Genomic DNA, 69,809 nt, shown 5'->3' on the forward strand with positions numbered 1-69,809 from the left:
TGCTAGTTGCCTTCACTTCTTTGGATTCAAGACTTGGTTGCTGTGTGATTATTGGAGTTTTGTATTCATCCAGAGCCTTTTGAATTGGTGGTTCCATGAGCGTTTCCTCTATGTACTTCTCTGCTTCACTTGAGTTTGGAATGACTTCCTCACTTTCTTGCTCCTCCACTCCTTTCTTTGCACCCAACATTTGACTTAATAGCTTTTTCATTGAGGAGGTTTGTTTATCTTCCCAATATTTCTTCATCTCCTCTTCATATTTTTCAATCACAGATTCAATTGTTGAGAGTTTTTGGGTCAGGGACGTTTGTGAGAGTTGTGAGTCTTCATGTTCCCTTGTCATCTCAAGTGCAGTTTCATTTTCAACCACCTCATTCTTTATTGAAAGTTCACTTGATGCAGTAGCCTCTTCCTCTTGTTTTTCCTCCTTCTTCGTTGCACTCACCAATTGAGCTAGCTACACTTCCATGTTTTTGAGGGAGTTTTCTTGTTCTTTCCAAACTTTCGTTGTCTTCTCCTCATATCTTTTGAGCATGGACTCAAGCTTTGAGAACCTTGAGTGGTTCATGGAAGTTTGTGTGGGTGGTGAGTTTTGAAAGGGGTTTTCTGTTGAAGCATGGTCAAGTGATGATATCTTTGGATGAATATCATATGAAGCATTAGAATTCCCTTTCCAGCCACCATTAGAATCATGACTTGCATCATTTTGTGGTGGAAGGAAATATCCCATATGGTTTTCTTGCTCATCTTGTGTCTCTGAAGCAAATCTCCATGGATTGGAGTGCTTAGAATTTATATTTTCTTGGTGATATTCCCAGCCACCATTAGAGATTGGTGATGGTGGGTAATATCCCATAAAATTTGTTTGATCATAAGATGAGTTGAACTCCATTTGAATTTTGTAAAACACAACACCAAGGAAAATTGAAATTCATATCTCAGAGATGAATTTCTTAGTGAGGCAATAACTCAAACACCTTGGTTTCAATCTAAAACAGAAAACAAAAATAAAGAAAATGCTTGATCTATACTTCTCACCCACTTAATCATTGTTGATCTAAATCAATCCCCAGCAACGGCGCCAAAAACTTGATGGGTGTTTTTATGGAAAAACGAATTTCTAAAACACCTAAAACTAACCGGCAAGTGTACCGGGTCACATCAAGTAGTAAAACTCACTTAGAGTGAGGTCGATCCCACAGGGATTGATGGATCAAGCAACTTTAGTGGGTGATTAGTTTAGTCAAGCTAACATTGAAGTTAAATTTGATGGAATGTAGCCAACAGAAAGTAAATGGCAGTGAATTAAAAGTTGCAGAAAGTAAATGAGCATAAACGTAAAGGGCAAGGAATGTAAATTGGCAAAATCTTAAATGACAAGAAATGTAAATTGCATAAAATGTAAAGGGGATTGGGTGCAGAAAATTTAAATGAAAGCAGTAAATCAGTAACTTAGAGCAATTGTAGAAAATGTAAAGTTGCAAGGAATGTAATTCAAGCTCACAGCAAGCATCAAATGTAAAGTGCAGAGGAACAAGAAGATTTAAATTGCATGAAAGTAAATTGAAAGCAATGAGAACAGAAGTAATGGAAACCAAAGATCAAAAGCAAACTCAATGTAAATTGAATTTTAACTTGCAGCAAAAGGAAATTATAGCAAATTTCAAACAGAAAAGTAAAATTACTTGAAGAAGTAAAACGGAAAGTGACTGATGCTTAATTGCAGCAATTTAAAAGAAGGTTGAAGATCTCAGGAGTGGAAGAGACTAGAAAACAAGTCTAGATCTCAAATCCTTCCTTGATCCAACAAGAACAATTGCAAAGAAATAAGGAAAAGTAAATTGCAGAAGGAGTAGAAGAATGAAACAGTAAACAGAAATTGAAATTCAATTATGCAGAAAACTAAACAAGAGTGAATTCAAGGTGAGATTGAAATAGAATTTCTTCAATTCTCCACCCAAGATCCAAAACAAAGAGTAAAAAGTGTAGAAGTAAGAACAAGGAAGAAGAGAAATCAATTCCCCTTCCTAATTCCCCCTAATACTTTCTAATGGAGCCCCTCTAAGAAATGAAGCAGATGCCTTTTTATAGGCTTTTCACAAAATAAAAATGAAAATAAAAAATGAAATTCTAAACAAATTACAATTAAAAATAAATTCCTAAGCTAACTTGTTATTGTGCCTTGAAGTGATGTCCATGGGCTTTTAAATTTTGGTGCAGGATTGAATTAATTTGATTTTTGGACCATGGGTCACACTCCCAGGGCAAAGCTCTCCCCAAGAGCTTCAAAGCTCTCCGTAAGAGCTCTATTAGAAGCACCCCTTTGTTTTGGAGAGAAACTCCAAGTTCGAACCATGATGGAAGCATTTTGTGAGCCCTTTTTCTTACATTTTCATGAGGAGAGCACTACTTCCTTGCTTCCCTTGGTCTCCCTCTTCGAATCCTGGTGAAGCCAGTTTGATTCATTTTTGCTTGTTTTTGGTCCTTAAAGATGCCTTTCACTCGTACCTCAATTTCATGCCAAATATGGATTGCTATATATCGTTGGAAAGCTCTGAATGTCAGCTTTCCAACGCAACTGGAAGCACATCAATCGGACTTTTGTAGCTCAAGTTATAGCCCTTTGAAGGAGGCATGGTCATGCTGTGAGCGCCCAGATTTTAACTTAGAGAAAATTTGCTTCCAATGCTCATTTTCCTTGAGGCAAGCCCGAAAAAGCTCTTGGCAAGAGCTTGGCTTTTGATTATTTGAAGTAAAGCTCTCCACAAGAGCTCTAAAGCTCTCGGCAAGAGCTTTGTGCTCTTGCTCCTTGTTTTGAGCTACGCTTTTCTTCCTTTGGGCCACGCTTCTCTTCCTTGATTTGGTCATGGGCCACGCTTTTAAAAGCGTGGCCTAAGCCTCCAAAGTGTGCTCCAACTTCAAAGTGTGCCCCAAAGCTCTTTTTTCTCCTTTTTAACTTATTTTGTGCTTCTTTGCTTCTTCTTCTTCTTATTTCCTACAAGATTTATAAAATTAAAAGATCAAGGAAATATACCAATTAAGTACAAAAGCATTCAATATTTAAGCACAAATCATCAATTTCTTGTATGAAAAAGCATAGAAAAACATGACATGGTGACATGTCATCACTCACAAGTAGTCACCTCACAAATAACAGGGAGCTACCAGGCCAAAGATCCCACCATGAAAAAGTATTTGGATAAAACCAGGGAACAGCTCAGATAACTCAGGGAATATAAGATCCGCCACATACCCCGCAAACAAAACGCCCGAGCTGACGCACTCTCAAAACTAGCCAGCACCAAACCAGGGGGCAACAATAGAAGCCTCATCCAGGAAATGCTACAGAACCTGTCAATCTCGGAAGAAGAAAAAGTCCTAACCATAACAAGTCAGGATCAAGGATGGATGACCCCCATAATTAACTACCTCAAAACAGAAACACTCCCCACAAATGAAAAAGAGGCAAAGAGGTTAAAACGGGAGGCACAATACTACACTATCATAAACAACACCCTATACAAAAGAGGGATTTCAATACCATTATTAAAATGTATGCCGACCTCCAACACAAGGGAAGTCTTAGAGAAAGTACAAAGTGGCATTTGTGGCAATCATCTCGAAGCACAAGCTCTTACCAAAAAAGTACTCTGGGCGGGATTTTATTGGCCCACTCTACAAAAGGAAGCTACAGAGTTTGTAAAGACATGTCCACCATGCCAGAAACATGCCAACTTTCACATCGCCCTGCCAGAAAAGCTCATTAGTGTAACTTCACCTTGGCCATTTGCAAAATGGGGACTCGATCTTCTCGGACCTTTTCCCCAGGGATCGGGACAAGTTGAATTCCTCATAGTAGGGGTAGACTATTTCACAAAGTGAATCGAGGCAGAGCCCCTAGCCAACGCCACTGCTCAAAAAAGCCGAAAATTCCTATATAGGAACATTGTCACAAGGTTCAGGGTTCCATACTCCATCACCACAGACAATGGAACTCAATTCACAGATGCAGGCTTCAGAAAATTAGTAGCCGACTTAAACATAAAGCACCAGTTCACCTCCGTCGAACATCCCCAAGCCAATGGACAAGCCGAAGCTGCTAACAAAGTCATATTGGCCGGGTTAAAACGGAGGTTACAAGACGCAAATGGAGCTTGGGCCGAAGAACTTCCACAAGTCCTATGGGCATATCGAACGACGCCGCATTCAACCACAAAGGAATCACCCTTCCGATTAGCATACGGAACGGAAGCAATGATCCCAGTAGAGATCGAGGAAGGGTCACCTAGAGTGGTCCATTACAATGAAGAAGCCAACTCCCAACTCCAAAGGGAAGAGCTCAACCTACTTCCTGAAATCCAAGAAAGAGCTCGGATCAGGGAAGAAGCACTAAAACGTCGAATGGCTTCCAGATATAATCAAAAGGTAGTGTTAAGAGGTTTCGCTGAGAACGATCTCATCCTAATCCGAAATAATATTGGAACAACTTGACCCGGGGAAGGAAAGCTAGCAGCAAACTGGAAAGGACCCTACCGAGTCATAGAAGTACTCGGGAAGGGCTACTACAGACTATCCGAACTCGACGGGCAAGAACTTCCTAGGTCGTGGCACGTCTGCAACCTAAGAAGGTACTATAGCTAGAGAAGGTAAAAGATCTCATCATAGGATGCACTCTTCTTCCTGAAAAGGTTTTTTAATGAGGCACCAAGTTGAGATTCAGAGGATAAAAAATCTACATGTACATATTTTCATTTTCTTTTAAATAAAATATATTAGATATTCTACAAAGTTTTCAAGACGCATTAATCTGAAACATTCATCGTCCGATTATAAAGCGACAGATTGGCAAAAAGTGAAAAACAAATTCACTGCACGATCACGATAAAGACCAACAAAGATGAAAACCAAATTCATCTAGAGATCGACTAAACGAGGATTTAATCCACTTTCTACAAATCGGCAAAGATGAAAACAGAATAATGCAAGAAGTTATCAAAAGTGATCCGAAGAAAGGACCTGACGAGGTCCTGATGGATTGCTAAATAATAACTTAAAAGACTGGCCGACGTTAAGAAGTCGGACCAAGTCAAACCAAGTTATAAGTAAACCCTGGAAAGAGGTCTGGCCAACCCTATAAAAGAGAATTACTTTAACTTAGAAGGGCCCGACATAATAAAGTCGGCCCAAACACAAAGTTATAGAAGTAATCCCTGAAAGAGACCTGAACAAGGTCCAAGAAAGAGGATTACAAAAGTAACTTAGAAGGGCCCGACATAACGAAGTCGGCCCAAAACACAAAGTTATAGAAGTAATCCCTGAAAGAGACCTGAACAAGGTCCAAAAAAGAGGATTACAAAAGTAACTTAGAAGGGCCCGACATAACGAAGTCGGCCCAAAACATAAAGTTATAGAAGTAATCCCTGAAAGAGACCTGAACAAGGTCCAAGAAAGAGGATTACAAAAGTAACTTAGAAGGGCCCGACATAACGAAGTCGGCCCAAAACATAAAGTTATAGAAGTAATCCCTGAAAGAGACCTGAACAAGGTCCAAGAAAGAGGATTACAAAAGTAACTTAGAAGGGTCCGACATAACGAAGTCGGCCAAAAACACAAAGTTATAGAAGTAATCCCTGAAAGAGACCTGAACAAGGTCCAAGAAAGAGGATTACGAAATAACTTGATCCGACATGATGAAGTCGGTCCAAAACACAAAGTTATAGAAGTAATCCCTGAAAGAGACTTGAACAAAGTCCAAAAAAGAGGATTACAAAATAACTTAATCCGACATGACGAAGTCGGCCCAAAACGTAAAAGTTACAAATGTAATCCCAAAAAGGAACCTAAACAAGGTCCAAAAAAGAGGATTACAAAGGTAACTTAGAAGAGCCCGACATGATAAAGTCAATCCACATAGAGTGCAAAGGCTACAAAGGTAATACTTGCTAGAGACCTCACAAAAGGTCCAAAGTAACAGGATTTTCGCCTCAAAAGGAATCAAAGCCAAAAGCACAAAAGCCACTTTGAGATCGAGCGACAAGACCCCAAGCACTACCAAAATCCTAGAAAAAGTTCCTAGACAAGATAAAGATCGATATGATACTAAAGGCGCGAAGATGTGATAAAAACAAATTCAAAGGAGCTACCCAAATCAGCCCCAAGAACTTGGAAGCTATTTTTTTAGCCTAAGGTTGCTAAACAAGCAACTAAATAAGTGTCAACAGTCAGCAAAATACAATTTACAAAATAAAGAGTTTAAAAGCCCACAAGCCGGGCTATCCACACAACCAAGATAAAAAAGTTCAGTTAAACATCAGAAGCCTTCCCGGTAGCATCAGTACGAGGAGAAGGAGGGCGAGTCTGAATGGGCACAGCATCCACGGTCCCTGATGAGTTATTTTGGAGGAAAAATAAATCTCTCCCAAAACACACAAATCTAACCGGCAAGTGTACCGGGTCGTATCAAGTAATAAAAACTCACGGGAGTGAGGTCGATCCCACAGGGATTGAAGGATTGAGCAATTTTAGCTTAGTGGTTGATTTAGTCAAGCGAATCAAGATTTGGTTGATGGTTTTGTGACTTGCAGAATTAAATTGCATTGAAGTAAAGAGAACAAGAAATAAATTGCTGAAACTTAAAGAACAAGAAATTAAATGGCCGAAACTTAAAGTGCAAGAAATGTAAATTGAGGAATCTTAAAGTGCAAGGAATGTAAATTGCTTGAAATGTAAAGGGGATTGGGACGTGGATTTGCAGAAATTAAACAAGGAAAAATTAAATTGCATCAAACAGAAGAAGGAAAGGGAATTGGGATTGGATCGGATCTTATAACAGAAAAGTAAATAAACATGGAAAGCAAGAAACAGAGAATGTAAAATTGAGATCTCAGGGCCCAGAGACTAGAAAACCAAGTCTAGATCTCAATGCCTTCCTAGATCCAACAAGAACAATTGCAAGGAAAATGTAAATTGCAAAGAGAATAGATGAAGAGCAATTAACCGGAAATGAAATTCAATTAACAGTAAAGAAACAGAGAGATCCAAGATTGAGATTGAAACAGAATTTCTTCAATTCTCCAATCCAAGATCCAAGACAAAAGTAAAATGAAATTGAAAGCAATGGAAACAAAGAAATTAAAGTTCAAAAGCTCTCCGAAAACTATTATGAAAATTCCAAAAGGAAAGCTCTCCGAAGAACTTGAATTCTATCCTATTTATACACTTTCTTCAAATGATCTTCAAGCCTTGAGTTGGGCCTTTGCTCTTGGTGGAATTGGGTTGAAAGAGGCCTTGGTTGATTGCTCTTGAAGTTTGAAGAAGAACCAAAGTGAACCAATTGAACCGGGTTTGAGGTTAGCAAAAGTTGGACCAAAAGTTTGAGCCAAAGTTAGCAAAAGTTTGGTCTAACTTTGGCTCCAACTTTTCATAGCAGCAAACACATTTTTCTGGTATGCACGTTGGTGCCAACGTTAGGGGTCTAACTTTGACCCTAACGTTGGCCTTGTCTAGTGTGCTTGTGGTGCCAACGTTAGCCTCCAAGTTAGGGGGCTAACGTTGGCGCAAACGTTGGCCCCTCTCCCTTATGTTTTCATGTGCCAACGTTAGCCTCCAAGTTAGGGGGCTAACGTTGGCGCAAACGTTGGATGGCCAGGGAGGAATTCATGTGCCAACGTTAGCCTCCAAGTTAGGGGGCTAACGTTGGCGCAAACGTGGGATGGCCAGGGAGGAAATTTCAAGTTCCAACGTTAGCCTCCAAGTTAGGGGGCTAACGTTGGGGCTAACTTCTTGCTTCCTGGTTCAATTTCACTTATTCCATTGTCCTCTCTTCACTCCTAGCCATTCCTCTTTGCTTCAACCTTTCTCCAAGCTTTCTTCACCTATCATTAATCAACCAAACTCATCAAAGCTATGCTCAAAATCATGAGATATTCATTCTTTCATAATATGCAACAAATATAGCATAAAACCTCATGAAATGGCATAAATTCATATATGGTTGGTTCAATCAAGGGAAACATGAAAATCTACTCAATTAGCTTGCTTGTAGCTCAAGAAAGTGCATAATTCTAATGAAAACAAAAGAAAAAGACTAGTTAAAATAGGCTAGGATGACTTGTCATCAGTCCCATCATCTCGATTCAGGATTTGACAGTCCAGATCGGATACGGGATGATCGACCTCAGCTGAAGGAACTGAAGAAGTTGACACTTTGGCGGCAGGCACAGGGGAGGTTTGACATCATCATCATCCGGGTCATCTGGGACAATCTTACCATCCCTCACAATATTGTCCAGGCTGAAGAGAGAAAGATCGACCTCGGGAGCCAGAATTCGAACCTGCTCCTTCAGGTTCTCATAAGCAGCATTCACACTGCCGACAAGGTGACCTTGGAGCTCGGAATAATCAGCTCGGGCAGACTCCAACTCCTCCCTCAGACGCATTACCTCCCGATAGGATGTCACATAGCTGTCTTTATGCCTCAATGTCGTGTCCTCGGCCAACCTCACAGAAGCGGCCAAGGCAAGGGAGATAGCCTTCTCGCTCTCCAGCTCCTTCTCCAGCTTTGTCACTTTCACTTCGAGGCCCTCCTTCAAGCCCTTCATCTGATCAAACTCCTGTTTAGCCTCTTCTATGAAGGCTTTGGTGGCATGAAGAGGAAGATTTTGGGCAGTTCGGTACAATGCAACCCCCATGTGCGCCATCTTAACACTACTTCGAGTTATAAAGTCCAAGTAGCGAAGGAGTGATACATCATCCATAGGGAGGACACCGTAAGGACCGATCTGCTGATCTACGAACTCGACCGCATCAAAATCAGGGGCATCAAGGTTGAAAGGCTCAATGGTTTTTTGCTTTTTGTTGGGAGGAGCACCAGAAGTAACAACAGAGGCTTGGGGAGGATCGATCGAACGAACCCGGGGAGTCGGAATTACCTTCCTCGCCCCAGGTGAGCTCGGAACGGCCGGCTTCAACTGAGCCTGGGATGATCCCTCTCCAACCGCCTTGGCTGAGACATTTTTGGCGGCGGTAGCTTTCCTCGCCCTCTTGAAGGCCTTCATAGATTCATTATCCTTAATCATCTCTGCAAGCAAAGCACAACAGTAAGGAATCAATTAACAAATTAGAAAAGAGCTTGCAAACAATATAGGAGCAGACAAAAGAGGAAAATCAAAAGATTAACTACCCAGCTCAGTTTGGAGGAGAGAGGGACTGGTTAAAAATTTCTTTGTGTCGAGGTGGGGAGGCTGACCCCAGGTCTCTTCCAGAACAGTCATGAAAGCTTGCTCAGCCTCATCCAACATTTTCCATGAATATCTAGATACCCTCACGTCCTTTTGCCATTCCAAGGGAAAGGCGGGCTCATCATTTTCATCCAGAAAAAACGGCCGAGCTCCTTCAACAGCTCGGACTTTAAAAAAGTAATTTTTAAAATCACGGAAAGATTCATCAAACATGGAGAAAACCTTCTTTCCCTGGAAAGCTCGGAAAGAAACCCAAGCAGCTTTCTTCTTTACTACCCCAGGTTTCGTCAAAACAAAGAGATAGAAGAAAAGAGATTGCGAGGCAGGAATACCGAATCCATGACACAACAATTGAAAGATTTTTACGAAACCCCAGGAATTGGGGTGAATTTGGGAAGGAGAAACATTACAGGACCATAATAGGTTGGTCTCAAAATCAGTAAAAGGAAGGGTAATACTCATCCGGCCAAAAAAGAAATCGTAAGCATAGAAAAAAGGGCGATCTCCAGCAACCCAAGTAGAGAAACAAACTCTCTCTTCAGAAGTGGGAGGCACAAGTTCGTAATTTTTTTCCTCACCAACACTACTACAAACCCTATGAAACTGCCTAAGCTGCTGACAAAATTCAGAATCAACCAAAGAAACACACAAAAGAACCATTGAATCCACCCAATCAGCCATGCCCTCAGGGACCTGGGAAGATGTCTCAACAATGTTCTTGTAAGAAGACATGAGGTCAACTAGTCCTAGAGCAAGAAGAGAAGAAAACAGATTACTAACCCAAAAACATCTCGGATAAAAAATAAAACATCTCAGAACAACTCGGACAAGCGCGACACGGAGCAATACAAACAAAAGGAAACCCCCGGGACACACACTAAAGATCCAGGGGCATCCTTTTGGGGGCAAGTTAAGGAACGAGGACTCAAGGAAACCTACAAGTTTACATCTTTACATCCCTACACGTCCTGACAGGAAGATAACACTCCGAGAAGAAAAGCCACGAGTTACAAATAAAAAATCATCAAAATAATTACCTCCCAAAATTCACAGTCTCAGACAGAACAAGCAACAAAAGCATCAAGAGGAAGTCAAGAAAACGTACTACGAACAAAAGGCGAAAATTAAAATTATGGGTATCGTTATCTCCTACAAAGATACAGCAACAAGGAAAATCCACCAAAACAGAGCAGAAGTCAAGGGGCAATCTTTTGAAATTATGAGCAAGATACAGTTTTTTCAAAATGAACAGCCAGAAGCAACAGTAGAACATGCAAAGCCCTAGGAAGCCTCAAACAGAAATACCAGGAGTATGCGTAAAAACAAAAAAAGAAAAAAACACATTACAGCGACAAGCAAACACAAGATCATAGAAAGGTTCAAGCTTTTTTCGACATGCAGTCAAACATCAAAGAAAACCAAAGACAAGGCAACGAAAAAAGTGAAGAAACTGTAAATAGAACCAACCTGAAAAAAAGCGGAAAGCTTCAGGAGAGTTGAAGATGGAAAGACGGAATCGTCGGATCGCTGGATGACGCCGCAACGAAAGAAAAAGGCAAGCTACAGGCAAAAAACAGAAAGCGAGAGAACGAAGGGAGAAGTTACAAAGGAAAATGAAGGAGAGAAACCGTTTCTGATTGCAAAAATTCAAAATAAAAGCCAAGGGAAACGGGGCAATTAATACCAATTAATAAAGGTATTAAACCCTCACACGTTCCCAAGAACAAAGCGCTGATATAAAAAGCACGCGCTTTTAGAGGAAAACGTTTTACATTCAAAAAAAGGTTCCACAAAGAAAGGAATCGACAAAATGCTTGAGTTCGACTTCACTAGAGAAAGATCGAAGTCAAAAGACTCGACCTCAAAGCAGAAGACCGAGCTCAAGCAAGGGCACTGTTCACACCCTGGGTCGAGCTATCCGATCCGGGATGTTCAGTGATAAAGCGACCGACCTCCTCAGGTCAGGCTATCCGACTTCTTCTCAAAGAGGTCGGTCAAATCGACAGGAAAGCCCAGTAAGGGGCCCAAATAGAGGAACACGACCCAAGTCTAAAGGCAGTCCAAGCCTATAGAGACAAAGGCGGTTCCCTTGAAGATAAGCTGATCTCACCCAAAGATAAAGATAAGATAAGATAAGATAACTAACTTATCTTATCTAAAAAGGTCACTCTACAACCATTATAAATACACTGGAGCACCCAGGTATAACTCATACTCTGATTCTACTAAAAACCTGTTTAATACCCATGCTAACTTAAGCATCAGAGTCTCTTGCAGGTACCCCCCACCCTCCGGTGACCAAGGATCAGCAGTGCAGCCAGTTCCACAAGTCGGACACGACAGCTCCGGCCATCTCCCACCAGCCGGACACGTCATCCCCAACCCGTACAGAAGATCTCGTGCGAGATCGACCTACAGTTTCAGGTAACCCTCGGAATAAATGTCATATTAAAATGTAAGTCCATGCATCATACGGGTTTAACACTAGGTTCTTCAAATCTTACAAAGCTAGATAAATAAAACAAAAAAAATTACGTTAGATAACACACACATAAAAAATAACATACACACCTATTTTAAAATTGGATGACATTTTCATCTTCAAGATTGAAGAATATCTTTGTACCATACATAGAATTTTGTAAAACAATCTTCTCTAAAAAATTTAATTTAATACAAAATGAATAAAAACTCACATAAAAATATATTTTAAGAAAGTTATGGATGAATATTACCATTAAATATCTTTACTCTAGCAAATTGTAAGACAACAACAGCTCCATTCTTATTGCCTAAACCCAAAAAAGTATTTAACTCGTGTGCATATTTGCCAAAAAATACACATTCTATTATTTTTCTATGTCAAATAAAATGTTTAATATTAAATATATTTTTATAACAAAATAAACAAAAACTAATTACAACTTAAAAATTAACCACCAATAAAATTGTATCAAATTATATATATATTTAAAATTTTTAAAATTTAAAATTAACAATTAAGTTAAAATTTCAAAGACAATTTAAAAAAATTAATTATTAGTTAATTAATCATTTTAAATTCATAAAAATCAAACTATATAAAGAATATTTTTTTGTAAATTATGCATATTATTATATTTTTAATATTAACATATCATTACAACTTAAAAATTAATCACCAATAAAATAGTATTAAATTATATACATATTTTATATGTTTTAAATTTAAAAATTAACAATTAAGTTAAAATTGCAAACACAATTTAAAAAATTAATAATTACTTAATTAATCATTTCAAATTCATAAAAATCAAATGACGTAAAAAATACTATTTTTGTAATTTATGCTTATTATTTACCTTTTTAATATTAACATGCTAATGATAACATTTTACGTAAAAAAGTAGAAAAAATATCTCTTGACCGATAACAAAATTGTTTCCACAAATTAAAATTCTTCAACTGAAAAAAAAAAAGTTTAATATTACAAAAATATTCATAACAATTTAAAAAGATGAGAATAAACTTCTAAAATAAATTCAAATACATAAATTTATAATGAAGTCAATATTAAAATTTTTAGATTTATAAAAACAAATATATGATTATCCATCCTCGACCTCTAATTCAATAACATTGTATTTAGTAGACTTGTCATCCTTTTCAAGAGTTATCGCACTCTCAATTCCATCAACATATCTAATAACATCTAGAATGGATTAAAATTAAAAAGGTTTGTTATTAATAAGTTTGTTAAAAAAAATATAACCGAACTTATGAATGAAATAAATAAATTTATCAATGAATTATACTTTTTCTAAAACAAAAAACTTACCAACCAAAAATGTGTAATCGAATTCAGGAGCATTAAGAGTGTCAAAACTTACAAAGTTAAATTCATATCGTGGGATACTTGACGATTCTAAAAGTATATTCACATCGGTACGTTAGTTTAAATTAACCACATACTCTTGATGAGTAATCTTGAAGTTACCCACATTGAGCCCAACACCAAAATATCTTGTTTGATAAGAGATTTTTTCTTTTAGCAAATTTACAAATTGAGACACAAAAGCCATCTTAACTGAGACATGTTTTTTCTTTCCTAGAATTGATAAACAAAAATTAAAGAACAATTAAATGGAAATAAACAAACACGTTTAAAATATGAATAATACAAATTTAATATTATTTAAAAATTGGTAGAAAATTTACGTCTTTATCGAGTCAAACCATCTCAATTGAGTATGGCAATGGAGAATTTTCATAGCTTGGTAGTATCCATAACCTTATCACTCGTATACGTACACACAAATTCTCAACTGTAGGATTGATCTCAACAATTTTGTGAACATGAACTGCCATTGAAAAAAGATAGAGAAATTTTTAATAATTGATTGTATTGAGCAAGGAGTTGTACTATATATCTCTAATCTGTACTTTTATAGTGGGTCTCATAATTAGGATTTTCTGAAATCTAATTGACTTTGATTCAAATAACTAACTATTTAAAATACTTTTAAAATTTAGTTTCTATGATGAAAACGATTTAAACCAATTAAGTTAGTTTTTAACTTTTCAAAAAATTATAACCACATTTTTAAAGAATGAAATTAGTTTCTAACAATTTGACATGTTGACGATCTTGTAATATAAACTATAAAGGCACCGGATTCGATGGTCCCAGAACGTTTGAACTATTAAATAGTTTCATAATAAAACATATTTTTTAAGTTTTTTTAATAACTGCTAAATAGTCCTTTTCTAATTTTAATTACAAATTAACCTCATATATTTTATTTAATCATAAAAACTATTTTTTATTTTATAAATTATTATTTTATCATTAATCTATTATGTTTATTAACAATAAAAAATAAAAACAATAACAAATTAGATCTTCCATTGATCGTAATAAACTTTTTGGCTATTCTAATCGATTAAAAGATTATATTTGATCCGTGACGTTCGTCCAGGAATGTGAAATCGTGTTTCTTAGAAAATCAATCGATTGGATTATCAAAACAATCGATCGAATTTCAGGTTTTCCATAACTCAATCGATTGGACTACAGGTTGTTATCATAAAACAATCAATTGAAAATTGCAAGGCAGCATAATTTTCGCAAAAATCAATCGATTGGTCATATTACCTAATCGATTGAACGATGACTAAAATGTGAGTTTTTTTATAATTCAATCGATTGTTTATACTACCCAATCGATTGAATGCTTCAAAACAACTTGAGGTCTCACAATTCAATCGATTGGTTGTGCTACCCAATCAATTGAAGTTTATACTATGTCTATTTCAATTTTGTTATCATTTTTATAAATTATTATTTTATTATTCATCTATAAAATTCTATCTTCAATTTTTAAGGTTTTATTTTGATTTAGATACTCTTTCATATTTATTTGAAGAAATCTCATTTCTTCAAATTATAATTTACACAAATCATAGTTCTAGATCTTATAATTGCATATCTAGAACTTTATATTAATGGAAAGAATTGAGACTGATCCTAATCCACTAAGAATTGCTTCCCGTCTGTCTTTTAGTTTTAGCTATATTAAGATCTTAGAACTGTGATGTCAATTTTGCATTCTTATAACATTGTCTTCTTGAGCTTATTCACTTGAGCATGTAAATGTGATTGACTGCATAAATGAATGGGACTCCAAACTTTCAGTCTTCTTTAGGGTAATTGGTTATGCATTCTCTCTTTTGGATAAATGATAATATATTCTACGTATTTGAATAGACTTGCGACTTTTGTGACTAGGAATTGTAAGTGATGGTTAATCAATTTTATATGTCTTTTATGTACCATATGTACCATTTACTGGATAGCACAACCAATCGATTGAATTCGTCAAATCCATATTATTTTGATGACTTCAATCGATTGGGTAACACAACCAATCGATTGAATTGTGAGACCTCATGTTGTTTTAAAGCATTCAATCAATTGGGTAGTATAAGCAATCGATTAAATTATTAAAAACTCACATTTTAGTCATCGTGCAATCGATTGGGTAATATGACCAATCGATTGATTTTTGTGAAAACCATGCTGCCTTGCAATTTTCAATTGCTTATTTTGTGATAACAACCTGTAGTCCAATCGATTGATTTTCAAAGAAATACGATTTCACAGTCCTAGACGAACGTCACGGATCAAATATAATCTTTTAATCGATTGGAATAACCAAAAAGTTTATTACGATCAATGGAAGATCTATTTCGTTATTGTTTTTGTTTTTGATTGTTAATAAACATAATAGATTAATGATAGAATAATAATTTATAAAATAAAAATAGTTTTTATGATTAAATAAAATATATGGGGTTAATTTGTAATTAAAATTAAAAAAAGACTATTTAGCAGTTATTAAAAAAACTTAAAAAACATGTTTTGTTCTGGGACCATTTAATGGTCCAAACGTTCTGGGACCATCGAATCATTTGCCAACTATAAACTATTTAAAACACTTTGACATGTGAACGAATTTAAAATACAAACTACTTAAAATACTAAATTTTTAATTTGAATGATGAAAACTGTACAAATTTAAAGTTAGTTTCTAACTTTTGAAAAAATTATAACCATAATTTTTTATATACTATAGTTTAAAAAATAACCACCTAAAATAAATTTTTTAAATTAGTTCAACAATATTAAAAACTAAATATTAACAACTTAAGAAAACGTATTTCAAAATAAAAGAAAACTTAAACAAAATAAGCTAAGCAAATAACTTAATATTAGCAAAATAAACTAAACAAATAATTTAAAATTAAAAATAAAGTTTTAAAAATTTTTTGTGATTAAATTTGCAAATAAAATAAATATAAACTTATTATTAGTTATTTTTTTAAAGAGTAATATTGTCAATAAAATAGATTTTATAAATAAAATATAACTATAATTTAAAAATATAAAAAAGTAACAACCTAAGCAAATAATTTACAATTTATAAATAATTAGTTCAATAATATAAGCAAATAATTAGTTTAACAATATTAAAAAGTAAATACTTGAACACCTAGGAAAGCGTTTTTAAAATTTTAAAAAGTAACAACTTAAGAAAATAATAATTTATAATTTATAAATAAAATTTTAAAAATTTCTAGTAATGACACCTAAGCAAATAAATTTCCAAATTCAACGTATGAACGACACATCAGCATAAAAGCTCTCCATTTGTATTACTATAAAGATACTAGATGGCTAGTCATAAACGTACTCAAATAAATTTTAAATTAGTAACTTCTTCGTATTTTGTTTGTACTGAATTTTTTAAAATGCACGATTTCAAATAATGAAAAAATGGGTGATTTTAAATCACTAGTTTTAGATTAGTGGGCGTATAGTTAACGTAAAACTAGTGATTTAAAACTGTCCATTTGAAATTAATACAATATTTTCCTAAAAATCCACATTATTTACAAATTTTAACAAACAAAATTAGATGATATAAAGGTAGTGCACTCCAGACAAAGTAGAGAGTGCAGCACTCTTTAAGAAGTAACCTACTATCAAAAGTTATCATGTAAATTAAATTTATTTATTTATTTATTTATTTATTTTATTATTATTATTATTATTATTATTATTATTATTATTATTATTATTATTATTATTATTATTTTCTTTTTTTTTTATTGTCATGGGCTGAACAAACAAATTGATACAGACAAAAAAACTAATCCCCTCTGTCAACTCTCAACCGTAGGTTATAGCCTCCGCCATCGTCGTAAGGAGAGACTCAGCGCCGCCGCCATCCATTGTGCTCAGGGGCCACCGCCGCAGGGAGTGAGAAACTGCCATCATTCGCTGCGTTGTGGTCGTGCTCCAAGTCTCCCCCTGTTCACTCTCACGATCTCAAAAAATTCCCAAACAAAAATTAAACCCTAGCTTCTTCAAAGGTTCTGCCGTCTCCGTCCTTCCCCCTGTCCCAAACCCAGGCCCTGTCTCCTAGCTCGGCACGTCGTCCTCATCCTCGTTGGCTTCTCTATTCGAGGCTTGGAGCAGCTCACCTCGTGTATCCCCTCGCCTCTCGCCACTCGCCGTAGTCTTGCCACTCGCCGTCTTGCTGTCCGTCGAAGGTTAGTGGCACTGCTTTCACTTTTTCGGTTATTCCTTTTATGCTCTGTTTAGTGATTTGAGTATTTGACTGATTTCTGAATGTGAATTTGTGAATGTAAATCAAATAATTGATTTTGTGTTGTTGAAATTATTACTAGTTATGGATTTGTTGAAATTATTCTGTTGTTTTCACTGATTTCTGCTTATTCTGCTTTTTTTTCCTTTAAATTTTGAAGTTTGAATGAAGTCTGATATGATCTGTTACCTTTTTGAATTTTAATTACCTAAAGTCCTAAACAAATGTTTTCTTTTTTTGGGTTTTCTTTTCAGTACGCTCATGTTTTTAGAATTTTGTTGGTTAGACTCATTTAACAGAAAGAAAAATGAACTTCAAGAATGTTTAGTGCATTTAAATTAACTTAATATTGAATCTGTTGTGCTGTTGGTAATAGTTTTTTTTATTGGATTTATCCTTTGAGAGCGGCTGTTAGTGTAGTTTGGTGTTGCCTTATTAATTTCAATTGTGGTTTCATGGATGATTATTTGATTTTTGGCTGTGTTGCTGCCTTATTGATTTCAGTTATGATTTTATGGATGATTATTTGATTTCTGACTGTGTTGTTGTTGTTTTTAACATTGTGAATGACTTATTGATTTCAGTTATAGATGATAGTATTAATCAATAAGCAATTTGCTGGTAATAAGAAAATGATGCTGCTAATCCTAATCTTCCTAGTTCTAAAATACTCAGTCACAAGGTTCTAATCTATAGCTTGGAAATATGTTGCTCTAGAAGTAATGAATGGAAAACCACAATATCAATATTTATTTTGTCTACATCCATTTAATATTTAGATATTTCTTTTTACTATTTAATTTTTGAGTTTGTATTTTGATAATATCATATAGATTTGGTTGATGACATTTCATGTAATGTTTTAAATTTAAAAGATATTTTAAGATTTATATTAGACTATAATTATATTTTAGGATGTTTATTTATAATTTATTTATTATTTTATTCTAAAACATTTTTTTCGGTTGAACTACGGTTAGACCGGTTAGACCAGTAAAACCAGTGAACTAGCAACTCGAGCGGTTAGACAACTGGTTCGGTTCTCAGAACCTTGGTCTGAGTTTCTCTTTAGCTCTGCTATGATTTCCAATGGAAGGCTCATGCTCTAATTTCTCTCCAATTCTCTCCCATTTATTATTAATTACACGGGCCATTATGAAAAGATAAATATTCAGATTTCTTCTCTCTTTACGAAATTGGCAAATTTCATATGTTTCGGGGCGAATAGAAAAGGGTATGTTTTCAGGTATGGGCCCGTCAAAGCTCCTACCGAAAAGAAACAAAAAGGTTGCATAGGTTATTTTTAGGTTTTTACCCATTTATGCTACTCTCATGCTATTAGTGTCGCATCTTCTTATCTGCTGCCACGATGTCGGTCTTTTGTTTTTCTTTGTCTCGTTGCTGAGTTTGGTCCGGCTTCTTGTATCATTATTAAGTCCTACTGTTAGTTTTTTTTCTTCCATTATTGTTTGACATGTTTATGCTTTTAATTTTATTTTTATAATAATTATTTTTTTTTTATTGTTATCTTTTGAATTTTGCTTTCGATTTGTGCTTTGTTAAGTTGCAACTTTGTGTACAGTGTGTCCAATTTTGTTAGTATTTCCAATCACGAATTCGTAATCTATTGAAAGAGAACTCAAGTAGTGATTGAATAAACTAATACCTCTTGTAAGGTTAGGATTATAATGTTAGGAGTTGTTTTATAATCTATAATGTATAATCTGTAATCTGTAATAAACAATTTTGTAGTAATGTAATGTTAAGAGCTATTCTTTCTTTAGCTTTTATTGATTATGGAATTTTAAGTTGTGAATTTCTTTTGGTACGAGAGTGTAAATGTCTTGTTTAAACTATTTTTTGGTTGTTGAAATTTTTTTTATGAAGTATTGTCAAGTTCAAACAAGTGGTTTATAATTTCTGTAAAATTTTTTATATAACTCTTTTACAGGCACACAAGAATAACAGGGCAATTGAAGATTGGGGGCTTTTTCAAATTTGTTATTTAAGTTGTAACAACTTTGTGACAGAGCATGGTATAAATTTCTTGGTACGTACTATTTCAAATATATAATGTATTAAAATAGAATCCTAGTAATACCATACACCAATACCTCTCACAATTCTATGATTGTAATGCTAGGGTTTCTTCTATAATCTATAATCAGGAATTTTGTAGCATTGTCTTGACAGGAGCTCTTCTTTCTTTATCAACTAATGATTATAATACTTTGAATGGTTGATTTTCTTGTGATATGGAAGTGTTAAAACAGGTATTTTGTTTGTTCAAAAATTGTATAAGGTTAATGTTAGATTGTCAAGTCTAATTCAGTTTTTATAATTTGGCTTAACATTTTATACAACTTCTCTATAAACATAAAGAAACAACTAACATTGAGGGCTTCTCCGATTTACTGTTTATTGAGTTGTTATAAATTTGTGGCAAAATGTGTCCCAGCTTTCTTGGTATTGTGCATTCGCAAATTTCTAATCCATTGAAAGAGAACTCATACAGTGATACAATAAACTAATACCCCTTGTGATGCAAGGAGATCTTCTATAATATATAATCAACAATTTTGTAGAATTGTGATACTAGGAGCTCTTTTTTCTTTATCATTTATTGGTCATGAAATTTTAAATTGTGATTTTCTTTTGGTATGAGAATGTGAATATGTCTTGTTCAAACTGGTTTCATGGTTGCTCAGATTTTTTTTTATGAAGTTAACATTAGATTGTCAAGTTCAATTTAGTTTTATAATTTCTGTAAAATTTATATATTATTTTTACAAGCACAAAGAAATAACCGGACAATTGAAGATTGAGGGATTTTCAGATTTGTTGTTTGAGTCGTGGCAAATTTGTAGCAGAGCGTCGCACAAATTTTTTGGTACGTACTATTGCAAAAATATAATGTATTTAAAATAGAATTCTAGTCATACCATAAACCCATATCTCTAGCAATTCTATGATTGTAATGATAGGGTTTCTTTTATAATCTATATTTTTTAATGAGAAATTTTGTAGCATTGTGTTGATAGGAGTTCTTATTTCTCTATAAATTAATGATTATGAAATTTTGAATGATTGATTTTCTTGTGATATGGGAGTGTTCAAACTAGTATTTTGCTTGCTCAAAAATGGTATAAGGCTAATGTTAGATTATCAACTCTAATTTTTTTTATAATTTCTATAATATTTTTATACAATTTTTCTATAGACATAAAGGAACAATTAAGATTGAGGGCTTGTCCAATTTACTGTTTGTTGAGTTATTACGAATTTGTGGAAATGTATCCCGGCTTTCTTGCCATGTGATTCTCAAATTTCTAATCCATTAAAAGAGAACCCATATAGTGATACAATAAACTAATACCCCTTGTGATGGTAGGAGCTCTTCTATAATGTATAGTCAACAATTTTGTAGAATTGTGATGCTAGGAGCTCTTCTTTCTTTATCTCTTTAATAAACTAATACCACTTGTGTTAAACTTGAATTTTTCTAGCATTTTTGTTACAAATTTTTCATTTTCATGACTTTTTTATTCTTTTTTACTCTTTATGTTTGATTCTTGGGGCATTTAAAATTTTTCTCATTAAGGAAGACTTTTGTTTCGCCACGTCTTTAGTTCCACGACATTGCTAAATTTATTGTCGGTTATCTACTTTACATTCAAAATTTTAAGAATAAAAACTAGAGTTAGTTTTTTTTATGTAGTTATATTGTATTGTTTCGAGTCATATTTTGGTCTAGAGTTCAAGAACTTGTGCTATGTTACTTTTTTTTCTTTATTTTTTTTCAAGTCATTTCATTATAATAGTATTTTAAACTTGAAATATACAATAATATTGAATAACACAAAGCCTCTATTTTCAAAATATTTACTAGAATAATAATTTTATTATTATTTTCATTCATTGCAAGAATCTAGTAACAATATGAAAGTGGAGTAGCATTCATTTCTCTAGTAGAGTGCTAGGAGTAAAGGAAAGCAATACAGAAATGTATTTTATAGTAATATTGATTCATGAATGCTATTTTTATGCTTTGTTATTATGCTATTTGCGTGATTTGGTTGTTGTACTTTGGAAGTGTGAATGTTGTGTTGGTAAAAATTTATTATTTGTGATATATTCTTGTGATTTATTTGTAATTGTTTTATCTTTTATTATTTTTGTATTTTGAAGAAGAGAATTTTGGACTTCATTTCGTGGTGTCTTGTGTCTATTTTTGTCATATGGTACTTACTTTCATAGTTGTGAATATGTCAAATATTTTGTATTTTTGTCATTTCATAAATATAAATATTTTTCATTTTATTTTATTGTAATAGTATGCAGTAAATATAGCATTCGACAAAAATGGTTGATTTGATTAGAGAGTCATCGCATAACCAAATAAGGAATGTTTCAGTTGAGGTACATCTTTTTAGCTGGATTATTCCAACACTTAGGATGTTAAGCTTTATTGTTGTTTGAAATTATGTTTAGAACGTTGAGGTCTATTGTTGTTTAATGTCTTTCAGAAAATGGACGAATTCTTAGTTGATAGTGATGGCAATGATGTTGAAGACCTGTTATTGAATACTACAGGAAGTATCGGTCGGGTTAATTTCGTAGGTTTGAGCGTTGATGCTGCTAAGAAGTATGTATTTTCAGACCTTGATGTTGCCTATGCCTTTTACAATGCATTTGGGAGGGTCAATGGATTTTCAATTAGGAAGTTCAAGGTTGGGCGAAGTGAGATTGATAAGTGCATACTCTAGCAAACATTTGTGTGTTCGAGACAAGGATATCGTATTTTCAGAGGGGTCGATGAAACAAATAGGAAGAGAGCTCCAAAGCCATAGACTAGGTGTGGGTGTGTAGCACAAATGCGAGTTCACATAGATGTTGGCATGGACTGGTGGTATACAACATTATTTCAAAACGAACATAATCATGAGTTAATACCTCCAACTTTGAGCCGGATGTTGAGATTGCAACGGAGAATGACTGATGAAGAAATTTGAAGAATGAACGACATGAGAGATGCTAGAATTTCCACAACCCAAATCTATATGCATTTTGTCGAGCAATCTGGTGGTTTTGAGAACGTTAGATTTCGAAGAAAAGACATGTACAACCAAATAGAAAAGCAAAGGAAATTGATGGAAAGTGATGTGACTGAAACGTTGAAGTACCTAAAGAAGTGGAAGAAATTAGATCCAAAGTTTTACTGGAGCTAGGAGGTGGATAACAATGGTGTGTTTCGGCACCTAATCTGGATGGACGGGAAGAGCCGTGTTGACTTTGAAGTATTTGGTGATGTTATGGCCTTTGATGCAACTTACAAGAAAAATAAGTACAAGTTTCCATTGGTAGTTTTCTCAGGAGTGAACCATCACCTTCAAACAATAGTTTTTGGCAGTGCAATTGTGGCTGGTGAAGGAGAAGGAACTTACATATGGCTGTTACAGAGATTCGTGGAAGCAATGAATGGTAAACGACCAGATATTGTGATAACTGATGGTGCCAAGGCTATGAAGCTTGCAATTGAAAAGGTCTTTCCAGATGCACACCATAGGTTGTGCGGATGGCATTTGTTAAGAAATGCCACAGCCAATGTCTCCAATCCCAAGTTTACCCAACAATTCAGGAAATGCATGCTTGGCGATTATGAGATTGATGAGTTTGAGGAGATGTGGGCGTCAATGGTTAATAGTTTTGGGGTTAAGGACATGGAGTGGGTTGAGACCACTTATGGGATTAAAGATATGTGGGCTACAACACATATGAGAGGTAAGTTCTTTACCGGGTTGAGAACTACATCGAGGTGTGAGGCACTACATTCGCAAGTTGCTAGGTTTGTAAAATCTGGCTATAACATTAAGGAATTTCTCCATCACTCCCGCCGGTGGATGGGTTTGTTGCGGAATAATGAGGCTGAAGTTGACTATTACACCTCATACGGGTTTTCGATAATGCAAACACAGGTGCAAGCATTGGAGCGATAAAGAGCAACTGTTTATACAAGGGAGGTGTTCTACTTGTTTCGATCATTATTGTTGAAAGCGTCAAGTGTGATAATAGTTGATTGGCGAGAGACTTCATGTAGTGCGAACTATAATGTACGAAAATATTGTGAGTTAACACGAAAATGGATTGTGTCTTATTGGCCTGGCAACAGTGAGTTTAGGTGTTCATGTCAACGAATGGAGTCATTTGGCATTCCATGTGTTTATATCCTTCGTCTGTTTATATATCTTCAAATTACAGAATTACCTGAGTCACTGATATTGAAGCGGTGGACCATGAAAGCAAAAGAGGCACATATAAGGTTGGAGCAGCGGGGATCGTTAGTTGGAGATGGAAGTTATGAGAGTAGGATTGCTGCTATGAATGATGAGCTAGAGGGCTTGCCATTTGATGCTTGCAGAGATTTAGGTGATTTTAAGGATGTTATGGAGTGGGTTAGAAACAAAAAGTCTGAATTATTTGCCAAACATGAAAAGAATAGAGAGGAAAGTTCTAATAGTGCGGGTGAGAAATTCAAAACACGGATGGATGCTACTTCAAAAGAAGCTGGGGACAAAAAGAATAAGCGAAGGATTCGGTGCAGCAGATGTAACGATATAGGACAAAATCGACGAAATTGTCGCCGTGTAGATGACCATAATCAAATGGAAAGTGGAGATGGAGGAGGTCCCGAAGATGATGACGATTGGTCTAGTCAAACCAGTGAGGAGGGATCAATGAAATGGTGAGTATTTAACATATTACTTCTTATTAATTAAATGGTTGTCTAATTTTTATTTTTTTTTGTTCTTGTAGGATTTTGATGTGACCATCGATAATCAGAAAGGCAAATATCATTAGCTGTTATTGTCTAGCCTTGGATGAAAGATGAATATGAATTTTATTTTTTTAGTTTTAGTGTAGGAAGTTTATTGGACAATAGTAAAAGTTTTATTTATTTATTCTTAATTTATTCTTTCAATACATTTGTTTTATTTATTTGCATTTGCGGACTTAAGATGACTTCTACAAAAAAAAAATATAGTAGCATAACTATACTATATTAGCTAAATCTGGTTATACACATTATATGGTAAGTGAATCTATTTTTATGGTTAACTCCCCAAATATTAGATGTGAAAATTATATTTGCTATTACTCTTAGGATATATTTGTGTTTAATAGTTACTAATGCAAGACATCATGAAAAGATATATTGATTTATATAATTTAAAATTATTTTTGCTTTTTCACATTGTAAAAAGTATTTCAAAATTAAGGTATTATTACTTGAACAAAATATGACGCAACTGAATACAAATATTAAGAATATTCCTAATCACAATTTGGTCTAATCATCCGGGGAATACATTACAAGAATAATACATTTTAAATTATATGCTTCATACTATTTTGAATATTTATAATTTTTATATTCTTTTTATTTGTTATTAAAAAAATAATTTAAAATAATTTGTAAAATTTTTTTAGAAATTTTTATTTTGATTTAAATGTTGATTGATCTAAAAATATTCTTTTTAAAAAACACTTAACAAATTAGTAATTCTTAATTTTTGATTCTTAATTCCTGTTTGTATTTATTTAAAAAAGTTCAATGTTAATTTTTTTCTATCAAACATGACTTTTGTAAAATAGAAAAAAAGAATCAAACACCAAACTTCCATTTTTCTTTTAATTTACTAAAGGTATTAAAAAAATAAAATATACGTATCAGTATAAACTAAATAAAAGTTATCCAACAATGTAAGAGGAATTTTATTGCGAATCATATAATGGAACTATGTCAACTCAATTATGACGAAACAATAAAAGAAATCAGAGTCTAAATTTATTATTTATTAAATAAAATAAAACATTGTTTTTTACATATTAAATAAAATAAAAAATACTCAACACTTTTAGAATAAACAAATTAAAGTCTTAAAAATGACTAAACAGATATTCAAAAACTGCTAGAACACGTGACTTTTGTAGCCGTTTTTACTATAATAACTACTACAGATTGTGAGTTTTGTATATGTTGTTCAGTGAATAACTAAATGTTCTTAAATTATAGTTTATAGTAGTAGGGACGAAACAGTAAGATAGAATTGGGAAGTACATAATTGAAATTCAACGAAAAAATAATATGCTATATGAAAGATGTGTAACTAAAAAATCCTAAATATTAAGGAGAACATATAAAAGCTAAATAAAAAAAGTAATTGATCTAACAAATAGATCCCATAACAAACAACATAAATACCAAATAATCAAATCAAATGCATTCTATCCTTTCCTAATAATAAATACTATGATAATCTAATTGCCGACCAATGCTTTCCACTTAGCTGCAGAACGATGTTTGACCATGTCATTATATTCACTGTGAGTCCCATTTAAAGTTGCACATGCCGCAAGCATTTGAATTTTAGAATCAGGGGCCTACAAAACGTAAAAGTTAAATTAATTATAGTGTCAAAAGAAACGAAAAGTACACAAGGTAGAAATTTGTTAACTTATCCTAGCAGTGAGATTGGGTTGAAACATGTCCTCCATTGTCATCCACTCAAGCAACCAAACTGCGGAGTTATCACTATAAAATACAAGTCATTTAAATAATTAAGATCATTACTATTCATGATCTAGTTAACAAGCATATCACAATAAAATAGGCTCTAAACCTTGTGTTGCAATCAAGATGCCACGAGCATTATAGAGAGGCCAATTGTCGATTGGAATGCTTTTTTGTCTAATATATTAGTGCTAGAGTACGGACCAGAGAAAATGAAATCTAATAGACCGAGCTATGGCTCAAAAAAAATGAATTACAAAAACATGTTAATGGCAAATGAACTTTAAATAACATTTACAGAAAAAATTTAAAATTAAATTAAAAAATGTGTTTAAAAAATTATTTTCTATTACACATAATGCATTTATAATAGCATCATATGAATTAGTAAGCAAGAATAAGTAATATTTAAAAATATATAATTTACTATGCTATCAACAACTAAAAATACACTAAGAAGATTTAATATATCACCGTCCATCTTATGATGAATTTTTTGGAGATATCTCACTTTGGGTTTGGATATGAATCAAGTTTGTAGACTTTCCCCTCGTCAATGGATATTACCATCAAGAACCAGTGAAAAATGTCGTCAATGAGTGGAACATATATCTATGTGGACATATTCATAGACAATTAGAGTAAAAAAAAAATTCAAATAGAGAGTTAGTGAGAATAAAATACATATTTTAACGCAGAAGACTTCGGCATCCAGATTTTTTGTACTTTTCATACACATCTTGACGTAGCATATCTGGGTTAAAGGTACCAACCTAATTTTTTGTATTATAAATCGTTAGTTTCAGTGGGACTATATATTTTCTAAGGGTCGGTTATCGAAATTTCTTACCCCAAATTGTGGTGGTAGAGACCAAATTATTATTTTGTTGGACATATCTTCAAAGGCATCATCAATACGTTGTGCCATTGTTGTTTTAAGGGAAGCCAGCATTAAAATCTACATGAAAATAAACATGTTAATAACTAAAGCATATTTTTCACAAACCTAATAAAAGTTACCGTATTTACTTACATTAGAGTGTACTTCAATGAGACACTGAAATCTGCTCGACTCATCTCAATATTTTTATTTTTGAACAGAATTTTCCTGTGTAGATACAACAAAGTTGTAGTTGTATAAAAACTTACAAATACAAAAGACACAGAAATAAATATTCAACATCAATAATTAACTTATTTATATTTATATTTTATTTTTGTTAAGTAGCTAAGTGAATGTTTTTACCCTTCATATAGGTTGTGGCCAAATACATAAAGTGATATTTGACATTATTGTAGTGTCAACTGCATTTCCTTAGTTGGACGGAATTTAGACTTCAGTTCAATTGGGAGTACACAGCCAATTTTAGCTAATAGTATTCTAGGTCCATTAGATCTCTTAGGTCTGCCCCTCTTTCGTCCATAACAGAAATTTTCACTTGAGTTGTGACATTTGGGTGACGAGTTCAAGGCAGCTTTGGATGCTTTTTTTTGCCTACACGAATTTTATAAAAAAAATAATTAAAAAATTAATAACTAAAATATACGAATGCTATGAAAACAAGTAGCTAATATAAGGATATACCTTTTCATGAAGATAGGTACGAGTATAGTTGGCATTTCCTGATTGTGCTATAATTTCTTCGTCCAAGTTGATAATAGTTATCTTTTGAGATTTTTCATTTAGGAAAGTACCAATATTTTCAGGATCGCTTCCACCAAGAATGACATCAGTATTTTCTTCTACGTTTGCATAGTCTTTCTCAAGTACCTCCTTCCATTTGACCGCGTCAACTAGAACATGCCGTTGTGGCATTTGATCAGGAGCTGCTGGCCGGTCTCCAAGGTCCAATACTGCAACTTGAAGAATGGTCATCTCTCCTTTCATGTTGTTGTACAATCTCTCAAGGTCAGTTATTTTAATGTACAAATCCTGCAAAACAATATATGAATATTAAAGAAAATTTAGTTTTAATCGTGCATAACAGATACACTTAGATTGAAACACATTGCACCTTTAAAGAGGCAACTATGCCATCAACAACACTGTTGGAGTGGAGGGTTTCAACCTGACAAGATTGGTTTTTATTGATGCTTTTATCAACACACGTGGAGGTATTATTGTCAATTATCAACAGGAATGAAAATATTTTTCACGGTTAAGAGGTTCTTATGTATGCAGAGTTATGATGCTGCCCACTAAAAGCCCGCAACAGTTACACGAAGCCTATGATGCAGTCAAAGCATAGAATATACACTACAAAATTTATGTTTAATTAAGGAAGTTTTTTAGTAAAAATTTTTAAAAACCTCCAAAATACACTTTATTTATGCCAATTTATAAAATCCCCCTTAATAGTTAATTTATAAAATTTAAACTTTAACCCCCCAAAAAATCCTCTTCTACAGTTCTACTACTACGTCCTATTGACTATTGAGTTTTCAAAACTCATCGAGTATGAGAGAAGAGAAGAGAATAGTGATTGACAAAATCCTAGGTTCTCTACCGTCGGTATAGCTGTCGTTGGATTCGCCGGTCCGCCGCTGCTGCAGTTGCCGGTTTCGCCACCGTTACCGCCACCGTTACCGCCACGGTTGTCGCAGGAAGCTCATGAATCGAGCCACCTTCTCTATCAACATTTTGATTTCAAATCTGGTTGCTCTGTAGCTACAATTGCTGCTATAGTTTCCGCCATTGCCGCCGCAGATTTCGTCATCATCGTTGCTATAGTTTCTACGGTCGAAAGCTTCTGAATCGATCCATTATTTCAGATCTATTTTCTCCTTGGAGTTGCTGCTGGTATTCTTCTTCTTCTCCATATTTCACTTGTCTCTATTTCTCTGTTTCTTTGAAGTTCCAATTGAGCAACCAGCTTAGGGTAATCATTCAAATGTGTTTTTGGTGCCTAATACCATACTTGTTTCGACAATGAAGCAATTGCCATTTGGTTATTACATTAACTGGACTCGTGTACCATTGTGTAGCATCCTGCAAATTAAAATGGAATTGGAAATAGAAATGACTTGTCTGAATATGCTTGCATGATTTTACTTGTTCATTCTTGCCACAATTTCATGTTTTATTGGGGTTATTCTGCATTTTTATATTTTTGCAAATTGTTTGAGATATTATGATTGCAAGATATTATAAATTAAAAAGCTCAGATAAGATAGCACCATGCTGCTTAGTATGAAGCTTCTGCTTCTACATGGGAGCATTGTGCTCCAAATTTAGTTCTTAGTTTTATAACCATCATCTGCATCATATATAACCTATATTCAGTAAACTTAGCCAAGGATGGTTCTACCATACGCCATGTAATGGAATCCATATTCCGATACTTTGATAATGGAAACTTGTGGTCTATAAATGATGGCATTGCCTTTTCTGTTTTAAAGGATATGTTGTTTTTAATGGATGATTCTGGTATATTATTTCTCTTATTTGATCATATATAATGTCATACAATCTTTTTCTTGATTAACAAGGCATTTTTTGCGTTAATTTTTCTTCATTCTTTCTTTTGCAGGAAAAAACACTCATGTTTTGTTGTAAATGTTAATTAAGCATCTGGATCATAAAATTGTCCTCAAAGAACCCAAAATGCAGCTTGACATTGTTGAGGTGACCACTTCACTTGCTCAATATGCAAAGGTTCAACCTTCTGTATCAATAATTGGTGCTCTAAGTGATGTGATGAGACATTTGCGGAAGAGCATACAATGTTCCTTAGAAAACTAAAATCTAGCAAGTGATGTAATCGAATGGAATAAGAATTTTAGAGAAGCTGTGGATAAGTGCCTTGTACAGTTGACAATTAAGGTACCTCACATTATCCACACTTCAAATCAAATTTATTCCTTAACATTTTAAGAATAACTGATTGATAAAATGCTTTGTGTGATTATCACATTTGGTAGTTTTATCTGGTCTTTTAAACTTTATTTACATTATTGGACTTATCACAAAGGAACTAAGCTGCCATACATGAATAGGTTGGAGAACCAGGCTCTATTCTAGATGTTATGGCTGTGATGTTAGAGAATATCTCAAATATTACAGCAATATCCAGAACCACAGTCACTGTTGTATACCAGACTACTCAAATTATTGCCTCCTTACCAAATTTATCCTATCAAAATAAGGTAAGGAGTGAATATTCATAGTCTATCTATATCATGTTGGTATGCTACTTTGAGTTCTGTGAATAAATTTGATACTAAAATCATCTTTTTTGATCCTCAAGCATTCCCTGAATCATTGTTTCATCAGCTACTCCTGGCTATGGTCCATCAAGATCATGAGACACAAGCAACGGCTCACCGTGTCTTTTTGGTAGTTCTTATGCCAACCTTAGTTTCCCCTCGGGGCAGGCATGCTTGCTTCTAATAAGGCATCAGATGTTCCAAGAACACTCTCTAGAGCAGTCTCTGTCTTTTCTTCTTCAGCTGCCATGTTTGAGAAGCTAAAATCGGATAAACATTCTTCAAATGAAAATTTAAGTCAATATAATAAGGAAAATAATGCTGGAGAGACTGAACCAACTAATGGTGTTGGCGAGTTCCTAAACAAATTGAAGTCGACTAATAATCATGTGCATCATGGGAATGGGAGTGGGAGTGGGAGTCAGCTAGCTACAGTGGATGAAAATAGTACAGATGATGACAATGGGAATTTGGTGAGTCTTGCATTGATGAGTATGTGTGTTTGAATTTAGTCCTGCATTTTAAACAAACTTCAAGTATCTCGAGTATGTTAGCTGTAATCTGGTTTATAATCATGGTTACTTGGTGATCTTCTTTTCACCTGAATGCAGGAAATTGCAGCTCTCAGGTTAAGTAGTCTTCAGATAAATCAATTGCTATCATCAATTTGGGTTCAGTCTATCTCTCCTATAAATTTGCCTGAAAATTATAAAGCCATTGCTCATACATACAGCTTGGTGTTGCTTTTTTCTAGAGCTAAGGTACTAACTGGACTCAGTTATATGATTGTAATATATAAGAGGTTTAAGGTTGTCTACATTATTATTGGCACTGTCATATTTTCTTCTATTCTCTCTTTTTAATGAGTAAGACTTCCTTTTCCTTTAAAATAACTTTGCAAATTTATTGCCTTCGCAGAATTCTTTTCAGGAAGCCCTAGTTTGGAGTTTTCAACTTGCTTTTTCTTTGTGGAAAATTTCTCTTAAAGAAGGTGAGTTTTCAGTCACACCTAATAGGTTATTTGGTATTTCTTAGAAAACTTGAGTTCTTAGTGGATAGCAAAATTATCTTTGAGATGTAGTGTTTCTTAAGCAGGTCTTTTCATGGTATTAATATTCTTGATAACTATTTTGTTAGAAACCGGATACATATGCCTCAGGAGTGGGTTTGAAAATTATGCCAAGAATGAATAAGTTCCTAGTTTTTATTGCAGGGTCATTGCCACCATCTCGACGGAGATCACTCTTTGCTTTAGCACTTTCGATGATTTTGTTTTCTTCAAAAGCCTACAAAATCAAATCTCTTGTTCCGAGTGCCAAGGAAACACATACAAAGAAATAGGTGAGATCTTCTTTTTACTGTTATGATAATTGAAAGAAACTTGTAATAGCAAACTGATCTTCTAACTCTCTCAAGATAAAAAAGTATTATTTTGCCTTAATGATTTCATTTTATGTATCCAGATTGATCCCTTCCTTCATTTAGTTGATGATCATAAGCTCCAAGCTTTCAGCACTGCATGTGATGGTTCGACCATTTACTATGGATCGAAAGAAGATGATTACAGGGCCTCAAATTTGCTTCCAGAGTTAATGACTCTTACATAGAAAACACAGGAATTCTTTGTTTCTGAAATCATCCAGAACCTGGAAGTGTTGGAAGACGTAACACTTTTACTTCTTGTGTTTAGATGCTCTTTAAAATTGAGTTGTTAAACTTATATTGAATCATCTTGATGCTTAACTTTACTAAAAGCAACGGATATCTGAGGACAAATATTTGAGACTTTTATGTAATTACATGATATTGAAATATTAAAGTTGTTGTTTTATTTTACTTTTTAAAGAAAAATAAAAATAGTTATGTAGAATAATACCATATGCAATTATATTTGGAATTATTGACATTGAGAATTTTTTTTATATATAGAGTTATGTCTTATATTGAGAAATTGTGTTATAAAAGATTTAGTTTTTAAATTTTGATATTAAAAAATAAATTTCTAATTTGAGAGTATGTAAATGAGATGAATGAATGATTTGAAATTAAAAATAAATAAATAATTAAATAATTTGTGGAGGTTTTAAACTGCCACAAAAGTGATTTAAAATTGCCACAAAAGTCCAATATAAAACCTCCACTAAACACATACAAAACCTCCACTAAATAGATTGTGGAGGTTTTTAAAAACTCCCCACGAAAGATCTCGTGGCACTTCAAATTTTGGGGGTTTTAGAAACCCCACAAATCATTTGGTTGGGGTTATAAACCTTCACAAATAAAAAAAAACTGCCACAAATAAACAAAAATCTTGTAGTGACATGGCAGTTACAACAAGTCCATTATCTTTTATTTCAGATTATTCTCAACGTTCACGTAAGTGGGTAAAAGAATCAAAAATTAAAATGAAATTATATATAAACAATTATTCGCATTACGTTGTTATTAATTTATTCAAAAAGTAATTAAAAATTGAAGTTGTTTAATATAAAATAAAATATTACAAATATATAATTAAATAATTATTCTATTTAATATAAGAAAACTTTTAAATATAACAATACAACGATATTTCAATAATTTTTAACTATTAATTTTAATTATATATATTATATATTTTTTTATGATTAGGATCAACAGTTAAAAAATTACTGAAATACCCAGGTACCGGTTCACTTGCAAATTTTCCTTTAATATATAATTAAGAGTACTTCTTTTTTCTATGGACAAAAATATATGTACAACATTGCATTTTATTCACTTATTATAATTTACTAAGATAAAATTAGGTAATTAACTTCTTTGAACATTAGTTGTTTATTTTACATGCAATATAGATATAAATAAATATAATATTTGTTTCGTAGATGCAATTATGTAAAAAAAAATTGTTGTCATATTATTTGATTAACCAAAGAAAAGAAAATGTTACTTTAAGAGAAACTAATAAATTATATTTATTAATTCTTTTAATACAACATAATAAATTTTAAATGTTCTTTTGAATAATATAAATTAATTAAAGTAATATAATTATTCTAAATACACTATTATTTTAAATATAGTAAAGTAACATATTTCAATAAAAAAATTGTTAAAAATAATATCTATATTTTTTATATGCATTTTTTCATTAAATTTATTTTTCTCTTGCAAGACCAATTATAATATCATCAACATATGATAAAAGTAAACATAAATATTTGGCTTTATTTTCTATTTGATTCGAATTTGGTCAGTAATAAAATACGACATATATACATATATATACATATATAGATTGTGATCATACACTATAGATTAATAAACATAACCTACCTTACCATACATATGATTATATACATGAGATTACTTAAAATATTTAAAATATATATCATGTAAAAAACAGTTTTGACAAAACAAATGTATTATGTGGAAAATAATTAATACTAATTCTTCTATTTTTGTTCGGCAAATAATTTATGAATGGAACCAAAAATGGTGTTATGTAAGGTTATTGTAACATGGCGTGTTATCCCGAAATGTGGATCTGCCAAGAACAGGCTCTGAAAAACGCAACTTGTGTTTTATTCATGAATAAAAATGAAACCAATGCATGGATAGGACGTGTATCTGCTGTTGGGAATAATACACCATTCTCCCTTGAGAAAATATTTTTCACAGAGAAATAAAATAGACACAATCACAACATAAGAATTTAACGTGGAAAACCCCAATTACTGGAGAGAAAAACTACGACCGTTGTCAAATGACAACCAGAGAATATCACTATGTGAAAATTGTTACAACACATAGACTTCTTTCTCTCTAACACCGGCACCCCAGTACACCCACACTCTCAAAGTAAATATTTAACTACGCCTCACAACACTCTCTAATCAAAGAGAATAGAAGAAAAGAAAAGTCAGATACAAGCTTTAAGTGTTTCCGACTGGTGCAAAAAATATGGAGAACTTAGCCTCATATTTATAGCCTAGGCCACCCACTCCATTTTCTATCCTAAGCAATGTGGGACTAATTCAACCAAATCCTAACATCTGCTGCACACTGAAAAACGCAAGTTACGTTTTATTCATGAACAGAAATGAAACCAATGCATGGATAGTACGTGTCTTGGTCAACCTGCAAGCTGCACTCCACAATCGCAACTTGCGATTGTCAGTGACCCTTGCTGCATGTTCGATGCGTGTTCGTTGAATGGGTTTGGAGAGGGCTTTAAAAATGCAAAGTTCCAAACGCAGATGGAGAGGAGGGAGAGTGTAACGAAGAGAGTTGAAGCTATGGTGGAAGAGCATAGCAGTGTCGCCTGTGGGAGGAAGAAGAAGAAATAATAGGCTGGGTTTAAGTTTATGAAAAAAAAAAAATGGTTCGTGATTTTACGTTACCTGAAGAACACATTATTGAGTATTTGGATCATCCTCAATGGGTAATATTTTTTCTTTTAATTTTATGATAAATAAATATATTTATTTTTAATTTATTTTTTTATTTAAACAGTGTTATTGTTATTATTACTGTTAGTTAGTAACATTATTATTATTATTATTATTATTATTATTATTATTATTATTATTATTATTATTATTACTACTGGTAGTTGCATTATTTATTATTATTATTATTATTATTATTATTATTATTATTAATAACCGTAGTGTAGAAGTAGAAGTAGAATTATTATTATTATTATTATTATTATTATTATTATTATTATTATTATTATTATTAGTAGTAGTAGTAGTAATAGTAGTAGTAGTAATAATTATAATAATAGTAGTTATTATTATGATGATGATTATTATTATTGTTATCAATATAGTAGTAGTAGTAATAATCGGATTATTATTATTATTATTATTATTATTAATAGTAGTAGTAGTAATAATAATGATAGTTATTATTATTATGATGATTATTATTGTTGTTGTTATCAATATAGTAGTAGTAGCAGTAGTAATAACCGTATTATTATTATTATTATTATTATTATTATTATTATTATTATTATTATTATTATTATTATTGTTGTTGTTGTTGTTGTTGTTGTTGTTGTTGTTGTTGTTGTTGTTGTTGTTGTTGTTGTTGTTGTTGCGTATTTTTATTATTATTATTATTATTATTATTATTGTTGTTGTTGTTGTTGTTGTTGTTGTTGTTGTTGTTGTTGTTGTTGTTGTAGGATTAATATTATTGTGTTAGTTGTTGTTAATTTCAATGAATATTATCTTTTTTTTTTTTTTTTGCAGGCAATCAGAAATTTGTTGCCTAGAAAACTTGATCCGCCGAATACCTTTAATGAGAGAGCTGCAGAGGCACTAGCATTAACTGGGTTTCAACACGTTTCGCGAATTGGTGAAATGAGAGGTCATTCTGCACTCTTAAGTGCCTTGGTGGAACGATGGAGGCCAGAAACCCACACGTCCCACCTTCCAGTGGGTGAAGTGACGGTGACGCTGGAAGACGTGATACATATACTTGGCCTCCAGGTTAACGGAGAACCCGTCAAGGGTAGATTGGATAGCAGTTACCAGTTTTTGGTGGATAACTGCGTCGCTTGTTTTGGTCGGCAACTGGGTCCGAACGATCACGTGTTGGGCAAGGTAAATCTCCATTGGGTTCGGCAGTGCAGAGACAGTGAACCGTGTGACACGCAGGAGTCTATTGAGTGGTACGTCAGGGCTCACATTTTCTGCGTGCTTGGTACAGTGGTGTTTCCAGATAAGTCCACCGCGTCTTTGAACTCGAAGTTTTTGCCTCTACTTCGGGATTTTTATCAGATCTCACGATACAGTTGGGGGACAGCTAGTCTGGCACATCTATACAGATCGTTGTGTCGTGCATCGCGGTACAACTGTAAAGAGATGGATGGGCCACTGATTTTACTTTTTGTTTGGGCGTGGGAGCGTATGCCGTTCATGGCCCCTATACCGCGCAATCAGCTTCTCGATATTGGTGTTCCACTTGCGCGACGGTATTGTACTTTACTGTTATTAATATTAATATTATTATTATTATTATTATTATTATTATTATTATTATTATTATTATTATTATTATTATTATAATTGTTGTTGTTGTAGTAGTTGTTGTTGTTGTTGAGGTCATCCTACTTGTGCTTAGGTGGAGTCATTGGCGCCGGCATACAAGATATACACGGAGGTCTACAGCGCAGTTTAGGTGAGGACTCGATGACATGGGAGTCAACGATGTAAGTTTTAACCATTTAGGTTAGCGTCTTTGTTAAGAAAAATAATGTTACGAATAGGTCTCGTGGTTACTAGTGTGCAGTTTACATGGCAGCCGTATATCGAAGTGGATGTTTCGGTCGACCTCGGCCTAAATTTGTTTATGTGCTCCACGAAGTCGCCGTTAGTGTCGTTCGAATGTATAGAATGGCACCCAACAGATCGAGTTCGTCGACAATTCGGGTTGCAGCAGCTTCCACGAGACCGGCATTTTAGATCGGTAGTGCTCATTGCAGGCGTTTGAGCGGTGCCCGGCATCATGACTGGAGAGACTGGACTAAGGAATGGCTTGACATGTGGCGTTCTGGCTGCTATGATACACTACAGGTAGGGGAGGAGATTGTCGACTTCCATCCCCTCCCATTGTACTATGACTGGTACACACAGCAATACGGGGGTCACCTACGACTGTCAGATAGAGTTGCAGGTGAAGAGGCTGACGCGAATGCATAGCAAGAAGGTCCACCACAAGCAGCTGGACCTCAGCATCAGGAACCGGCCTATGATCAAGGGTTTCAGGTATCGTTAAGGTTTATTGGTGTTAATATTACCATTGTTAATTATAAGCTTGAGTAAAGTATCGTTTTTGTCCTCAACGTTTGGGGTAAGTCCTATTTGTGTCCCTAACGTTTAAATCGTTCTATTTGTATCCCTAACGTTTATAAAATTGATTCAACGTTATCCTACTATCAATTATACTAACAAATCAGATTATATTTTTCAATTATTCTCACTTGGATGTATTCATTCTCAATTAGGCCTCACTTGGATGTGTTCAATTTTAATATTATACCAACTATTTGTGTTTAGATTTAATTTTGTCCCTAGAAAAGTGAATTATGTAAATGTATAGGAATTAGTTTCAACTTTTGATGAGCTATTTTTCAGAGTGGATCATTGATTTTATGCCAGACATTTGTATTCTAACTTCAAGAAGAGATTTTTAAAACTCAAACTAAAGCGTTCATGATGTGTAATTGACGGTAGGATAACATTGAATCACTTTTACAAACGTTAGGGATACAAATAGGACGATTTAAACGTTAGGGACACAAATAGAATTTACCCCAAATGTTGGGGACAAAAACGATACTTTACTCTTATAAGCTTTAATGTTACCGTTATTGATTAGCGTCATTCATTTACAATTAGGTGCCGCCACATGAGCCTCAGTTCCAAGCGCCTACATATGAGCCCCAGTTCCAGGCGCCTGCATATGAGCACCAGTTCCAGGCGCCGGCATATGACCCCCAGTTCATGATGCCAGGGTATGAGCAGCATTATCAGGTGTCGGCATATGAGCAGCACGTTCAGGAACCACAACAACATCAGGCAGCTGAGCCCTACATACCACAGTTGCTCATTCCAGCAGATGGTCAGCTAAGTCCATTTGTTGGGCTTGATTCGATAAGCTTCTCTCGACTCATGAGAGAGACATCTCAGCTATTTCCTGCGCGAGAGCAGCAAGGGCCTGTTGGTAGTGAGCCGTCTGTTGGTCGTCGGGCCACGTCAGGTCATGCTAGTGACTTCAGTATGGATCGATCGCCAGGTCATGTAGGTCCTACTCGTCTGTCCGCACCACCACGCACTACGTTGTTCGACTTGAATGAATGCCCACAGCCGGAAAAGGGATTTCTGGGAGATGCCCTCCAGCACGAGTCTCATTTTGGTGGATATAGTGCTCGGGGGCATGAGTAGATCCAGTGCCTACGACACTGGCAGTGCCAGCATGCCAGATGTTGGTGTTGGTGACTCCAGTAGTACTCAGGGTCGTCCGTATAATTTACGGACATAGATTGCGCCTCCGGATAAATACACCACATCTCAGTACGCGAAGAAGGCGCCCAGGAAGTAGGTTGATGCAGTTTAGTTCAGTCCGTTTGAGTTTATGTTTTTATTCAGTGATGTAGATCGTATAGTATGTTTAGATGTCTCTGTTAGTCACCTTCTTTATTACTATGTGTTTAGATGTTTGTATTAGTAATCGTCTCAATTACTATGTGTTTAGATGTTTCTATTTATAATCGTCTCTGTTACTATGTTTAAATGTTTAGATGTTTTTATTTAGTGATGGAGATCGTATAGTATGTTTAGATGTTTCTATTTGTAATCGTCTCTATTACTATCTATATTCGTAGTTATTATTCGTTATTTACTACATACATAAATAAAACGCACAAAGACATAAAAAAGCTTACATAAAAAGTTACATATAAAGGTCCATAAAAAGTTACATAAAAAGTTACATATAAAGGTCCATAAAAACTTACATAAAAAGTCTTAATCACGATTGATCCCCGGCAGAGCTTGGACCTGCGCGCTGCGGACATCGACTCTGGCTATGTCCCTCCCGTCCACATATAGTACACCGGCGAGGACGACGCATGTCCCGCGAATCCATCTCATTCAAGTAGCGGGTTGACTTGGGTCTTCCTTTCGTCGCGCGCCTCAATGTCCAATTCGCGATCACCTTCGCTCCTTCATACGGAGCCCACGTAGATGGGTCACCCATCAGGACAAACTCGCCTCTGTAGACCTTGCAAATTTCGGACATCTTGTACACGTCATGCACATATATTTGCCAATCAAGACGCTGGTTGGCGCAACATGCAAGGACGTGGCGACATGGGAGTCGCTCGACCTGGAAATGGCCACAATCGCAGTGTCGTTGAGCGAGATTAACGGTGTGAATGGAACCATCTTGCATTTCGCGAACCTCAAACATCTCGTTGCGCCTATCGAACCTATTGACCACAATGTTGCCTGCATGTCGAAAACTTTCTTCGACTCTTTTGGTGGCAAATTCTGAATATGTGAATCCGTTGCGGACACGCTCATGAGCCTCGGCGCTCTTCCGAGTGTACAATTCGTTCAGCCGATAGAAAGTAGACCTAACAATGGCAGTCACAGGAAGGTTGCGTGCACCCTTCAGGACAGAATTTATGCACTCTACCAAGTTTGTCGTCATATGTCCCCAACGATGACCCCCGTCGAATGCCAACACCCATCTCTGAATACTGATCTCATCACACCACTGCGTATACGCCTCACCCCGCTCTCTCAGCCTTTGGTAGTTTTTGTTGTACTCTTGCTCCGTCCTAGAATATCCTGTTGGAGAAACCATTTAATCATAAGCAAGTTCCACGAAATTAATACGAACAAAACCGTAACAACAAAATCAAATACCTATGTTAACCACGAGTTTATGCAAATACGGAGCCTTGAACCTCCTTAAGAAGTTGGAACCGATGTGCCTGATGCAGTACATGTGTCACGCTCTTGGCGGTGACCATGCACTATTGCTGCGAGCTATTGCTGCGTCGATGGAGTTATGGCGGTCAGAAATAATGCCGACGCCATCGATGGTAACAACATATCTCCGCAGGTTGCTTAGGAAAAACTCCCACGCGTCTGCCGTCTCACCCTCGACTATTGCAAACGCAATAGGCACAATGTTTTGGTTCCCATCCTGTGCAACAGCAACTAGAAGTGCACCTTTATATTTTCCGTACAGGTATGTGTCATCAACCTGCACCAGTGGCTTGTAGTGTCGGAATGCTACTATACACGGATAGAAGCTCCAAAAAATGCGATGAAGAACTCTTACACCTTGAACCTCCTCACTCTCACAGTAAACAGGGAGCGTCTTTATTTGAACACGAGACCTTGGCATCTTTGCAGTCATTGCTTTCAACCAAACTGGCAGAGTCTGGTAAGAAACCTTCCAACCATCAAAAACTTTTGCGACAGATTTCTACTTTTCCAACCAAGTCTTGCGGTAACTGATAGTGTAGTTGAACCTTGACTGAACTTCTGCAATAATATACTTCACCTTTATCGACGGATCTGCTTCGACCAACGGCCTAATGGCATCTGCAATTGTGTTTGAGTCCAACTTGGCATGATCTTGCGAGATCGTTCCCATGATGCACGTGTGTTTGCCATTGTATCTCCTGATCTCCCAACAAGCTTTCTTTCGAATCAAGCTAGCTCGGATAAGCCAATCGCACCCGGCACCATAACCCTTGCATTTCGCATAGAATGTTTGCGGTTCAAACTCATACACAGTGTAATCAACTCCTCTAGAGATAGTGTAGCTTTTGATTGCAGATATCACTGACTCTCTAGAGCCAAATTCCATTCCGACATTGAATTCACCATCTTCGGCCGCAACGTTGCCTTCACCTACAACAAGCGCACCACCATCAGTCAGACAAGGCAAATAAAATGGACACTAGTGGTAACGTGAATTAATAACCATAATATAACATACCCATATTCGCATACTCAGGAAATTCTGGGGGCATGCATGGCTTCGAGATCCAGAGTCCGCATAAAAGATGGAACACCAAACGGCTGCTGGCTTATAACAGCATGCGCTTCATTTGGCATCGCCGGATTGCCTGCCAGATCTCCGTCATCGTTTTTGTCATCGACTTCATAGTTGGCTTCAAACTCCTCTTCACTGTTGTCGTTATCTTCTTCCCAGCCTATATCCCCAAACTCGTTAACGTGGCCTCCTCGTCAAACTCGTCTACCCCCGTATGCTGTTCAAACTCAACGTACAGTTCTATTAGCGGCACCTGAAATCGGGTTTGTTGATAAATACAGAACATCTGTTGCATGCTTGCATCATCAGTGATGCCCATTTTTTTGAAACTGTATCAGCCCACCAAATACTTGTACAGGACTCCTGTACAAAATATTGCTCACCCTTTTCGAAATGTGACTTGTTATGTTGACACAAAGACCATTTTGCAACTCTACAAAACTCGTGGTGTATAGAATAGCAAATGAAAACGAACATTTACAAACAAAAGTCATTCCTTCGTGTGTGTTCGGTATAACCTCACCGTTATAATACACTCGTATATTTGCAATACCTTCCATAATCTCACTTTTTTACCCTTCTAAAACCCAAAAAATCTCACAATTATGGGATGCATGAATGAATGAAAGGTGAAAGGAAGCACAAGTGAGGGATTTAGGAGTGAGGTAAGAGTTAGAGATAGCTGAGTTAGCAATTTATATGCAAGGCTCTTCATTAAAATATTTTTTTACATATAAAACGCAAGCTGCTTTTTACGGACTTCAAAAAAATTTTTTCAGCCTAAATAAAATGCAACATGCGATTTACTCTGCCAAAAAAAAAATCTAAGCCCATCAGTCTGACAAACGCATCCTACGTTTTAAGTTAAAAAATTTTTTTTGATGCCCATCTGACAAACGCAACATGCGTTTGTTATGCCTCCATGCAAAAAACACAACTTGCATTTTTCCTTAGCTTCAAAAACAAAAAAAAAAAACTAGTTATAGAAAATAAAAAACGCAACATGCGTTTATTGTCTGGCCCATAGCAGTGCAAAAATTGGTGAAACACCCATTTCAATGCACATCACCAAACCCTTTTTCATATCAAAATTAATCAGCCATTTTTGTTGTTAGTTTTTTTTAAATAAATTAATTAGATATGTAACATACTTAATTGGCTTTATCTTTTTATTAGCGACTCAATAGATTCTACCACTTTTCTATTGAGTTTAAAAAAATAATTTTATATTTTAACTCTTAAAATTACAAATTTAATATTAAAAATGAAAATAAATTTTAAAAAATAAAATATTCTAAGTTATTTAACATGTAAAATGTATAAAATAAATAAATTTAAATTAAAAAATAAGATTAAGAAAATAGGTTGTTATTATATGAACAAAATCAATATTAAATTTGACTAATATTATTTAAAGATTACTTATTTATAAAGTTATTAAATTTATTTATTTTCTCAAACTTATTTCGTTAGAAGAAAATTTAAAAATTTATATACAAAATCCATCCATATAAAAATACTATTTATATACGAAATACTTGTGAAATCTATATAAAAATATAACTATTATTAATTAATTATGTATTTATTTTATTTCTGTATTAACAAACTAAAGAAAAAATGTATTGCTTCACTGCTACAAAACGTTAGTATCAAAATCCTGTTTATTTAATTTATTTAGCTGTGTTTCAAAAATAAATATTGAAATAAACCACTATTTCAATTCTTTTTAATTTTTAAGCCATTTTAATATGTGTACTAACATAAAAACTAAATTATCAAACATACTATTAGAAATATTTAAAGTATCAATAGAAAAATGTAGTTAAATTAAGTACATGAATAATTAAACATATATTAAGTTCCAAGTATACTTCATAGCTGAATTAATAAAATATTATTATTATTATTATTATTATTATTATTATTATTATTAACAATATTAAACATTATATATATATATATATGATGAATTATAAGATAAAGCGTTAAGTTTGTATCAAATATATAGATATTTTCATCTAGTTATTACTGTAATACAAGGTCCTGTAAGCTAGTTCAAACTGGCTGATCGAATCATCAACAGGTGGAAACAATGAATCAGTTAGATACTATAACTGGAAGATTCAGAAACCACAGTCAGTCGGTCAAACCGAACTGGGATCCAGCCAATTTTCTCCTAAAAGTCTAAAATCCCGCTGTTTGGTTTAGAGGAGAGGAACCCTAATCAAACAACCAAAATCCAAAATGCTCAGTATCACCCTCGTGTTTTAGAAATTAAAAATTTGATGAGCGGATAATTTATACGCTTTTTGGCATTGTTTTTACATAGTTTTTAGTATGATTTAGTTAGTTTTTAATTTATTTTTATTAGTTTTTAAATAAAAATCACATTTCTGGACTTTACTATGAGTTTGTGTGTTTTTATGTGATTTCAGGTAATTTCTGGCTGAAATTGAGGGACTTGAGCAAAAATCTGATTCAGAGGTTGAAGAAGGACTGCAGATGCTGTTGGATTCTGATCTCCCCTGCACTCAAAGTGGATTTTCTGGAGCTACAAAAACCCAATTGGCGTGCTCTCAATTGGGTTTGAAAGTAGATATCCAGGGCTTTCCAGCAATATATAATAGTCCATAGTTTGCCCGAGTTTAGACGACGCAAACTGGCGTTTAACGCTAGCTTTCTGCCCTATTCTGGCGTTAAAGGCCAGAAACAAGTTGCAAAGTAGAGTTAAACGCCAGAAACAAGTTACAAACTGGCGTTTAACTCCAAGGAAGACCTCTACACGTGAAAGCTTCAATGCTCAGTCCAAGCACACACCAAGTGGGCCCGAAAGTAGATTTCTGCATCAATTACTTAATTCTGTAACCCTAGTAACTAGTTTAGTATAAATAGTACTTTTACTATTGTACTAGGGGCCTTTTCCCCATTTTTCGAATTCATATGCCATTTGGGGAGGCTGGCCATTCGGCCATACCTAGACCTTGTTCTTATGTATTTTCAACGGTAGAGTTTCTACACACCATAGATTAAGGTGTGGAGCTCTGCTGTTCCTCGAGTATTAATGCAAAGTACTATTGTTCTTCTATTCAATTCATGATTATTCTTATTCAAGATATTTATTCGCACACAAGAACATGATGAATGTGATGATTATGTGACACTCATCACCATTCTCACTTATGAGCGCGTGATTGACAACCACTTCCGTTCTACATGAAAACAAGCTAGAGTGTGTATCTCTTGGATTCCTGGTCTACGACGCATGGTTGCCTCTCCTGACAACAGAGCCTTCCATTCCGTGAGATCAGAGTCTTCGTGGTATAAGCTAGAATCAATTGGCAGCATTCTTGAGATCCGGAAAGTCTAAACCTTGTCTGTGGTATTCCGAGTAGGATCTGGGATAGGATGACTGTGACGAGCTTCAAACTCGCGACTGTAGGGCGTAGTGATAGACGCAAAAGGATAGTAAATCCCATTCCTACACGATCGAGAACCAACAGCTGATTAGCCATGCGGGAAACCATAGAGGACTATTTTCACTGAGAGGACGGGAAGTAGCCATTGACAATGGTGACACCCAACATACAGCTTGCCATAGAAAGGAGTATGAAGGATTGGATGAAGGCAGTAGGAAAGCAGAGATTTAAAATGAACAACGCATCTCCATATGCTTATCTGAAATTCTCACCAATGAATTACATAAGTATCTCTATCTTTATTTTATTTTTATTTATCTTTTTAATTATTAAAACTCTATAACCATTTGAATTTGCCTGACTGAGATTTACAAGGTAACCATAGCTTGCTTCAAGCCGACAATCTCCGTGGGATCGACCCTTACTCACGTAAGGTTTATTACTTGGACGACCCAGTGCACTTGCTGGTTAGTTGTATCGAAATTGTGAAAAAGATTTTAAGATTGCAAACGTGCGTGCTGAGTTTTTGGTGCCATTGATGGGGAATGAACAATCACGATTTTGTGCACCAAGTTTTTGGCGTCGTTGCCGGGGATTGTTCGAGTTTGGACAACTGACGGTTCATCTTGTTGCTCAGATTAGGTAATTTTATTTTATTTTATTTTTTAAGCTTTTTATTTTTGAAAAAAATATATTTTAAATTATTCTATGTTCTTCAGAATTTTTAAGGATGAATTCTAGAGTTTCATGAGATATATTGAATCCTGGCTGGCTGTTAAGCCATGTCTAATCCTTTGGACCGAGGTTTCAACTATCATTAGAAGAGCTTCTTTGTCTTTCTCAGCAATTTAACTTTTGTATGTAATGATCTGCTAAAGCTTGGCTAGCCATTGGCCATGTCTAGTGTTTTGGACCAGAGCTTTCACTGAAAGCTTGGCTGGCTAGTAAGCCATGTCTAATTCCTGGACCGGAGTTTTAGACTAACATTGCATGATTCCTGGAATTCTCATTAAAAATTTTGAAATCCTTATTTTTCTTTTTCCATTTAATTTTCGAAAAATTACAAAAAAATAATAAAATCATAAAAACCAAAAAAATTTGACGTCTCTTATTTGAGTCTTGTGTCAATTTTTAAGTTTGGTGTCAATTGCATATTTTTAATTTTCACTAAAAAATTTTCGAAAAAATTCATGCATGGTGTTCATCATAATTTTCAAGTTGTTCTTGATGATTTTCCTTATTTGATCTTTGCATTTTCATGTTTTGCATCTTTTCTTGTTTCTCATATGCATTTTCAATTTGTTAGTATCTCAACATTAAAAATTTCTAAGTTTGGTGTCTTGCATGTGTGTCTTTTCTTAAAAATTTTCATAAATAAGTTCTTGGTGTTCATCTTGATCTTCAAAGTGTTCTTGGTGTTCATCTTGATATTCAAAGTGTTCTTGCATATTTTTCTTGTTTTGATTCATAATTTTTATGTCTTGTGTCTTTTTTGTGTTTTTCTCTTTCTTCATTAAAAATTCAAAAATAAAAAAAATATCTTTCCCTTATTCTTCTCATAAAATTCGAATATTTGAGTTGACTTTTTCAAAAATTTTTAAAAATCTAGTTGTTTCTTATGAGTCAAATAAAATTTTCAATTTAAAAATCAATCTTTTTCAAATCTTTTTCAAAAATCAAATCTTTTTCATTTTTCTTTCATATTTTCGAAAATTTCAAATTGATTTTTAAAATATTTTTCTTATTTTGTTTCATAATTTCAAAATCTTTACTAACAATTAATGTGATTGATTCAAAAATTTTAAAGATTGTTACTTGCCTATTAAGAAAGATTCAATCTTTAAATTTTAGAATCATATCTTTTTGTTTCTTGTTAGTCAAGTAATCAACTTTAATTTTCAAAATCAAATCTTTTTAATTTCCTTTTCAAATCTTTTTTCAAATTAATTTTTTCAATCATATCTTTTTCAAAAATCAATTTTCAAAATCTTTTCTAACTTCTTATCTTTTCAAAATTGATTTTCAAAATCTTTTTCAATTAACCACTTAACTTTTTGTTTGATTTTAAAATTCTTATTTTCTTCAAAACCACCTAACTAATTTTGTCTCACTAATTTTCGAAAAACTCCTCCCCACTTTTTCAAAATTCCTTTTAATTAATTAATTGTTTTAAATTTGAATTTAATTTTATTTCTCTTTTTAATTTTCGAATAATAACTAATATTTAAAATAAAAACAAAAAAAAAAACATTTTTTATTTTATTTTATTTAGTTTTCGAATTCTTCTCTCTCTCATCTCTTTCTATTTATTTATTTCTCTACTAACACTCATCTCCCACTCAAAATTTGAACCCCCTCTTCTCCTTCTTCTATTCTTCTTTTCTTATACTTACATAAGGAATCTCTATACTATGATATAGAGGATTCCGTATTTTCTTTTTTGTTCTCTTCTTTTTCATATGAGCAGGAACAAGGATAAGAACATTGCTGTTGAAGCTGACCCTGAACCTGAAAGGACTCTGAAGAGAAAGCTAAGGGAACCTAAGGCACAACTCTCTAGAGAGGACTTGACAGAAATTTTCGAAAAAGAAGGAGACATAGCCGAACCTAATAACAATGGCGGAGATGTAAGGAAGATGCTTGGTGACTTTATTGCACCCTCTTCCAACTTCTATGGAAGAAGCATCTCAATTCCTGCAATTGGAGCAAACAACTTTGAGGTTAAGCCTCAATTAGTTTCTCTAATGCAGCAGAATTGCAAGTTCCATGGACTTCCAATGGAAGATCCTCATCAGTTTTTAGCTGAATTCTTGCAAATCTGTGACACTGTCAAGACCAATGGAGTTGATCCCGAGGTCTACAGGCTTATGCTTTTCCCTTTTGCTGTAAGAGACAGAGCTAGAACATGGTTGGATTCACAACTTAAGGATAGCCTGAACTCTTGGGATAAGCTGGTCAGTACTTTCCTAGCCAAATTCTTTCCACCTCAAAAGATGAGCAAGCTTAGAGTGAAAATCCAAATCTTCAGACAGAAGGAAGGAGAGTCCCTCTATGAAACTTGGGAAATATATAAGCAACTGATCAAAAGGTGTCCTACTGACATGCTTCTAGAATGGAGCAGCATAACTATATTCTATGATGGTCTCTCTGATTTGTCAAAAATGTCATTGGACCATTCTGCAGGAGGATCTCTTTACATGAAAACCCTTGCAGAAGCTCAGGAACTCATTGAAATGGTTGCAAATAACCAATTCATGTACACCTCTGAGAGGAATCCTGTGAACAATGGGACGCCTCAGAAGAAGGGAGTTCTTAAAATTGATACTCTGAATGCCATATTGGCTCAGAACAAAATATTGACTCAGCAAGTCAATATGATTTCTCAGAGTCTGAATGGATTGGAAGCTGCATCTAACAGTACTAAAGAAGCATCTTTTGAAGAAGAAGCTTATGATCCTGAGAATCCTGCAATAGCAGAGGTGAATTACATGGGAGAACCCTATGGAAACACCTATAATCTTTCATGGAGAAATCATCCAAATTTCCCATGGAAGGACCAATAGAAGCCTCAACAAGGCTTTAATAATAATGGTGAAAGAAATAGGTTTAGCAATAGCAAGCCTTTTCCATCATCTTCTCAGCAACAGACAAATAATTCTGAACAGAGCCATTCTGGCTTAGCAACCATAGTCTCTGATCTATCCAAGACCACACTAAGTTTCATGAATGAAACAAGGTCCTCCATTAGAAATTTGGAGGCATAGGTGGGTCAGCTGAGTAAGAAGATTACTGAAACTCCTCCCAGTACTCTCCCAAGCAATACAGAAGAAAATCCCAAGAGAGAGTGCAAGGCCATAACCTTACTTGGTGTGGCCGAATGCCCAGAGGAGGAGAAGGATGCGAATCCCAGTGAGGAAGACCTCTTGGGACGTCCTCTGGACAGAAAGGAGTTTTCCTTTGAGGAATCAAAGGAATCTGAGGCTCATACAGAGACCATAGAGATTCCATTGAACTTCCTTCTGCCATTCATGAGCTCTGATGAATATTCTTCCTCTGAAGAGGATGAAGATACCATTGAAGAGCAGGTTGCTAAATATCTAGGAGCAATCATGAAGCTGAATGCCAAGATATTTGGTAATGAGACTTGGGAGGATGAACCCCCCTTGTTCTCCAATGAACTGAGTGCATTACTGAGGCAGACATTACCTCAGAAGAAACCAGATCCCAGAAAATTCTTCATACCTTGTACCATAGGCACCATGACCTTTGAGAAGGCTCTATGTGACCTGGGGTCAGGGATAAACCTCATGCCCCTCTCTGTAATGGAGAAACTGGGAATCTTTGAGGTACAAGCTGCAAGAATCTCACTAGAGATGGCAGACAAATCCATAAAACAGGCTTATGGACTAGTAGAGGACGTGCTAGTGAAGGTTGAAAGCCTCATCCCTGCTGATTTCATAATCCTAGACACTGGGAAGGATGAGGATGAATCCATCATCCTTGGCAGACCCTTCCTAGCCACAGCAAAAGCTGTGATTGATGTTGACAGAGAAGAGTTGGTCCTTCAGTTGAATGAGGGCTACCTTGTATTTAAGACTCAAGGTTCTCTTTCTGTAACCATGGAGAGGAAGCATGAAAAGCTTCTCTCAATACAGAGTCAAACAAAACCCCCACATTCAAACTCTAAGTTTGGTGTTGGGAGGCCACAACCAAACTCTAAGTTTGGTATTAAGAGGCCCCAACCTTGCTCTGATTATCTGTGAAGCTCCATGAGAGCTCACTGTCAAGCTATTGACATTAAAGAAGCGCTTATTGGGAGGCAACCCAATGTTATTTAATTATATCTATATATTTTCCATTGCTATTTTATGTTTTCTTTAGGTTGATGATCATGTGAAGTCACAAAAACAACTGAAAAATCAAAAACAGAATGAAAAACAGTATTAAAAATAGCTCACCTTGGAGGAAGAGCTTACTGGCGTTTAAACGCCAGAAAAAAGTATCAAACTGGCGTTTAACACCAGAAAGAAGGATCAAGCTGGCGTTAAACACCAGAAACAAGCACAAGACTGGAATTTAACGCCAGAACAGAGCATGGAATTGGCGTTTAACGCCAAGAATGGGAGAAAAGCTGGCGTTAAACACCAAAAACAAGCAGCAAGCTGGCGTTTAACGCCAGACATGCATTTTAAGGGTGTTTTGCACGCCTAAATGGAGCAGGGATGCTAAGTCCTTGACCCCTCTGGATCTGTGGACCCCACAGGATCCCCACCTATCCCACCTCTTCTTCTCTCCTCTTCACACCTTTTCATAACATTCTTCCCCAAATATCCTTCACCAATCACCTTCATACCTCTTTCCCATAAACCCCACCTACCTCCAAATTCAAATTCTTTTCCCTCCCAAACCCAACCCTACTGGCCGAAACTTACCCTCCCCCAACCCTATATAAACTCCTTAACACTACTCCATTTTCACACATCACAAACACTACTTCTCTCCCTTGGTCGAATACACCTTCTCCCTCCATCTCCTCTATTTTCTTTTTCGTCTACTACTTTCTTTCTTCTTTTGCTTGAGGACAAGCAAACCTTTTAAGTTTGGTGTGGTAAAAGCATTGCTTTTTGTTTTTCCATAACCATCAATGGCACCTAAGGCCAGAGAAACCTCAAGAAAGAGGAAAGGAAAGGCAATTGCTTCCACCTCCGAGTCATGGGAGATGGAGAGATTCATCTCAAAGGTCCATCAAGACCGCTTCTATGAAGTTGTGGCCAAGAACAAGAAATCCCTGAGATGCCTCAAGGGATGCACTTTCCTCTACAAAACTAGTGGGAGCAAATTAACACCTCCCTAGAAGAATTAAGTTCCAACATGGGACAACTAAAGGTGGAGCACCAAGAGCACTCCATCATTCTCCATGAGATTAGAGAAGATCAAAGAGCTATGAGGGAGGAGCAACAAAGGCAAGGAAGAGACATTGAGGAGCTTGATGATAGGACTTTTGTGTGGTCTAGAATTCACAAATGAAATCTCGTTGCAAGTATAGTTTCTAAACCAACAATAGCCCTTTCATACAAAAGATTGTTTGTCACAAGTAACAAACTCCTAAATTTATAAACCGAAGTATTGAACTTCGGGTCGTTCTCCCTTGGAATTGCAATAGAGTGTCTTGTTATTGGTTATGGAGCTATGTTTGGGGTTTTGAGGTTTTAAACATGAAAAGAAAATGGCAATGAAAATAAACTAACAACTAGAAAGCTCTTGGCAAGGTTGTGAGAATTAGAAGTCTTATCCTAGTTATCCTCCTCAATTGTGACCACAATTATCCATTGCTACCACTTAGTTAACCTCTAACTATGAAGGAAAGTCAAGTGGATAAATCAACTTGATTCCACAAGTCCTAGCCAACTCCCAAGGGAAAGACTAGCTTTAGTGGTATCCAAATCAATTAGCAACTTCTAATTATCAATCAACAAGGGATTAGATAACTCAAGCGTCACTAATTACTCTACCTAGGCCAAGAGGAACAAAATCTATACTAAAATCCAACCAAGCATTTTATCAAACGCTTGGAAGGCATGAAAGTAAAGCAAAGTAAATTGATAACAACAATGAAATCTAACAACTACTTATTGCAAGGAATTAATAACAACAATCAAAGAAAACAAGATCTACATGAATTACCTCAAATTGCATTAAAAGAAAATAGAATGAACAAGAGAAGATTTACAAACAAAATAGAAGAAAGAAATAACAACAATATAAGAATGATGAATGTAGCAACATAGAATTGAAAGGTAGAAGAAGAAGAAAGCATGAATTGAAACCTAGATCTAAATTATTGAACTAAACCTAATCCTAATTCTCATCCTAGAGAGAAGTGAGAAGTGAGAGCTTCTCTCTCTAAAACTAAAACTAAACTAGCCTAATGTGTCTTGTGTTAGATGATGCCCCTCCCCCTTCATTCCTTGGTCTTTTTAATCTCTTTCCCGCCAAAAACTCAGCTCCAACTGGGGCTGGAAACCCTCCAAAATTGCCAGGCACGTTTTTCTCTTTAAAAATCATGTGTGGTTATCGGCGCGTGTGCGCACAGTGCGCGCGCGCGCCCCTGGAGAATTTCGCGATCTGCGCGTAAGCGCATAGTGCGCGTGCGCGCTCATGGGGTTTTCCAAACTTTTGGATTTTCATGATTTCTCCATGTTGTATGCTTTCCTTTCACTCCTTTGATCTCTTCCTAGCCCTTTTCAACCTGAAATCACTAGCAAACACATCAAGGCATCTAGTGGAATCAAAGGCAAATCAAAATTATCAAATTAAAGGTCTAAAAAGCATATTTTCACATCTAAGCACAAGTATGGAGATAATCACAAAACCATGCTATTTCATTGGATAAATGTGAGGAAAGGTTATCAAAATGCTCTAAATGTAACACAAGATAAACCCTAAATATGGGGTTTATCAGAGCTCAAGCACTCCATAAGATCTTCAAGAGGAAGAACTAGCCGCCATCACTAAGGTGGACCCGTTCTTTAATCTCCTTGCTCTTTATTTTCTGTTTTTCATTTACTATGCTTTATGTTTAATTATGTTTGTGTCTTTACTACATGATCATTAGTGTCTAGTGTCTATGCCTTAAAGTTATGAATGTCCTATGAATCCGTCACCTTTCTTAAATGAAAAATGTTTTAATCACAAAATAACAAGAAGTACATGATTTCGAATTCATCCTTGAAATTAGTTTAATTATATTGATGTGGTGACAATACTTTTTGTTTTCTGAATGAATGCTTGAACAGTGCCTATGTCTTTTGAATTTGTTGTTTATGAATGTTAAAATTGTTGGCTCTTGAAGAATAATGAAAAAAGGAGAAATGTTATTTGATAATCTGAAAAATCATATAATTGATTCTTGAAGCAAGAAAAAGCAGTGAAGAACAAAGCTTACAAAAAAAAAAGAAAAAGAAAGAAAAAAATTGGCGAAAAAATAATAATAAAGAAAAAGAAAAAGCAAGCAGAAAAAGTCAATAGCCCTTAAAACCAAAAGGCAAGGGTAATAAAAAGGATCCAAGGCTTTGAGCATCAGTGGATAGGAGGGCCCAAAGGAATAAAATCCTGGCCTAAGCGGCTAAACCAAGCTGTCCCTAACCATGTGCTTGTGGCGTGAAGGTGTCAAGCCAAAAGCTTGAGACTGAGCGGTTAAAGTCGAGGTCCAAAGCAAAAAAAAAGAGTGTGCTTAAGAACCCTGGACACTTCTAATTGGGGACTCTAGCAAAGCTGAGTCACAATCTGAAAAGGTTCACCCAGTTATGTGTCTGTGGCATTTATGTATCCGGTGGTAATACTGGAAAACAAAGTGCTTAGGGCCACGGCCAAGACTCATAAAGTAGCTATGTTCAAGAATCAACATACTGAACTAGGAGAATCAATAACACTATCTGAATTCTGAGTTCCTATAGATACCAATCATTCTAATCTTCAAGGGATAAAGTGAGATGCCAAAACTGTTCAGACGCAAAAAGCTACTAGTCCCGCTCATTTAATTGGAGCTAAGTTTCATTGATATTTTGGAGTTTATAGTATATTCTCTTCTTTTTATCCTGTTTGATTTTCAGTTGCTTGGGGACAAGCAACAATTTAAGTTTGGTGTTGTGATGAGCGGATAATTTATACGCTTTTTGGCATTGTTTTTACATAGTTTTTAGTATGATTTAGTTAGTTTTTAATATATTTTTATTAGTTTTTAAATAAAAATCACATTTCTAGAATTTACTATGAGTTTGTGTATTTTTCTGTGATTTCAGGTAATTTCTAGCTGAAATTGAGGGACTTGAGCAAAAATTTGATTCAGAGGCTGAAGAAGGACTGCAGATGCTGTTGGATTCTAACCTCCCTGCACTCGAAGTGGGTTTTCTAGAGCTACAGAAACCCAATTGGCGCGCTCTCAATTGCGTTGCAAAGTAGACATCCAGGGCTTTCCAGAAATATATAATAGTCCATACTTTGCCCGAGTTTAGATGACGCAAACTGGCGTTTAACGCCAGCTTTCTGCCCTATTCTGGCGTTAAAGGCCAGAAACAAGTTGCAAAGCAGAGTTAAATGCCAGAAACAAGTTACAAACTGGCGTTTCACTCCAAGAAAGACCTCTACATGTGAAAGCTTCAATGCTCAGGCCAAGCACACACCAAGTAGGCCCGGAAGTGGATTTCTGCATCCATTAACAAGACCTTACCGGCAGAGTTTTCCCGGCAACGGCAGCGAGGTTTTTCCGGCGACAGAAGCGGCCAGAAGCGTCGGCGGTGGTCCCGATGGCCACAGAACTCAGACGACAGTAGCAGAAGCCCCAGCTAAGCACCGCGGAGTTGTAGATCAACAGAGACTGAGGTAGACGGCGATGACAGGACGGCGGCTGCCAGGCACGGTGCCTCCTCTGCCTCAGCCTTAGCTCGCATCTTCTTCTTCCGCTCCTGCTCGCGACTCCAACGGCGGCGGCAAGGACAGGTTCGACGGCCAGATCCGGCGAAGCTGGCGGCGAGGATGCGACGGTGGCAATGTGGCTTCTCTGCAACGACGGTGGCCACGGCGTCTAGGGACGGCAACCAAGCCATACCTCTTCTTCTCCCCGGCGCGCTCCCTCTCCCTTTCCCTCGGTCTCCTCTCTCTGCCCGATCTCTCTCTCTCCCTTCGGTGCGCCATGGCGGCAGCTGGACGAGGCGACGGCAGCATGGTGGCGACACTCCTCCTTCCCCTCTTCGCCGCAGCTCAGTCTCCCTTTCCCTCTTTGCTTCTGTTTCTTTGTTCATGAAGGAAGGGGAAACCGTGTGGTTTGCTGCTGCTGCTTTTCTTCGTGGGTTAAGGGGAAAAACTGTGTGTTGAGGGAGGTGAGGCTACGGCTGCTAGGATGAAGGGAATTAGGGTTTCATTTTTGAAACTTAGGGTTAGTGTTGAACTAGGGGTAGTTTCATAATTTCACATAAAATTTGGGAATGACATAATAATTGAAACCCAAATTAAATTCATCACTAATTATATACAGAAAATACCATTTGCTCATCAATTCTACAAATTATTTTCAATAAAATATTCAAATCCAATAATTAGAAATAATATAATTAAATCCTTTATTTTCCCAAAATAGCAATATTAATATTTAAAATATTACTTATCTAATCCAAGTCATATAAAATCCTTATTATTTCACAACTACCAAATTTATAATTTGAATATAGGAAATAATCCAATAATTATAAAATTAGATAATAAATCATAACTTGTCTCAAATTCAATAAATCACAACTTGCCTTAATTATCTTTAATAAAATAATCTCTGAAATTAAGGCTATAAATAACTATATGATTTAAGACTTGATCATAATAAGACTTTTCAAAAGTTCTGGGTCTTACATTCTACCCACCTTATAAAAATTTTCGCCCTCGAAAATTGATACAAAACGAAAGAAATTTCATAACAGTTCACCCTTGAACACATCTAAGGAAGAAGCAAAAATATCTCAAAATATAAACATATATCCGGTTTCCAAATACTTGGATTGTCGTATGCATAAGGGTACAAACGTAGGAGTGTGATTGCAAAGCAACGTTGCAAGATAGGCTCAATGCAAAAGATGACAAGGTTCAATCATGTGATAGTAAAGCAAGGCATCAAAGACTATAAAACAGGATGGGATTAAAACGTCGTGCTCAACATCCGCACACTAATCTCATATCAACCTCAAAGCTTCAACTTTCTAACTCCATCAAGCACTTTATAATCCTTATATCCGATCATATGCCAGACAACTGCAAGCCCGTTCACAAGGAACGAAACACCCAAAACTCATAACGTTGCACACCTACCGCTTCAACTTCCGTATACACATATCACGTCTTAAAGAACTAACGCATCGCGTTACTACGTCTACAAGTCGCACGTGATATCAAACAATTCTCGAGTCTACTCAGAAGGATACAAGATTCTAGAAAGGAGAGTCAAATGTCAAAGATAGTACTCTTAGATTTGAGAGAATGTATCTAATTCCAGATAAACAAGGGTGCTCAAGCAAAGAAGTTTGCTAGAAATAAATCGATTGACAACTCCAAAAATAACCCTTAGATCAAGGAAATTCAATTAGATCAATAAGAAGAGAACCAGCGCCTTAGTTCGAAACAAATTCAAGTTGAGTCGAAGAAGTAGGAGGTTTACAGAAAAGAATATCAAACCCAAGACAAAGCTCACAGAACTCAAGAGCACGATTACAAATACTTTCGAATACATTGTTCATGAAAAAGTCGAAAATTTGCGAAAAAAATTACTTTGCAGTCTAGAAGAAAAGTTAAGCAACAAACATTCTTCAAGAGAGTAGCAAAAGCATAAACGTGACTTTACTTCAATACAATTTCATGTTAAAGTAGATTTTGTAGAGTTCCAAAAACAAAATGCACACAACTTTGGCTAAGAGCTAAAATATTTCCTCAAATATTTTAGAAAGATAATTAGATGCACAACTTAACCAAAAGCAGTTCATAAAAACTCGGAAGTAATCAAATGCTTGTTCAAAAATCCTCAAAGTTCATATTCAAACAAGCGTGTATAACATTCATAGCAAGTATGAAAGAGGAAGTTAAACTCTCTTTAGAAAAGAAACTCCGAAGTAAAAATTTGCTTACAATTTGGTAAAGGAAATAAGTGGTGCGTTACAAACGAACCGATTTCCACTAAACAAGGAAGCTTTTCAAAAGCTCATTTAAAATAGCGTATGCCAACTTTAAATTAACTTCGTCAAAATTGAACAATGGTTTCAATCTCAATCAAGCAACAGAAAATAATTTCCATTTAGTATTTTTTCAAAGGGAATTCAAAACTTCTTTAAAAGTTCAAAACAAGACTCCAAAAGTGTTCTTGAAATCACCATCTCAGAAGAACATTCAAGAAGTTTAAGATGTACTAAAAAGGAGTGAAGCCATACTAGAAAGGATCTTAAATCAAGATAGTTCAAACAAGATCCACTAGCCATAAGGCATCAAACAAGCTTTCAATTGATTCAAAAGAATACAAAAGTCATAGGAAAATACAACCCAATCATTAGTAATTTCCCAAGGATAAATCTTTGACTAAAAACTCTTATAAAGACAACGAGAGAATAAACGATGCACTATTTTTGAAACGAATCAAACTGACTCATATAAGAATGAGATTCACCAGAGAAAGGAAAGTTGAGATTGATTGTAGTGTTCCCAAAAGGTAGATATATAATTAAAAACAGAATCACGTATGACATTCATAGAGATGAAAAGCTTAAGAAGGAGCGAGTTCACTCATAAGAAGAAAGCCATGAGTCCAACATTTTCAAAAGAATGACAATGGCATAAGCCATGTAGTATGCTAAACCAGAATCAATTCAAAATAAGTTAAGTGAAACTTATCAAACGAAACTCAACCGGAATAAAAGCGAAAAATCCATTTCTTTCCGAAATTCTGAAAATACCCAAATACATAATCAAATGAAGATGTGCACTGGAGCTATAGTAAAATTACTAGAAAGTCAATTTACTTTTAAAGTAAGTGCAGTTCCGTAAACCAGTAAAAGTACAGGCGAAGAATTATAGATAAATAGTTATTAAACTGTATAAGAAATCTTCAAAGCTTCATATATAGATAAGTACATATCTAATCAACAACAACTTTTATAAAAATCTCAAAATTGGTTGTAATTCACTGTCAAATAAGAGGAACACTGAATCAACAATTTCTCTAAGAACGAACTCGGAATCCAGAGTTAAAAGGCACATCGTATTAAGACAAGTTCAAAGCTATATCAAAGAATATTTGAATCAGGAAGAACTCAAATAGAGAAAGACAGATGTAACAAGGATTCCAAACAAGCATATGCACTTAAGATCAATCAAGAAGGCATGTGAATAGAGGAATAGAGTTGAAAAAAATCAAATTACTTTTCAAAAGGATTAGCAAACAAGAACTTCAAGTTAGGACATGAAGGAACAGGTCGACTCGAACAGAATTCAAGACTCACAACTGAATAGCCTCGAGAAATAGTTTCCAATGTTCCCAAAACTCGCGATTCGCTTTACTCAAAACTCGTATATCATCTATGATAACCCATTAGAGCTTTCATATACATAATTCACTAGTATTAAGCCGGCCAAACTTAATACCAAGAATTATGCAATGCAAGACTAACGGCGTTAATCAATAGATCGTCATGTGCATAAAGCTCTAATTCTCGTAATTCGATAAGACCTATTACATGACAAATACTCAAAGTTTGCAACTGAAGCATAGTCGGTCCATTCCTCAGGCTCTACAGGAAGAACTGCTCTGATACTATAATGTAACACCCTAACTACCAAAGCTCACGCTTCCGGCTGCGCAACTCTGATAGCTCGGACATTACGACGACTCTTATACTATTTAATACTAAAATATGAGCCTGTTTAAAAACATTAAACCGTAATACCGCTCCCAAAAATACTTTCGTTCGATAATATGCATCCATAAATACCATACATCTTACAAAAACTCATAAAGAGTACATACATATATACACTTATATACATAGATAATATCACAAGCATTATCCAATACAGTTCCTATCCCTCTTACAGAATATATCAAGATAAAGGCGAGGGTACAATAAACCATAACTAAAACAATACAGAGCATCTCAACAACAACTAAATAAACTCTTCATGACTTCTGCGCCAATATCCTGAAAGGGGAAAAATGTAAGGGGGGTGAGAACATCATCCTCGAAAGGGTTCTCAGTAGAGAGTTTTTTGGGAATTACTGTAATAGGATACGTGAAGATAAACCGTACCAGTGATTAATAACCGTCTTATGCCCCTTTTTCAAAAACAAAGGTTTACAATAAAAGAGAAATCTGAAATCCTTTTTTGAAAGAAGAACCGTTCAATTCTCAAAAACTCAAAAGCCTTTCAAAACGGTTTATTTATGCGGAGCCAAAATAGCCTTTCATATTTTATTCCAAACCAGAAACACAAAACCGAAATCAACTATCGGGTCACCTTATTTCAACCACGGCCCTAGGCCCAAACAAATCCAACCAATAACTAATCACCACAATCCAACAGAGTCCCAGTTGCAAACACAGATAGGAAGTTCAAGCACAAACAAACAGTTACAGCAAGTAGAACAAGTAGTAGTTAATCTCAAGTAATCACATAGGCAAACCAAGTACAATATGCACACGCAAACAATGTCACATAGATGCATATGATGCATGCCTGTCCCTAGTGGTTGATGATATCATCTGTCGGTTATAAAGCCAACCTGACAAGTCCTGGTAGCAAACCATTGGACTGTCCATCTGTCATGCATCCCCAACTCGAGTTATACTCAATATAATCGTGATCATAATCATGATCCCTATCCATCACCCTCACTGGTGAATATTCACGGGGGCAAGCTCATCCGGGGCTTTCACAGTGCCCGGCCACCCTTACGACATAAGGTCAACAGAGTATCAAGTCTCAACCTGGAGCACGTGGTGGCTAGCCACTGCTACTACCCAGGGAAACTCATATCTCAGATAGTGGAAGTGCAAAATCACAATTATCAATATCTCAGCATATATGCATTCATTCTCAGCCATGGATCAACATCCATCTCAGCCATCTGGCTCACGATTCAATCCAGAACCAGCCAATATTGATAATCATACACAGCCATTCCGGCTCACGGTTCAATCCAGAACTAGCCAATATTCATAAATCATACACAGCCATTCCGGCTCACAATAAAACAGCACTTCCACCATTCAACATCATTAAATTCATAAAATCGGCATTTAAGCCATAAATAATTTTTTCTCAATTCATTTCACTTTGAAATCGAGTTTCAACTCTTTTCAGCCTTGGATTTAAAGATCTCATTTCTCAAATCATCTCAGACTCATAAGCCACTTTTACTCAAGGTAAATTCCCCTCTTAAAACAAGCCACTCTCGGCTTCCTCTTTCCAAAACTTCCAAAACCATAGAAAGTTAAAGATTCCTTTTGAAACATTCAAAATCACCCATCCAACAATGGGATTTTTGTAACAAAAGTTCCTCGGCAGAGTCCCAAGTCCTTAGGGGAGGATAGCATAACTCATTTCGCCAAATTCATTTAAAATCATTAAAACATTGGCTTTCTGATTTGAGTAATAAAATAGGGTCTAAGCCTCACCGAGTCATGTAGTCATTTACTTCTTTCAAAGCCGTTTCCTTTACTTAGGCAAAACCAGATTTAACCCCATGATAAATTCTAAAGCGTTTCAACTGTTCAAAATTGTTTTAGTTTTGCAGAAATTCAGAATTCAAAGAGTACTTAAAACCTTTCTCAAAACATTTCAAAATGAAACTTGTCAATAGACATTCAGGTTCTTTCAAAGTCATTGAAACTTCTTTAATTGAAACCCCCAAGTCAAATTCAAAAGCATAAACCCTTTTCACATTCAAACAGCTTTAAAACACAAGTTTCATCTAAATAACTTTCTCCTGAAAGAGATACAAGGCCTTTCTTAAGAAGCAAGACTAAATCACAATTTCCTCTTTACTAATTCATTTCGAAAGCATGAATCATCCTTTTCTCGATAATTCAAATAAAATAGTAGAAGTATTTAACTCATCATTTTCCAGACAACATTTCAATAAAGACTTGGATTTTATAGAAATTTCGGCAGCACCCCCCCTAAAACTTGGACTTTGCCACCCGGTTTGGGTCCCAACTAAACCGTTCCAAAAATCCTTTTCAATAGCTCAAAATCCAAAATCAGTTCAAGGCAAGCCAAATCCAACAGTTAATCTCAATACCATATTTCAAGAAAACCGTTTCAAAAATCAAATCATTATCAGCCGAATAAACTCATTTCTAAAGTTTCAAAGAAACGGTTCGGTAACAATCATTCATCAAAAACCAGATCATTTAAAGCAAGCCAGGCTGAATTCAAGAGTGTATTCTATTTTTCACATTCTCAATAAATTAACTCAAATCAATTCTCAACGGATTAAACTCGATCTCAAAGTTTTAAAAGAATCAACTTCAAAAGCATTTCGTTTTACAAAACTACACAACAATTCAACCAACAAACGTTCATAACCAACCAAGGCAAATCAAGCCATACATAAGGCCGATACAATCACCAAATACACATTCATTCACATCAGTATCCATATGTAATAATTCCAATATATAAAATATAGTTTTTGGAAAGCGCCCCTACCTCAAAACGCAATTCCATAACCTAAACGTCTTACAGAGTCCTTTCCGCCTCAACCCGAACTGACGGCAACCAAAACCTTAGCTCCCAGTCACGTTCGCAATAACCATAGCAATGTACAATAATTAGGACTCGACCCCACGTTATCAAAACTCATATTCATTAACCGAACACAACAAAATACTAACGCGAGGCTTTCCAAAACATAAATACCTACTGGGATGACAAAACGAGGCAGCCGCAACTCCGAGCACAGAATGCAAGCACGAATCCACAACCCTATGATGGACAACACCGCAATGCCTCAGCATAAGTTTACAAAGCAGCGACAAAAGGCCTTTCGACTTAGAAATTCTTACCAAAACAGAGAACTCGGTGGCTGTTTCCGGCGACAAAGGCAGCAGAGGCCAGGTGCGGCGACACCCAGTGCTCTTTCTCCCTCCACGTGACTCAGATGACCGCTGCAGCAACAAGCTGTGACTATGGTATTCTCAAAATTCAAAAGAATCAGAATCCATTAACAAGACCTTACCGGCAGAGTTTTCCCGGCAACGGCAGCGAGGTTTTTCCGGCGACAGAAGCGGCCAGAAGCGTCGGCGGTGGTCCCGATGGCCACAGAACTCAGACGACAGTAGCAGAAGCCCCAGCTAAGCACCGCGGAGTTGTAGATCAACAGAGACTGAGGTAGACGGCGATGACAGGACGGCGGCTGCCAGGCACGGTGCCTCCTCTGCCTCAGCCTTAGCTCGCATCTTCTTCTTCCGCTCCTGCTCGCGACTCCAACGGCGGCGGCAAGGACAGGTTCGACGGCCAGATCCGGCGAAGCTGGCGGCGAGGATGCGACGGTGGCAATGTGGCTTCTCTGCAACGACGGTGGCCACGGCGTCTAGGGACGGCAACCAAGCCATACCTCTTCTTCTCCCCGGCGCGCTCCCTCTCCCTTTCCCTCGGTCTCCTCTCTCTGCCCGATCTCTCTCTCTCCCTTCGGTGCGCCATGGCGGCAGCTGGACGAGGCGACGGCAGCATGGTGGCGACACTCCTCCTTCCCCTCTTCGCCGCAGCTCAGTCTCCCTTTCCCTCTTTGCTTCTGTTTCTTTGTTCATGAAGGAAGGGGAAACCGTGTGGTTTGCTGCTGCTGCTTTTCTTCGTGGGTTAAGGGGAAAAACTGTGTGTTGAGGGAGGTGAGGCTACGGCTGCTAGGATGAAGGGAATTAGGGTTTCATTTTTGAAACTTAGGGTTAGTGTTGAACTAGGGGTAGTTTCATAATTTCACATAAAATTTGGGAATGACATAATAATTGAAACCCAAATTAAATTCATCACTAATTATATACAGAAAATACCATTTGTTCATCAATTCTACAAATTATTTTCAATAAAATATTTGACGAGAGAACTTTTGCGTGGTCTAGAAATTTGCGGATAAATCCTCGTTGCAAGTATAGTTTCTAAACCAACAAAAGTCCTTTCATACAAACGTTTTAGTTGTCACAAGTAACAAACACCTTAAAAATTGATAACCGAAGTATTCAAACCTCGGGTCGTCTTCTCAAGGAACTGCAGGGAAGTATGTTCTTATTATTGGTTATGGAGATTGTAAATTCGGGGTTTCAAGAGTGAGGAACAAATATGACAAATAATTTAAATAGCAATTAAAATAAATAAATACTGTAAAGCAAATTTTTTGCAATGGATGAGAAATTAGAAGTCCAAATTAGTTACCCTTCTCAATAATAAAGAAGATTGAATCTTAATTCCACTTAGTTGACCTTTGCTAAAGCAAAGGAAAGTCAAGGGACTAATTAGATTGATCTTCAAATCCTATTTATTTCCTAAGAAAAGGTTGGGATTATTGAAGTTCAGTTCAATTAGCAAAGATAACAGTTATCAATTATGTTGAGATAAGATAACTCCTGAGTTACTGCTTTCTTAACCAAGACCAAAAGGGGAAAAAGTAAATTTGCTGGAATAAAAATGTCTTCAGATTGGAAGCAATGGTGACATAAATAAAAGAGAGCAATGATAAACTGAAATACCTCAAATAGCATTAATTCAAATAATCCGGAACATAGAAGAATTCATAAATTAAATGGCAAAAGTAAATAACCAACTAAAGTAATGGAATGAATAAAAGTAAAAGGGAAGCTTAAAGTAAAGGAACATTAAACCTGGGATCGAGAGTCACTCCTAAAATTAAGAGAAATCCTAAATCCTAAGAGAGAGAGGAGAGAACCTCTCTCAAAACTAAATCTAAATCATGAGAAGTAACTAAATTGGCGAGCTCTCTTTGAATGGATGCATTCCCACACTTTATAATATCTAATCTATGCCTTCTGGACTTGGATTTGGGCCAAAAAGGGCTTCAGAAATCGCTGGAAGCGTTTTCTGCAATTTCTGGTGCGTGGCCTCTGTGACGCGTCTGTGTGGGTCACGCGGTCGCGTCATTCGGAGCTTTTCTTGTCACGCGGTCGCGTCAGTCATGCGGCCGCGTCATATGTGTTTTGCTTAAGGCGCGCGGTCGCGTCAGTCATGCGGCCGCGTCGCTGTTGATTCGCGCTTGGCATGCGTCCGCGTCGCCCATGCGATCGTGTAGATGCCAGTTTCTTTAGAAACTCCGTTTTGTGCTTTCCTTCCATTTTTGTATGTTTCCTTTTTCATCCTTTAAGTCATTCCTGCCTTAGAAGATCTAAAACAACTCAACACACTAATCACGGCATCGAATGGAAATAAAAGTAATTAAAATAATTAATTTTAAAGCATAGGAAACATGTTTTTCACATACATCACATAATAAGGAAGGGAAAGTAAAACCATGCAATTAATATGAATAAGTGGGTGAAGCATTGAATAAATCACTCAAACTAAGCACAAAATATATCATAAAATATGGGTTTATCAACCTCCCCACACTTAAACAATAGCATGTCCACATGCTAAATCCAAGGTAAAAAGTAAGGTTAAAATGGTGGAATGTCATGCAATGCAATCTAATCTAAATGCAACTACCTAGATGAATGATGCATCATGCAATTCTAATTTTTATTCACTTGTATATAAAGCTTGCATGTAGTTAAATTAATTCACATTCTCAAGGAGTCATGTATATATATAGCCAAACCTTAGATAGTGATAAAGTGCCTTTACAATTAAAATGGGAGAGAAAAGCATTTTATAAACTTTGCAAGACAATTAATAATTTAAACAGAGATAAATGTTAATAAGCTATTGAACCCTCACTGGATTTTGTGTTTACTCTCTAATCACTCAGTGTTTATTGGGTTAATCACTCTATTCTTCTTTTTATTCTTTCTTTCTATAACTTTGTTCTTCATCTAACCAATCAACAATTATAGAATATAGTCATACCAAAAATTATGAGGTCTTTAAGTAAGGTTGTAATGGGGCCAAGGTAAAGGTAAGGGTATATGTATAAGGCTAAGTGAGCTAATTAAGTGAATCCTTGATTAGTCTAAGATCTCACCTAACATACATATGTTGTAAAGCAAAGTTTCTTTACCTATTTTCCATATTTTCTCACTTTTGATGTTACATGCTCATATCTCAATATTTATTTTTATCCCATGTGCATTGCTTTATTTCATAATTGGGGAATTATTTTTGTGTCCCCTTTATTCATAACACTTTTTTTTAATGCACATGGTAATTCAATTATTTTGATTTTACATGAGCATGCTTCCCAAAACTTTTTATTTCGAATTATTTTAATTCTTTTCTACCCTTTTGTTTTTATCATCCATGTTCCCAATAGGTTTTCCCACATTTAACCTATACATAATTTCCTATCTTAAGCTAACCAAGGATTCAACTTGGGATTTTATTTTGTTTTTCTGCTTAAGGCTAGTAATGTGGCTAATAGAATAAAAGGGGATTTAAAGGCTCAAGGGGCTAACAAGGGTGATGTGAAGGATAGGCTATTTTGGATGCCAGTTTCTTTAGAAACTCCGTTTTGTGCTTTCCTTCCATCTTTGTATGTTTTCTTTTTCATCCTTTAAGTCATTCCTGCCTTAGAAGATCTGAAACTACTCAACACACTAATCACGGCATCGAATGGAAATAAAGGTAATTAAAATAATTAATTTTAAAGCATAGGAAACATATTTTTCACATACATCACATAATAAGGAAGGGAAAGTAAAACCATGCAATTAATATGAATAAGTGGGTGAAGGATTGAATAAATCAGTCAAACTAAGCACAAAATATATCATAAAATATGGGTTTATCAGTGCTGCCTGCTGGGTGCCTGTCTGCGCTGCCTCCTGCTGTGGATGAGGCACAGCCTCGGGCGCATCCGCCTCCTCCTCAGATGCCTCGGATGGTGTGTCAGGCTCGGAGGGGATGTCGCCAGATCGTATCATCAGCTTCAGGTGCTCATAGCGTCGCTTGTTGCGACGCTCCATCTGGTCAAGCCGTCGAAACAGGCGGTGCACTAGATGATAGATGGGCTCTGGGGCAGGTGGAGGTGCAGTGGTGGTGGCAGGTGTAGCTGTGGAGGAAGAGGGGCCGGCAGATGGTGTGGCAGTGTCACCAGGAGCAGTGAGGACTGGAGGTCTGTAGCCCAAGGCTAGAAAGTTCCTGCTGTGCGGGATAATCTTCTTGCATTCTGCAGCAGGTGGCCTCTCATCGGCATCCTCCCAAGGCACATCAGCTCGACGGCCCAGCTGTGTAACCAAATAGGGAAAGGGAAGAGTGCCTCAGACGTAAACCCTGGCCATGTAGAACCAGATAAAGCGTGGCAGGTACAGGTCCTTACCCTCCATCACACACCAGAGTAGGGTGATCATAGTGGCTGGTATATCCGTCTCATGAGTACTCGGCATAATGAAGTTGCTAAGTATCTGATGCCATAGCCGAGCTTCATCATTCAAGTATGCCCACTTGATTCCCTTGGACATCGTGGTGTTCTGACCCATGATCCAAGGAACGGTCGGGTCAAGGGCAATCCTCGCCTTGACTGCATCCCAATCAAACTTCATAAAGCGCATGTCTTCCTCAGCTTTCTGATAACTGTCCGGCTGATCAGATTTAGGCAGAAGCTTCAGAACATCTTCAATTGCCTCTTCAGTGACCAGAATCTGCTTCCCTCTAAGGTTCACTGCATCTAGGGAAGTCCCTTACCCAAGATGCATTGACCTCAGACAGGTTTCTCTCCAAAAAGAACCAGCCTCTTTGTTTGATCTGATCAGATGTGTATTGCTGGAGTTCTCCTGGGATCTTCAGAGTCCTCTCCAGGTATAGGTTCCTGGAGTTTGCAAACACCGGATACTTCAGCTCACAGTATCAGTTTGCAAACTTTACTGGGTCATTAGCAGGGAGCAGCTGGTCGGCCTTCTCCTGCGGGGTGAAGTTTTTCTCCCGCCAGAGGCATCATGCATGAGATCTATGATAGACATAGATGATTCTCCTCTTTTACGTTTGCCAGTGGCAGCCTTTCCTTTTCCCTTTCTCTGGGAATCTGACATCCTGAAAAACAGAAAACCAGGATAAAATAAAAATAGGAAAATGATAAGGCAAATAGTCAAAAGAAACACAAAGTGGCAAAGGAGAATTAGAATGAGGGAAATAAGTTAAGTAAATGTGCATTAAGGATTGTATAGGAGTTAAAAGTTTGAAAGGAAAAATTCACAATCCAAAATGTAATAGAAGGCATGTTAAGTAGGAAAAATTATCAGTATGCCATGGTTAGAGGGTTAAAAGAAAGTGAAAAACCAGAAAAAAGATTTTAAAAGGTTAGTTTGGTTAGAATTAAAAAAAGAGTTCAGAAAATTAGAATTAGTGAGTTAATGAAAAATGGGTTAAGGTAAGTGGCATAAGGATAAGTTTCTAAGTAACAAGCATTCATAATTAGAAGCAATAGGTAACTCATAACCAAACAAGGAAAACAGGTTGATGATGATTCAAATAGATATAGAAATAGCAAAAATTAGAATCAAACATCAAAAATGCAATATATGAACCAGGAAATCAAAGAGAATAAGAATGCGTGCCTGCCATTCATGAATGGGTTTGGGTAAAGCAGAGGAAAGCAGATTTTAAAATGCCAAAACCAAAACATGAATGAAAACATTTTACAGAAATTTGGGCAGCATTCTGGCTAAAATTGGATTGTCCCGAAAAATAAACAGCAGTCAAAAAGTTCATATGAATAAAAAATAAGGCTGCAATTACATAGAAGGAACATAAACATGAAAATTCAGTGCAAAGAGCAGCAAGAAACAAGAAAGTACAGCATATGAACATTATAATCATCACAGCAACAGCAGAATTGCGAAAATAATGAAACAAGAAACATGAACAGCGCAATTAAACAGACCTAAATCCACTAACCACATCCTAGGCTACCTAACATCCTAAGATCCACTACAACATGTATATCTAACTAGCCTAAATATGAACATAAACAGAAAAATATGAACTAACTATGAATGGATAGAAGGGTGACGTTTTGCAGAACTTGGAAGGCTAATGAAGGAGATTGGGGCAGAGAGGTGTCTGGGGGGGTGGTGGCAGTGGCGGCTGACGCGGCGGAGGTGGTTGGCACGGCGGTGATGGCGGCTATTCGGAGGCAGGGGAAGGAATGGTAGGGGTAATGGGGGTAGGGGGATAGGGGAAGGGAGGAGGGCGTGGGTGGCGCTGGACAGGGCGGCGGTGGGCTGGGCGGCAGTGGTGACGGTGGAGGAGCAGTGGTGTTGGAGGGAGGAAGAAGAAGGGAGAAGAAGAAAGGAGGGGTAAGGAGGAATGGGGGTAGGTGACGGCGGGGTCTGGGTGGTCGGCGACGTCTGGCGGTGGCGACGGTGGTGGCTGGGTGGTGGTGTTGTGTTGGAGAGAGGAGAGAGAAGAGAAGGGTTCGGGGGGGGCGACTGATAGGGTTTGCGTTATTGGGGGGTTATAATTTTAAATCCACGCGATTGCGTGGGGCACGCGGTCGCGTGGCTGGAGCGGAATGGGGGGGGTGATGCGATCGCATAGGGCACGCGATCGCATGGAATGGCTAAAAGAGTGAATGACGCGATCGCCTGGGGCATGCGATCGCGTCACTGGAAGTTATGCTAAACGCACGATTCCAGCATCGTTTTAGCGCAACTCTCTGTCTCCTTTTGGGGTGTTGTGCAATCCATGCGACGCGATCGCGTCGCTCACGCGGTCGCGTGGGATTGGTTGTGTGCAAATGACGCGATCGCATGGGGCATGCGATCGCGTGGGCATCTTGTGCAAAATGCACAATGGCTGCACGATTCCAGCCCAACTTTCTGGACGTTGGATCCTTACGCCGATTTCCATATCACGCGGCCGCATGGATGACGCGGTCGCGTGGGTAGTGTTTTTCGCAATATGATGCGATCGCATGAGTGATGCGGTCGCGTCGCGCACCCCTTTTTTTTTTATTCACAATGCAGAATGTAATGCTTAATGTGAATGCTATGCACGATTCCAGGTTTAATAGAATAAAATAAAACTCAAAAACAAACAAAACTAAATAAAATTAAAAGTGCAAAAGGAATGATCATACCATGGTGGGTTGTCTCCCACCTAGCACTTTTAGTTAAAGTCCTTAAGTTGGACATTGGAAGAGCTTCCTGTTATGGCGGCTTATGTTTAAATTCATCCAAAAATATCCACCAATGCTTGGAATGCCAATAGCCTCCGGGGTCCCAAACTAGGCATGTAAAGCTCCTGAGCAGCTTCAAACAAATTTTTAGGCTCCCGGAATGACGAATGTCAGAATAGATTCCAGGATCCCAAACTTTGCTTTTAAATCCGCCTCCGTCTTGATCTATATTTTTCCATCCAGGCGGTTTAGAAAGTAGATTCTCACCTTGGTGACCAAACGTTTTCTGAGATCCATTCAATTGAACATAATACTAATCAGTGCACTTCAAGTTGAAGCGTGGAACCTTATTGAACCTTGTGCACCAGCTCTAAGCACGAGCCATTTCCCTCTTACTCTTAAAGTCGCAGAGAGCTCTAAGCTGGCCATCTGTTTCAAGCAAACCGTGTTCAAGTGAAAAAGTAAAGTTAAAGGTTAAGGATTGTACCCACTTGAAGCTTGTATTGGGTGGTAATGGCCTTGGGGTAGGTGTTTCCGGTGGTTCTGTAAGTTCTACTCCCTTGTGCTCTTCTGTGAATTCCTCCACTTCCTTGCAAGATTCTTCAAATGCATCTATGTCCTGCTCAAAGTCTTCTACGTCTTCCTCATCACTTGAGTCATAGACTGGAGGTTGAGAGAAATCTACCTCTGCATCATCTTCGTATTCATTTGGGGAAGATTCTTCGATCTCAGAGAATTCACTTGCGGATGCAAGTTCATTACTAAGAGAACTTGACTTGTGACTATCATCATCAAGAGAATTTGTGTCCTGGGTTATTCCGCCTAGTTCTCCATAAACGACTTGCCTTGGGGATTGTGCACTGTCCTCCTTAGCATCAACTGTAACGTCCTTGACGGAGTTCTCCTCAGCTTTGGATTCCCATGGAGGTTCAGCGTCTCCTAGATCTTCAACCAACTCTTCTTCTTGCATAATGACAGTTTCTTCTACTTGTTCTAGTATGAATTCATTCTCTGTCTTGTCCACTGGAGTTTCTAGTATTTCCTTCATGTTACGCTCTTCATTAGGTTGTCCACATGGGGCTGTGGTTGGTCCTTGAATGTTCGAACGTCTAGAAGCTAATTGAATTACTGCTTGCTCCAGTTGTCGAATGGTTGTTTGAAGTTTATTTACTGTTTCCTTGAGGCGAACCTCTGATTCTTGGGGTGATGGATTTGGACATAATACATAGGAAAGTGGTGGTGCTTGGGAGTGATTGGATTGGAACTAGGGTAAATAGGGATCATGTGGTGGTGAATGGTGAAGAGAGGCTTGTGAGTGTGGTGGTTCGAGGTTATGTTGAGAGGATGGTCTATAGGCACGGGGTGGGGCTTGTTGGTAGTTACAAGGTTGTCCACCATACCTATCAGCTGGGTATGCATTGTAGAATGGTCGTTATCCATGATATCTTGGAGGGTGTTGTTGCCTAAAGGGTTTATTAGATTCTATTGGCTCCATCCATCCTTGATTGGTCTGACCTTGATGCATATTCCTGCTGTGGCTTCTATTTCCTTCAACAAAGTTAGAACCAAACGCAAAGCGAGAGGGGTGAGAGTTCATAGTAGCAAATAAAATTAAAAAGGAAAAAAAACAAAAATAAATAAACAAGTAAAAGAAAAATATTTACAATAACCAATAATAAGGCACACGTTAGCAGTTCCCCAGCAACGGCGCCATTTTGATGAGAGAACTTTTGCGTGGTCTAGAAATTTGTGGATAAATCCTCGTTGCAAGTATAGTTTCTAAACCAACAAAAGTCCTTTCATACAAACGTTTTGGTTGTCACAAGTAACAAACCCCTTAAAAAT

The 69,809-nt window shown here is 36.1% G+C and overlaps 2 protein-coding genes and 1 pseudogene across 2 annotated transcripts; 2 read left to right on the forward strand and 1 right to left on the reverse strand.

The window, feature by feature from the left end:
• The first annotated feature begins 22,656 nt into the window (after positions 1-22,656).
• LOC148571858 (protein FAR1-RELATED SEQUENCE 5-like) lies at positions 22,657-23,385 on the forward strand. Its single transcript, XM_088507330.1, has one exon. The coding sequence runs from the start codon at positions 22,657-22,659 to the stop codon at positions 23,383-23,385; it is 729 nt and encodes a 242-aa protein (XP_088363456.1).
• Positions 23,386-28,890: 5,505 nt separating this feature from the next.
• Positions 28,891-38,110, forward strand: LOC107630705 (protein SEMI-ROLLED LEAF 2-like; annotated as a pseudogene).
• Positions 38,111-38,696: 586 nt separating this feature from the next.
• On the reverse strand, positions 38,697-39,536 carry LOC107633391 (uncharacterized). Its single transcript, XM_088507331.1, has one exon. The coding sequence runs from the start codon at positions 39,534-39,536 to the stop codon at positions 38,697-38,699; it is 840 nt and encodes a 279-aa protein (XP_088363457.1).
• Between the last annotated feature and the right edge of the window lie 30,273 nt (positions 39,537-69,809).

Source organism: Arachis ipaensis, chromosome B3 (genome assembly GCF_059453495.1).
Source record: "Arachis ipaensis isolate K30076 ecotype BB chromosome B3, ASM5945349v1, whole genome shotgun sequence".
NCBI classification, from domain to species: domain Eukaryota; kingdom Viridiplantae; phylum Streptophyta; class Magnoliopsida; order Fabales; family Fabaceae; genus Arachis; species Arachis ipaensis.

Coding starts and splice junctions, on each gene's coding strand:
- LOC107633391 (XM_088507331.1), bottom strand. CDS start 39,536: ATGGTTTCTCCAACAGGATATTCTAGGACGGAGCAAGAGTACAACAAA.
- LOC148571858 (XM_088507330.1), top strand. CDS start 22,657: ATGGACGGGAAGAGCCGTGTTGACTTTGAAGTATTTGGTGATGTTATG.